Below are 71,474 nucleotides of genomic sequence, written 5' to 3' on the forward strand. Positions count from 1 at the left end.
CACTGAATCTGGGCTGGCCTTGTGACAGTCTTTGTCCAGTAGAATGCGGCAGAAGAAACACTGTGAATTTTGAGCCTAGGCCTCAGCAGAATGCTTCTGCTCTTACGCTTGGAATTCTGCAGCTGCCAAGTAAACAGCTGCCAAGGCAAGCCTGTTGGGGCATGAGAGATTGTGTGGAGCAGAACCCTCTCAGGCGAGGCCACCTTAGACAAGCCAGTAGTCAGCCAACCTACCAGGTGGCTGAGGACACATGATGGAGCCCAGCTAAGATCAGCCTAGCCCAGCCTCTACCAGAAGTTTCCAGATGACCCGCAGACTCATGAGCTAAATAAATAGTTGTTGTTTTAAGCCATCGAGGTTCGCTGTGGGTTGTTATGCAGTGGAAGCTAATTGATTCAACTCCTTATTCTGAGAAAAAGTCAAGTTCTAACTGTATTTCCAGTACTTAGAACATCGCCTAGTACATGGTAAGTGCTCAACGAACATGTTGAATAAAATTCGTCAATGCAGTTAACATTCTAATGAGGGAAACAGGAAAACAGTGAGTAAATAAACTAGTCAAATAGTTATAAAATTTGATAGCTGCTATGAAGTAAATGAATAGCGGCTGAGGTAGAGCATCACAGAGTACGAGTGGGAAGGTGGCTCCTCCAGGCACTCCCCATTTCTTTTGAAACAAAAGCCAAAATCCTTATAGGGGCCTCCAAGGCCCTACCTGATACGCTGCTGACTTCATCTGCCATGCACTGCCTCGCTGCTCCAGCTCTCCTGGCCTCCCCGCTGTTCCTTTATCACATGGAGCACACTCCCACATCGAGTCCTTGATGGAATGTTCTTCCTCAGACGTACACACCACTCGCTTCCTTCCTTCCTTTGGGTCCTGCTCAGATGTCCCCCTTTCAGTAAGACATTCATAACCACCCTGTAGAAATAGCAACTCACTGATCCCCTGATTTCCCTATTCCCTTTATTTTTCTTTATTTTTCTCCATAGAAATTGTTACCATCTGATGCATTATATACTAACTTATTTGTTTGCTGTCTGCCTCCCCCACTCAGATACAATTTACCCTTAGGACAGTATTGTCTTAGGGCAGAAATTCAGCTAGTGGATACAAAATCTGTTAAGGGGCATGCTTCCTGTCAATCCCAAAACTAAACGAGGTAAGCATTTGTCTTGGAGCCTTACTAGGAATAAGGCAAGGCCTTTTTAAAAAGCCAAAATGGCCAGGTGAGTGTTGGTTTGCTCACTGAGAACGCTACAAATGTGCTCATGGCAAGGCTAGTAATGGTACGAGGCTGGTAACACAAGTAGTAGCCATTTGTAGCATCTTTTACGATCTGCTAGGGGCATTTTAATCCATGCTATAATTTGCTTCTCGAAACAGCCCTGAGGGGTGGGCGGGGCATCTTTTATCACCCTCCATTTACAGACCGAGATAGTGAGGAGCATAGAACTCAAGTGAGCTGCCCAAAGCCACAGACGGTACTAAGTGGTTAAACCAGATTTTAAATCCTGGGTGGTATGACTGTAAATGCAGTGCTCATTTCTTTCTTTCTTTCTTTCTTTCTTTCTTTCTTTCTTTCTTTCTTTCTTTCTTTCTTTCTTTCTTTCTTTCTTTCTTTCTTTCTTTCTTTCTTTCTTTCTTTCTTTCTTTCTTTCTTTCTTTCTTTCCTTCCTTTCTCTCTCTCTCTTTCTTTCACTGTTTCTCCATTTTGGGCTCTAACCTTGTGACCTTCTTGAATCAAGATTCAAAGCCAATCTTGAGCTCTCAAAAGACCCTCAACATGAGGCATCTTTTCTCTAAAGGGAGCACCTTGCCAAGAAGCATAGCTTATGTAAACTTCTAGAACATCAGTTCTAGAGCCTCTCCAGTGGCTTGGGATGACCACAGCCTCTTCTGTTTGATAGTCAGGAAAGAACCTGGGGTCCCCTGGGGTGACTTCATCCCCAGCCCACCCCAAGGCTAGATGGACTGCTAGGGCAGTGATAAGGTCTCATGTAAGAAAGAGTGAGTAGCTGCTTTCAGGCAAAAACCAGAAAGAAATCCCAGTCTCATTGCTTTATTTTGGTTAAAAATCAAGTCGGGTGACAATGGAAACTCTTCCCTTGCTCTCCTCTCCTTTCTGCCCGTGTTGACAGTAGACCAACTTGCTAATTCTGGCTGGGGTTTTTCCCTCCCTGGCCTGTTTTTCTCTTTTATCTTCATCAATTGAAGAAAGCTGTTCTGCCTTTCAAACTGTCGGAAGGTATCTGGGGTTTTGTGTATTTTTTTTTTCTTTCTTTCACATAATTCTGTGGGTCTTTTCCAGATATGTATTTTATCTCAAATTAACTTCTAACTTAAGTTTCCGCCCATGTGACTTCCAGCGTGAGTTACCAGAAACCACAAGAGAGAGAGAGAGCGCGAGAGCCCCAAAGCCAGCGACATGTCCCTGTGGGGAGCAGTGCTTCTGCACCCCAGCGTGAAGAGGACGCAGGGGTCAGAGGTGGCTGAAGGGAGCACAGAGGAGGGACCTGCCAAGGGCAGTGGGCTGGTAGCCTGGGAGCAGTCAGGAAGGGAGGCCAGCTGGTGACAAGACAGCCCAGAGGCATCTGGGGTTGGGTGGAGAGTTCAGAAGATTGCAGCCATGCCTCACAGCTCCGACAGCAGCGACTCCAGCTTCAGCCGCTCTCCTCCCCCTGGCAAACAGGTAGAGTCCCCTTTCCCTACCTCCTACCTTCTGATTCTCCTGGGAGGGGGGTTAAGAAGAGAGTCGGGCCTCCTTGTCCTGCCCTGGGAACTGAGGAGCGAGGAAGTGGCTTGTGGCATGAGCACTCAGACGTAAGACATGTATTTGCAATCAAGCTGAGCATATTGGCAGAGACTGTCATCTTTTAGCTCATTCTGCCAAAGCCTCTTTTCCTCTTTGTTCCTTGGTGGTGCCCATTGCCTCCACCTCACCTGGATTCCCACTCCATGAAGCTTTCTAGGAAGCTAAGAGGAGAATGAGCATCAGAGAACTCTGGTCTGTCAGAGGAAAGGCTCTGCCTTTCTCCAAGGCAGTAGAAAAGTGAGAGGAGGAGCATTAAAATGGACTGCTGGCAGGCAGTCCTAAGGGCTAGAGCTGTAGTTTCCCAGGAGACAGCCATCAGGGCAAGCGAGAAAGGGGGTCTGGGAAAGAAAAGGAGGGGGAGAAAAAGGCAAGTTAGGAGGAAGAACCTGGGCAGCACAGAAGGATCTGTCTTACCTACCGGGTCACTGTTTCTGTTGCTAGCACGGCCAGCAGAGAGGGATGCTGAAGCAGTGACCAACACCCTTTCCCCCTGTGGCTTCTGGACAGGAAGGAGGAAACAAATCAGGAGGTGATTTTGGAGACTTGGAAACATTCATTAGTAGCTCAGCTCAGGACTGGGGAAACCGGAGAGATTGAGATAGAAATTCTGGGAGCATTTGGAGTCCAGATTGTGACTTCCAAGTTAAAAGTTCAGCTTGAGGGTGGCCAAAAAATCGGGCACCCTGCCAGCCTAACAGCTTCTGGGGCTTTTTCTTCACCACATACCTTGACATCCCTCTCTAGAGAAAGGCTTCTTTCTCATCTGATACATCAAGGAGTTAAAATTTCTTCTCCAACTTTGAGTTTTAAAAACCTCATTCTTTCCTAAGCACAGATATCCAAGAGGGCTTTCAAAATGCTGCAGCCAAAATAGAATATATAAACATGTATAATATAGCATTGGTCATAAATAGCTGACATAAGAGCAGCCAGTTGGAGGAAGTCCTAGCGGGAACCTCTAGAGGGCAAGCAATCCAGTCCTCTGCTCAAGATGGTATCAGAAGGGCTCTGACTACCTGGAAGTCTGTATTCTTCTTAGGAAGGAAATTACTCATGGCTTCCATGGTAATCTGGTTCCCATCCCCCTTAGAGGAAGAGCATTTCCTTCCTATCTAACCCAATGCCTTCCCACTGCAATGCCTGGAAGTGTTGGGCACGTTAGTGAGACGTGTGCTTGGTGTGCACAGAATCTTGCCCCAGGGACTGTGCACCTCTAGCCTGTGGGGATGTGAGAGGGAAAAGAGCAGGAAATGCAGAAGGGTTTCATTCAGACTCCGGCACTTATCCTGCAGCATCTGGGGGAAAGCTAGTGCTAAACTTTCTGCTCAATTAGAGTTCATGCCCACCTGTGGGCTGTACTTAGAGAACACCAGAGGTCCCCTTGTCCTCCTAAGCATCCATCCGTTACCTGCCATGGCCAGGTAACCATCACCATTAAAACTTTTCTTGGCCTCTAGTTTGTATTAGGCATTGTGCTCAGGGCCATGAGGGAATGTCAAGGTCACTGAGAAGAATGAAGGGAACATGGGAAAGAAGAGACAGATCTGGGGTAGGGACCTCTGCCCAGGAATGCAGCAGAAGGCTTGTGGGGTACAAGCCAGTGAGGTTAGGGGAGGGGGTGCTTGGAAAGACACCAGTCTTAGTTTGTGGGTAAGTTCTTTGATAAGCCACATATAAAATTGAAATAATAACATCAACTTTACAGAATTTGGGAAATAAATAAGAGCAACTCTGAAAAAGCACTGTATAGAAGCTGGCACATAGTAGGTGCTCAACAAAGTTTTGAAAAAAAAATAGCAAGAAGGTTCTAGGACAAAAAGTGAGAGAGTAAGGGTGGAGAGGCCCTGAAGAGGAGGAGAGGTGATAAAACATGCTTCATCGCCTTAACCATTTTTTCCAAATACAGCTCTGCTGAGGCCTCAAGGTCTTTGCCCTCTTCCTGTAACTTTTGGTCAAAAAGTTATAGAGACCTAAGGGAGTGTAACAGACTGTGGGTTCAGCCTTTTGGTAAGTAGGGGGTGGATGGGCAAATGAAAAGATGAGGAAATGGAAGGATGGACGGATGGACGGATGGACGGATGGACACCAAACACCGTGAGAGCCTGCTTCAGCTCAGAAGAGAGGAGCAGCTGAGCCTAATTCTCATCACCTCTGCCTCCCAGGACTCATCCGATGATGTGAGGAAGGTTCAGAGAAGGGAGAAAAATCGCATTGCTGCCCAGAAGAGCCGACAGAGGCAGACACAGAAAGCCGACACCCTGCACTTGGTGAGTGTTCAGACATTTCTTCATCCTCTTGAGTTTTAGGCTTTGCCCCTACCATCGATGGGTGCTTGGACCATAGCTTTGAATCTGCCAGTGTGGGGATGTGGATGTGGATGTTGGGGAAGGAAGTGGAGGAGTGAGGGCTGTAGGGTGAGTTGGGGAAGGAGGCTCCCCTATGAGTGAATTGAGAAGATTCTGGCAGAGAATGAGCCAGAAGGCTGAAAGAGTCTTCCTGACTCCTGAGAGGGGTGAATGAGTTGAGTATGGGAAACTCAAAGGCTGAATGGAAGGCAGAAGCACCTGCTCAGAGATGGGGTAGCCAGAGAGAACTCCATCCCTCACGAGCCTAGAGAGTAGAAAGCAAGACTGTCTTTGGGAAGAATTTAGAAAGTGTGAAGGACTTTGGGGGGAGCCCAATATGCCGCAGTGCTAGATCTCATACAGTCCCATCCCTCCAGAAGCCAACCTGGGCCACAGAGTGCTGTACCTTACTCCTCTTTTCTGCACATCGTTAAGGTTTTATTTTGAATTTTTTAAATATTTAATGATATCCTAATGTATCTGTGGAAATGTGGTTTCAAGTGTACTTATCTGGGATGGTCACCACACTGGTTGAGTTATCTCCAATCACAAACTTTCTAGAGAAGCCTTGACCCCTGACTTGAGCAGGGGCCCTGTGCAAAGGCTGAAGTGCACTTCCAATGGCAGCCCAAGGCCCTAGTTGGCGTTTCTAAATTCTGGCTGTGCGCTTCATCAGGCGATGCTCTTTGTCTCCCATATCTTACCACCTTACCATCACCTCTCTCATCACTTTGCCTTTTAATTTGGTTCTTGTTCAACCAGCTCTTACTTCACTGGCTCCTTCCGCTTCCATCCCCTCATCTCTTCTTCTAGCAACTGCCTTTCTGTCCTGCTTCCTGAACCATTCTCAAACCTCCAGCATCCTAGCAATTCATTTCAATGGTAAAAAGAGCAATTGGCATCCAAAATGAATATGCTTATGTTTATTTGAAGGATTAGCATGAAAAACAGCCAGTTAAAATAGTTGTTTTAATCTCATCAAGAAATGTCTATATGGTATCAGATGGGTACTAGACTCATCGGGGTGATCACTTCATAAGGTATATAAATGTCTAATCACTATACTATACACCCGAAACTAATATAAAGTTGTTTGTCAACTGCAATTTAAAAGTAAATTTACAAAAAATTAAAAGTAGGATGTCATTTTAGAAAAAAGATGCTTCTTTTTTGTAAGGAAGCAGAGAGCAGGCTACACCAACATCTCTGATTGGATGTTTGTGTTTTATTTGAAAGATATTCAACATATCTTCCATTACATACTAAATAGTTTTAAGTTCATAAGTATTTGTTGAATCGAACAACAGCGAATGACCAGCAGGTCTGTTCTTCTCTTTGATAACTGTGATCGGCAGTCTAAATGTTAAGCTGTTGGTGGCTTTGCTACTTACATGTTCTCCATGATTTCATTATGGCTTACTGTCTCATAATACTCCGGTTTACTATTTTAAGCTTGAAAATCTATGATCGCTCACTTTGTCTCTATCAGAGTCTTATTTTAATTCAATATTCTTTAGAGCAAGCCAATGGACAAAGAAATACAAATTAGAAAGGATAAAACCTTCCTTTTTTGTGCAAGTAGACAATGTTGTGAGACTGGAAAACCACTATAAGCTTTTAAGTTTGTAATTCTTTTTTTATGTGGAAACTTAGTATAGCTCAGCAGCTCTGCAGTCAGAACAACAGGGTTTGAATCCCAACTCTCCTGCTTGCTGTCTGTGTGACAGACCTTAGGGACATTCTTAACCTCCCTTAGACTTGGTTTCTGTATCTATAAAATGGGAAATTACCGTAATTACATTATAGAATAGTCCATATAAAGATATCAGCACAATGCCTGGCACGAAACAAATATTTTGAAATTTTAAGTATAATAAGAGTACTATTAATAATAGTTATGATTATAAGGAACAAAATAAATAATCACAAATAAAATTTCATATATATATATATTTATATCTCACAGAATCTTGGGGCTGAAAGATTTCTTAAAGGCTGGAATGTTCAGACACATTTTTGATGCTCTAGACTCCTCTCCTACACTCTGCCACCTTGAAAATTGTCCCCGACTTACTCCTGGTCACTTCTAGTGACAGAGAGCTTTCTCCTTCCTAACATGAACAAATGAGTTGTCCCTATCTTGAGCTGCACTCCTGTCTCTCTGCACATTTAGCCCACTGGTCTTCATTCAACCCCTTGGGTACATGTCAGTGACGGGGATATGTATGTTTCTTTGCTGTGGCAGGTTTTCAACTCTGACTCAGTTGTATCCCTCTATAAGACAAGAGTTAGAACCAAAAGATTTAGTCCATCTGGTTATACTAGTCATGACTAGAGTGGGATAATCTCTGGGGCTTGGAGTCCATGGAGCCCCCGGTCCTGTAGTCACCGCCTCCACACCTACACCCCCAGCCTCAGTCTCTGGAATGTTCCCATCTTCCTCACTCCTGGACACAAACTCTTCCCTACTCCTTTCTTTTCAGCACCACATGGTTCATCTTCACTTTTTGCCCAGGGACGAGATCACATCAGAGTTTACACAGCAAGCCTGGGGATTGCAGCCAATGCAACTTGCGTTTCCCGACTTTAGGGAGAAGCTTCTGGCAGCAACATATCAATCTGCCGCCATCAAACAGAGGGTTTGGCTGTGGTCTGAAATGTTCATTTCCTCTCAGACAGTAATCACCTATCTTCTCTATCCATTAGCCCCTCAATTATGTTTGTGATTCAGGTAGAAAATCTTCTGGTTTACCACCAACATTCTTAGGGTTGAGTGCTTGCTTTGTTCTTGACTCCTTTTCATGCTCAGCTCCACATGCTGAGGTTCTGGAACCATTCCCCAGTCCTCAGACATAGCTCTAGGACTCATCTACCAAATACGCTAACGACCAGGGTTTAGAAGCTACCGAGAGTGCAATATGAAAGCAGGACCACGTTTGTATTAGTGTGCTAGCCTCGTACAAGCTGCCATAATGTTGTTTTCTCAATTTCAACTTTATCGCTATTATCTCTCTTAAAATACCAAAAGAATTATCGTGTTTCTCCAGTGAGATTGTGGATACTTACTATTTCACATTTTTCATATCTATCCTATAAGTAGATTGCTTTTAAAATAGCAGAGTGGGGAAAGACCCTTTTTCAATGATTGTGTTTAATCTCATGCCAGTGTTACAACATCCTGGCATTGACTATCCCTCACATAAGCTAATTCAAGTGCTTCTTTTCATAATATCAACAGAGTCCACATTCTGTTTTACTTCTCTTTTTGGGGGGTGTCTCACACAGTACACATCACACTTAGTTCTTTTCCCACAGACAACTGTAGAGCCTGTTAGGCATAGTAAAAGCATTACTTAAAAAGGAGAAAGGAGTATCTTGACTAGTTCATCTTCAAACAAATCAGTAAGTAATAGATGGATCCAAGACAATCATCTGAAAAAGTACTAAAAATAATAAGAGAATCCAGTAGGCTTTCAGAGTTAACACAAAAAGTAATAACTTTCCTATATGTAAACCATAACCAAGGAGAAAATTTATGAACCTCGAGATAATCGTGCTAAGCAAAATACCACTGGGAAGAAACACAGAAAAAAAGTTGAAAAATCACACATAGATATCACTTATATGTGTAAAGATATAAACCTAAAAGCAACAAAATGAATACATACCAACAGAGTAGAGACATAGAAGAGATGAATATAGTACAAACAGGAGACCTTACAGACATGGACAACAATAGACTAGTGATTAATGAGGGCTGTGTAGAGTGGGGGAGGTAGTGGAGGGAAAGGGTCAAATATGTGGTGACATTAAAGGATTAAAAATAAATTAATTAATTAAAAAAAGAATATTTAATAGAAGGGAAGATTTCATTTATAATACCAGCAATGGCAAATGGAAGGAATAAATTTAACAAAAAAATACGTAAGGTTTAATTTTTTAAATCTTTAAAATTATTCTAAGTGACTTAAAAAACATTCAACTAAATAGAAAGGTATACCTAATATAAAGACAGCAATTTTATTAAATTAATCTAGAATTTAATTTAATGTGATCCCAATAAAAACCCAATAGAACTTTCTGGGATTTGGGGGAGAACTAGATTAGCTATTCTAAGTTCCCAGTGAAAAAGAACCATGTGAGAATTTCCAGAAAAATTCTAAAGAAGGAGAGTAACGAGAGAAAATTATGTGAACAAGATATTAAAGTAAATTACAAATATAGAAATAAAAACAATATGGAGAAGACAAAACACTGGATAGAATAGAATACAGAAAGAGACCCAAAAGCAAAATCAAATTTAAGTACCAAATACATGTCAATATGTCAATCCCTAAGACATAAGTTCAAATGCAAAATGACTAGGATGGCATTTCAGTGAGTGAAAGCTGAATTATTCAATAAACAGAGTTGGGACAACTGGCTAGCCATTCGGGGGGGAAAAAAGCTAGCTTCTTTATTTCTTATATAACACACAGATTAAATGTAAAAAAAGAAAAAGAAAACTAAAGAATTTTGCGGGGGGGAATGAACATTAAAAAATTTATCTTGGAATGGAGTCTTTTCCAGATAAAATAAAAAACCTTGAAACTATAAAAAGTTTATACATTACCTTTATACATAAAAAGTGAAGTTTTCTATGCAGCTCAAAATACTATATGCAAGATCAAAGACAAATGACAGATTGGGGAAAAATATCTGCAACACATATGACCAAAAAAGGGCATATTTTTTTTAACACATGAGAGCTCTTATTAGTAAGAAAATAATTATAAAAACCCAAAGAAAAATGAATGGTGATTTGGAATAGGCTTTTTTTTTTTTTTTTTTTTTACAAAAAGAGAGAAGAAATAAATAGCAAATAAACGTGGAAAAGATGAAATGAGGATTAAGGCAACATGAGAGTCCCCAGCCAGATTGGCAAAGACGAAAATATTGCTAACACACGACGTTGCTAAGGCAGTGGAGAAGCACACCACACAGTACCATTAGGGGTATAAGTCAGTACAACTCCAGGAGAGGGCAATTTGACCATGTCCATCCAATTTATAAGTATACATACCCTGTAACTTGACAATTTTACATCTAGGAATCTATTTACAAACATATCCACAGATTACACAATTGTGTAGATGTAAAGATAATCATTGACATATTGCTTGTCACAGCAAAGACTGAAAACAAGCTAAATATCCATCACTAGGAGACTAATTAAACTATAGTTTGCTCCTTCAGTGAAATATTGTGGAGTTGTTAAAATAATGGGTTATATCTGAATGTGTTAATCTGAAAAGATTCTCAAACTTCTACACTCTTAAGTGAAAAAGGTGTGACTATAGTGCATAGTTTCCTCTCCTAGTTGTTTTTAATAAAAACAAAAAATATATATGTGCATGTGTGTATAAACTTAAAATTTTTCAAATGGGTTTCCCACAAAACTGTTAATGGTATTTATTTCCAAAAAGTAAAATGGAAGGTCTAAAGCGAGAGAGAGATACTTTGCATTTTTAACCCTTTTTATATAGTTTGGCTGTTTTTATCACCTGTTTTCATTTTTATAATATAGATATTTAAATTGTCAACATCAATCATTACTACATATGCGTTAGAATGATTTCCTTTCTAATTTCGATTTTAAACATTGAATAGTCTTCCGCTGTGACATTTTATCTTTTGAACATCCTATACAAATATCACAGTCCTTTGGGAGAACCAGCTGTCAGTTGGGATTTGTAACGAGGAATTCTAGGTGCTACTAGACTAGAATTCCTCAGCACTAGACAAGCCATATAAGGATGGCAAATCGGTTTCATTTGTGTGGCCATTCTGGTTGATCGTAGTGGCTCTCTGGCACCTTGTAGTAGAAAGGATTCTGAGTCAATGTCCCAATCCCAGGTCAATGGGAAAGAGAGTTGAAATTAATTGAGAAACTTTGTTCAGATAAAGGTAAAAGTAGAGGAGATGGTAGGCCTACAGTAATATGAGCCAGAGCTATGCTTTTGGCAAGTCAAATCTGGCCTCCGGGATGACACTGCAATTAAGGTAGAGTAACAGGGCCAAATCTGAAAGCTAGCACTTTAGGCCCTCACTTAGGTGGGGGTGGGACAGGTGCTTGCCTGGGGCTGGCTCCTGAAGGAGTCTCATGCTAATTTAATAGAAGAGAAGAGCTTGCAGGTTCCAGAGCTTATCTCTAATGCCATATATAGCAAGCATCAGGAGTGCAGATTATGCATGAAATGAAGTTTTAAGCTGATGCTGTAAGAAATAGATATTTAGAATTGGAGGAAAATTGAGTTAATGAAGGAAAAGGAGCTCAGCCAAGATATCAACTTCTGGGGCCTCCTTGAAGAGACGCTATTGTTATTGGTCTTCTGGGGAAGCCTGAAAGAGAAGTCTGCTGATGATCCTTTTTCATTCATAGAGCTCTTTTTTTCTCCCTGTGCCGTAAAGTTTATTGGCATAGAGAAGTTATAGGTAAAAACGACAACAACAACAAAAACGACACAGAAGAATGTTCTGGCTAGTTCTACCCTTAAAAAGTTCAGTGTAAAATCAGTGACCCACCTGTGGAAAAGAGACATTTCTCTTGGCCTCTGTTGCTATGAACTTTTTATTAAAAACATATTAATTAAACAAATGACTGTGTACCAGGCACTGTGTGCTAAGTGCTCTACCTGCTGTGTCTCATTTAATCCGCACGAAAACCTTATTTTATAAGTCCTGTATTAGGTTAAGCAACTTGTCCAAGGTCACACAGCTTTTAAGTCGATCTGTAAGTAAGAACCCATCTTCTTAACCACTAGACTACACTACCTCTTTCCTCAGACCCTCATGAAGAGAATATATTTATTTTCCATAACCTATATCCTTCTTGAATCTCATCACGAATTTATTTTTTGTTCTTTAAGTAACATCCTCCCAAATCCAAACTTTCCTCCTCCATCATTAGGCCTGGTGAAGAAAGTAAAGATGTCTCTAATGCAATATACCAATGTATCAATTGAAATATTTTTTAGAGAAAGCTGTGTAGCAATAAATATTAACATCTTACGTATGAATACCCTTTGGCACAACAATTACACTGACAAGAGTTTTAAGAAAAAATAATGCACCAAGAAGCTCAAATCATTATTATTTGTGAATAGTAAACATTTTGTCAATAATAAAATTGGGCAGATGCCCAACGACAGGTGATTAACCATATTATGAGACATTATACACTAGAATTTTATGCTGGCACTAAAAATGACAATAGGATCTGTATTTATCAACACAGACAGATGTCAATGACATAGTGTTGAGTGAAAAAAAAACCAGCTACAAAAAGAATATGTAGAACGTAATCCCGTTAGTGTAAAATTCCTAGGTTTGTGGCATATTTGCATGCACAAAGGGATATCTGGGAGGATAGTCTCCAAAATGCTAACAGTAGTTATTTCTGAGTGGTTGAATTTTGAGTAGCTTACTTTACTGCTAGTACTTTTCTATAATTTTTTTTATTATGATGAATGTATACCATTTTTTAAATCAGAATAAAAAATAAACTATTTTAATTAGGGAAGGAAAGCCATGTCAAGGCAATCTACCACCTCTAACTGCTTGTCCCACTTACAACAGGTCAGTGTGGTTAAGTTTGAGAGGCGTTTTTGAAGGGAGGCCAGCTCCACACTGTTCTTGACATCATAAAGAACTTCTGTCTTGAGGAGGGAGTAACAACAATTATGGTCATAGCACCTTGGGTATAGAACCACAGAATTAAAAGGAAACTCAGAAATACTTTTGGCCAACCTGCCATGTTACCGATGAGGAGGACACTGATGTCTTTCTCAAGGACACCCAAAAGCCTAAACCTCTTGCTTTGTCACCATTTGCTTTTATTTTGTGCCACATTGCTGAACAGGACTTCGCTGTGCAGATCGTTGCTCTCTCATGTCGTTTTGCAAAGAGTAAACCAAGAAGTAGGCCACTGACCAGGACGCCCGAACGATATACATACTTTTTCGCAACAGAACCTAAGCAGACAGCAAGAGACCAGAAAGAGAGTCCAAGGTTGAGAGAAGCCAAAGTTTAAATGTTCCTTTATTTTAAAAGGTCGTAAAGTTATAATCCAAAATTAAAAGGACAATGACATATTGGGGAAAATATTTGCATCAAATTAAAGAAATGCAGATTTATACTGTAGAAAGAACATCCTTTTTAAGAAAAACATCAAGACTGTTTTAGATAAGTGGGCAGAAGCTATGAACATAAAGCTTATTAACATTCTTCCTACTAAAATGAAAATAACCACATTTTCTATTCTGATTGTGAAATGATACACACTAAGGGTTTCTCAACCTTGGCACTATTGACGTTTTGAGTCAGATAATCTTTGTTGTGTGTGTGGGAGGGGAGGGTTTGTCCTGTATATTGTCAATTGTAAAATCTACCCACTGGATGCCAATCGCACCACCTTACCTCCCAGTTGTTACAATCAAAAATATTTCCAAATATTGCCAAATAACCCCTGGAGGGCAAAATTGTCTCTGGTTGAGAATGCTGAACTAGGGAACAGACACATAGAAATTTTTTCCTCCTTAGTAATTGATAACTTGTAACATTAAAATGAAACTATGAAGCCCTTAAAAATCTAATTGGCAAAATAAATTATTTAAAATTATAACACCTAAATACTGATGAGGTTGTAGTGAAATTGATATATGCATTCACTGCTGGTGATGTTATACATCTTATATTACCTTTTTACAGTAATACTTGCCATGAACTGGAAGACTGATTGTGACCTGCGCCCAGTAATCTCACTCCTAAGAATTTATCCTAGCAAATAATTGAATGAAACCCAAAAACTAGTATGGATCAAGATGTTCACTGAAGCATTATTTGTAATAGAAACATTTTGATAGCAACCAAAATCTAACATTAGGAAATCATTTTAAAGTTAATTGTGGATCATCTGTTTGATGATGTAGCCATTAAAAATAATAATTATGGTGATATGACAAAATTATGACAGAAAGGAAAATACGAAAATGCATAGTAGATGTACTATGATTGAGATTTTATAAAAACAGGTATTTTTATATTTGTTGAAAAGGACAAGATGGCAACATATACGAATGAAAACAGCGTTAGAAGACTAGGATCATGGCTGTGTATAACTTTTTAAAGATATCTTTAACATAGTTATACTGTATATTTTTTATTAAAACATATGAAAATGGTCAAATAGAGAGCCTAGTGAACTCTGGAGGGAATCAAAGATGAGAATAGAGAGATGTCACTGAGCTAGAATTTGGGGGTCAGGTTTTGGTAAGGGATCTTACAATTTATTCTCCGAATAGGATCACTTTTGCGAGTGAATAGGGGCACTACTAAAAATAATACCAGGACAATAGGTATGAACTGGGACTGTCTCAGTAAACATCTGCTCACCCTAGATTTAGAAGAACCAAGATGGGTGACCTAGAGCCCTTAGGAAAATTCAAGAATAATGATAAAGTTCACAGCTAAACAGAGGGAACTAGAGTCCTAGGGCCAAAATACAATTTCATGAACTTGAGGACCCTATAACTAAAATATTTTCTGGACACTCAGCTGGCACAAGAATATGCCATATTGCTAAGGGGGTGGGTGGTCCAGAAAATTATAAAAGCAAAGGCCATATTCCCAGTATTAGAATTAATGTCAACATAAATTATTCATTCTACTGTAGAAGTATATAATAGTCTCCTATGAGCCAAGTACAGTTCGTTCTAGGCATAGAGAACACATCAGGGACAGGACAGAGTCCCTAATTTCATGGACTTTACATTCAATTGGAAGTCAGACTGGAAAATAAACAATAAATGAACATGTTAACCACACGAAGTGAAGAGTGCTTTGAAGAAAACCAAAGAGTGCAATTTTGAAAGTGACTAACGGATGGGAATGGGGACAATGATCAGGGAAGCCTTTTCTAGGGCCCTGACATTGGGATCAAATGCGAATCAAAGGGAAGGAGACTGGGAAGGTCTGAGGAAAGGATGGTCTCAGCAGAGCCTTGAGGCCAAACTGAGCGTAGTCAGTCACAGGTCAGAAAGATGCTGCGTGGGGCTGGAGACAGTGAGGGAGTGAGGAGTTGCTCAGGAATAAAGGCAATCATGCTGTAGGAAACAGAAACTAGATTGGGGTCAACAAAGCTAATTCAAATCCTGGCTGGGGGATATATCAGAACCTAAATTCTGATGTACAAAATGAGAAGTAATAGCACTTCCCTGGGCCGTTTGAGAGTTAAATGAGAGCAAATACAAAAACAAAGTGATACTGTTACATTTTGTTTGTTTTCTGTTTAACTAAGAAGGTTGTATTTATTCATTTTTTAATGCAGAGTCTGGCATTTTCCTATCTATCCATACATCAAATGAAGATATCAGATGTATCTTTGTGTATAAAAACGTATAGCCTCCTTTCCAGTTGTTTATAAAACTTTAAGAACACTAACTGTTTCACTTGTTTTTTTCGCTGCAGCTGGTCAAGTCTCCTTCATTTGTTATGGCTGGGGAAAGTCAAGTCCAACCTAGGGCAGTTGCATGTAGAGTTCTTAAGGTGGTATGATTCTGTTACCCCAACTCCATGGCTTCAGTTTGGGAAACAAAAGTGTAACTACCCAAGGGTTTGACTGGGACTTTAAAAAAATAAATAAATTTCTTATACTTATTCGTAACTATCCTAGAGTTACAAAGCAGAAGCTATTAAAGTACTTAAAAGATTGATTAAATGCTCCTGGGAAGTTTCGTGGACATCACAAATTTACTTAGACTCTTCATGTGCAGGTTTCAGATTCTGGTAAGTGATTAGAGATTCCAGGTTGGCAGTCAAGCAACAGAATTTTATTCAACACTTACTGTGTGCCAGGTACAGTTATGGTCACTGAGGACAAGACAGTGAAGACAATCATAGTCCCTGCCCTCATAGAGCCCGACAATCCATAACTAGTTTTATAAAGTTATAATTAATGAGATTCGAATAGATGCCCTACCTCTTGTGTTTTCATCTTAAAAATTAACTGTTCTGGGCTACTTGAAATTGTTTTCACCAAATGTAAGGTAATAGTAAAGCACTTTGTCTTAAATAGGCATTAACTTTTAGAAAATATTTTTAACTTAGAAATGTTCTCCCACCTCTTTATTTGTGTTATAGTTATATTATTTATACTATATATTATAAAATAAAATACATTAATAAAACCAAAAAATTAAATATATACATATAATAAAAATGTAATAAAATTATACCTTGTGCATATTTATATTTTTATATTACTTTTAAGAGGAATCAGCTATGGACATGATTCCCAAGTTAGTTGCTCATTTAGCTCACCTAGGAAGTATTTTTTAAAGTCTTAATGCCTGAGAGCCACTCCAAAAACTAATTAGCTTAAAATCTTTCAGGGGTGAAGTCCATGAACTGACGTTTTTTTTAAAGTTCCTCAGGTAATTGCAGTGGGCAGCCAAGGTTGAGAATCGGGTAGTAGTGACATTTGAAGCTTGTTAGGAGCATGTGGAAAATGTGTGGAGTGAGTGTGGGGTGATTATGTAGCTATATACCCACTCTGTCCCAGAGGCTCAGCAGCATAAAATAAACAAACAAATAACAACCAAAATAAACGTTTCAAACCTTTGCCTTGATGGCAATTATTAGTTGTGTGTTTTTTCAGAACTGGGCTTGCAGTGATAACCTCTCTAACTTCAGATATCAGTCAGGATTGCATTTAGCTACAATAGAAAGCCATCAAACAGTAGTATTGATAAGTCACGGTTTCTTCTTCTCACAGAACAAGAAATTCAGAAGTGGACAGATCAGGGCTAGTGTGAAGATATCAAGGAACCAACCTCCTTCTCTCTCTCTCTGTGCAGCCATCCTCACTATGACTTTCATCCTCAAGACTGAAAGATGGCTATCAATCTGTGCAGAGAAAGGGTGGCCTTTGTCCTGATGAGGCTTTGCCTTTTAGCTCTCATCCAGGGAAGGGAAGCTCCATCCCTAGGTACTTCTGCTTATATCTCATTGGTCAGAATCCATCACAGGATTATCTCTAGCTGAAAGGGTAGCTAGATATTTGAGTAATTCTTTTCCCAGGCTATCTAGAGGAAAGTAAGGGGAAGTTTAGGATAGATGCTGAGTGAGCCAACCTGTACTGTTTCTCACATGTGAGGTCAAGAAACTCAGTCTTGAAAGCCAAGGAATAGGTGACTGGACTCCAGACGGGACCCTGAGGGCATGGCTGATGTGGCCAAGCATCAGCTGATGATGAGAACGTTGAAGGTCCGAGAGCTTCAGCTTTAAGGCATGAAAGTGAAGATTTCTTCAGAATCAGACATGTACATTATTCAGTGCAAAGACCTGTGGTTTAGTGATTCCTCTTCTCTCTTCATGGGATAAGGAACAGGACTTGGGGCTGATTTCCCCAAGATTAGTGGGAGAGGTAGGCATAGATTCCATTACAGCTTGGACGATGTCCTATCGCTCAGTTTATAGACTTCTCCAGGAATGGCAGGCTCTACTCTATATATGCATTTGGTGGATGGGGATTGATAACTGCCAGAGACTGAACATATAACTGGGTGTGAGGGATATAAGCTTCTTACACTATTCTCATATTTAAGTGTGGGTGAGAGTTAAAAGGTCGCTCTACCAGTGAATGACTACATGTTCTGCTGACAAAGAAACACGCAGGGACTATTTTCACCTTTCTGGAAATTGTGATTAGAAAATTCAAGGAGAAGGTCAAGGCACTAAACCAGAGCTGGCAGGAAGGAGGACCAAGTCCTGCTCAGAATGCCTGGAGAGTCCCTGCCAGAGCCTTGGGTGAGAGCCCGTCCTTAGCCTTGGTCCCAGCTGGCTTCCATGTGGTTAAGGGACCTGCCTGGGGATTCCCCATCATTCAAGAGCTCTTTGAGTGACCCCCTCCTTAGCCCCTCCAGTAGGGAATTCCCCAGACTGTTCTCACACCCACATGAAGCCTGCTCCTTAGCCACCCCCAGCTTGCTTGTGCTTTATGATAGGAATGGTACCAAGTAACCCCACAGGTGAGGACGAATTGTGAACATTAGCATCTGGATTTGCATAAGATAGGAAAAGAGGGAAGATGAAATTGGAAAGCCAGCATGGCTGAGGCCTCATGGGAGATAATTATCAGATATCATAAGATTTAAACAGACTTCAAAGGCAAGAGACGATTGTAGGCACAGACTCTGAGGCCAGATTACCTCAATTCAAGTACTGGTGCTGCTACTTGCAAGCTGTGTGACATTAAACAATGTACTTAACTTCTCTGTACCTTCAATTTTCCTCTTCTGCAAAGTTTGCATAATAATATTAAATACCATATAGGGTTTTTTGCAAAGATTAAATATAATAAACTTAAAAGAGTGATTGTCACATGGTAGCATTCACTAAATGTTAGTTAATTTTAAGTCAAGCTATACTTTTCTTCTATTTATTTATTTATTTATTTATTTATCTATCTATTTATTTATTTATTTATTCATTCATTCATTCATTCATTTATAGGCAAGGAAACCCTTGGTTGACCTCACAGATTGCAAGGACCTTGTCAGTTTATAATCCCTTATTATTTTATTTTATTTTTTTTTACACCTACAGCACCTTGTCTTCCTAGGTGGTCTCCCATCCAAGTACTAACCAGGCCCAACCCTGCTTAGCTTCCAAGATCAGATGGGATTGGGCTTGTTCAGGGTGGCACGGCCATAGACTATATTTTTCTTTTAAAAATTTGGTTTCTACTACTCGTTCTCATAAATTGAGTCTACATCCCTCTTCCCTCAACACACACTCACACACACACACACACACACACATGTACTCGCACGTACACTCACTTTCCCAACGGGTGGAGGTTAGAGGCTCTAGTTTGCTAATATACTCAGGTAGTCATTTGGAAATCTGAAATATTCGAGAGTTGAAGAGGGCTTAGAGATCTAATTCTGTGGTTTTCAAGATTCAGTGCAGATTAGAAACCCCTGGGGAGCCTCTAACAACCCATGCTGAGGCTGCACCCCAGACTGATTAAGTCAGAATCAACCATCAGTATTGTTAAAACTCCAAGGGTTCCCACTGGTCCCAGTGAGCGGCCAAGGTCGAGAGCCATTGTTTTGATCCAGTCGTCCTGTTTTAAAACGAGGCAACTGGCTCAGAGAGGGTCACCCAGCCAGGACCAGGACCCAGGACACGTGTCCCCAGGTACCACTGATGGAGCCCACCGTTGTCATGTATTTCGGACCTCATTCTGCATCTGGAGTTGGCCCTCTAGCAGAGTAGCTGGACAGGAGATTCTCTCCCAACTCAGGGTGGGAGGCAAATGACCAGCTCTGATTAGAAGAGTGTGATCAGTACAGGGATCTTGCACTGTGTTGTTTAAAGATCCCCCAAGCCGAGACCCAGTTTTCTCTTAGGAGACTATAGGGCAGCCAAGGACTCCTCAGTGATCTCTTTGTGTGGTTATGGGGCTTTGGATCAATAGCTCACTCAAAGTTTCTGGACCTATGAGAAACTAAGAGTCTTGAAGTAAATCCTATAGTCCTTTCTCCTATCAGCTGCTGCCACCAACCTGTAGTTATATTGGCGGGTAGGTGGAGTAGGCTTGTTCCAGAGTCTGTTTTAGCCTTGTCTGTAAAGTGGAGGTCATGATAGCAGCTGGCCTTCCATATCCAACTTGGTTGTCGTAAGGAGCCTGGAGAACCTAAATAAATTCCAAAAAGTAGAAGGCAGGTTACAGGGAAGCACAAATACTACAGTGGGGGAGGCCCACCCTCCCCCACTGTAGTAGAAGACATGTGTGTTAGAAGCCAAAATTTACTTCTCAAATTTCCTTTCCTCTTCCCTTTCACTGAGTTCTAGGTTTCCAGCACCCATGGGGAAGCTAGGAGGAAGTTAGGGGATTTGATCATCGTATCTCTGGGTAAACAGCTGCTCCCAAGTCAGCCTTTGCCAGATACTCCTGTGTGAGCCCTCTCCAGGGCATGACTGCCCCAGGGAGGGTCAGACTGGACCTAGCGACGAGAGGTGGGTATGTGGAGGAATGAGGCCCCAGATCAGCTGCCTTCCTCCTGAAAAGGAGTCCAATTCTTCCTCCTGTAAATGTCTGGCTGACAGCATGGCCCCTGGGTAGGCAGTGCTGGTTTCTGTGGGGTCCTAGCAAGAAGCAGTCTTGCTCCTCAAGGCAAAGACAAGTTTCTTGTCACAGGTGGTGGTTTTTTGGTTAGAGGCAGCAGCGGTTACGGTTACGAGCTGCCTCCTAGAGCTCTGGGGACTGCAGGCCAGGGGGCAGGGAGAGGGAGATGAAAAAAACTAGAGAGAGCTCAGCCAAGCTTGCTTAGGGAGGAAGAATCTGCTGCTACTTCCCCGAAAGCTGGGTCTGCCTCTAGGCAGGGAGAAGGTCAGAGCAGTTGGTCCCTGCGCCCGCCTACCCTGCCCCTCCCTTCTGCCTCGGGGTTTGCCCAGGCTCTTCAGAGCACAGAAGTTACAGTAAATGTTGTCACCAGTGGAAACTCTCAGAGGGGGCGAGGAAAAGGCTAGAGGAAGGGGCCAGGACTCCCGGCCCCCAGTTCCCGTCTTAACAACACCCCCCAGTCTCAAGTGTTGCTTTATCTTACCTTTCGGTAAAGAGGGGATGCCCTCTCTCTGGGATGTGCCCGTAAACAACCAAATGGTAAGACTAAGGAGCCAGCCACATCTTGCAGAAGCAGCAGCCAGTGCCTCTGACTCTATCATCATGGCTCTGAGTATCCCACCCAACCCCATCCCATTTTAGAGATGGGGGTTTCCTTTGTACTGACCTAGGTACTATTTTCTAGCTCAGAGCCACATACAGGAAATGCCAGCCTGAGGCTGAGCATGCTCAAATCTGTCCTTGATAAACAGATGGAAGCTAGTTTGATGGGTAAGGCCACAGTCATATGCTACTCTACCACTTAACCGGATGCATGGGTTAGGGCAATTGGCAGTATAGCTCTCTCATTACCCTGCAGCTCATGCTCCTAGTGGATTATTTAAGGCAAATTTTAAATGTCAAGTTATCTTACATTTCCTCTCTGCCCATCATAATTTTGAGTCAACTTCTAGTCCAGCAGTTGATATTAATTGCCAATCAATAAACATTTGAGTTTACACGCATTGTGCCAGACCTTTAATAAGTGCTTGAATAATTAAAACCAATTTAATAACATATTCAACTAGCATTTTCAAACTTGCCTGGTCATTAGAATGACCTAGGGTACTTGTTAAAAATTCCAATTCCCAGAATTCACTCCAAATCCCAAATCCACTGGGTTTAAGTTTCTTGAATTAATTCTGATGACGTGGTAAGTTTGGGGAATGCTGGCCTAAATCAAATAAAACTAGAACAATAAGGCCTGGACTCCAAATTTTAGGCTGCTTTTTTGGACTGAAATGTTTATTTGCCATTTCCAGTGCCATTGTCCCTTCCTCTGATGATTAACAGAAAAGGTTTGCTTGACTGAGTCAAGGGATGTGAACCTTAAATGCATGTTGGAAATACAAGACCTCTGCGTTTTCCGAAGGTGGCATTGCTTCCAGTCAATGCTAATTCCAGAGTGGAACTGTTGACTTATTAGTGGTACGACTGGTAATCGGTGCTCTTTGCCCTGAGTTTTCCTGATCAGCAAGTATCCTATGGTTCTCTCAAGCAACAGAAGAAAGGTGTTTCTGGAAAAGGGGAAGCATGGGTTCCTGGGACACACCCAGAATGCTGTACAGAACAGGGTGGAATCAAACGCTGTGGTGGACATTGATATTTATTAAGATCCTCGGTGTTCTAGAATCTGGGTGACTCAGACAATTAACCGTGAATTCCATTCGTAAAACTAACTGCAAACTCTGGGGCTGCTTGGAAAACACGTGGTATAACAGAGTGGAAAAGAGTAAAAACGATATAAGATGTTCTCATAAACTCTTTTCCATTTTTTCAGGCTCTGGCCTGCCAACCTGTTTCCCTTGATATGTACTTGCCTCTCTCAAGCCATGCGCACAGAAAAGCACACTCACACACACATTCACACATACACCTCTGTTAGTTGGGACCATACGAAACTGTAAAAACAGACAAATATTAGCAATTTCGTATGGTTCGACCTAATATCTATGCATGCACGTGCACACATATATACATACTAATACAGATGCGCGCACACACACACACACACACACACAGCGCATACAAACGTATATGCACATGTGCCCACACTCACACGTGCAAATTCACGATGCTCTGCTCCATGGCTATGCTAGTGACAGTTCTAACCTGGGCTCCTCCTGCTACCCCCACCCACAGTCTTGGGGCCTGCCCTGACATTAATGCCGATCGCCCCCCTCACAGGAGAGTGAAGACCTGGAGAAACAGAATGCGGCTCTGCGCAAGGAGATCAAGCAGCTCACAGAGGAGATGAAGTACTTCACGTCGGTGCTCAGCAGCCACGAGCCCCTGTGCTCAGTGATGGCCACCAGCACCCCCTCGCCCCCCGAGGTGGTATACAGCACCCACGCCTTCCACCAACCTCACGTCAGCTCCCCGCGCTTCCAGCCCTGAGCTTTTCCATAGGTGGGGGAGAACAGAGCCGCCCCCTACCCCCGCCCGCCCCTAGCTGCTCCGGCTGCTTGGGAGGGGCACAAAGACTGTGGCCAGACTGCCCTTGTCCCTCAGAGCCCTCTGTCTACCTGGAGATATGAAGACAGAGGCCTGGACCAGGATTGAGCACAGGATGGTAGCAGGTGGAAGTGTGCGAGGCCTCCCAGCGAGGCGGCAGCCCGTCAGAGTGTGCTGGACCCCCACGCTGGTCCAATGCAGAGCTGTATCAAGCAGAACGCCCAAGACCCATGGCACAAAGAGAGAAGGGCAAGGGAGGGTTATTTTTCTAAATAAATGTCTTAAAAGAAGCAAATCTGGTAAGGCAGTTTCCCTTTCACACTGTCTCCTGAAGCCTTAAATTCTGCGGGGCTGGGGCCTGCTTTTGCTCTTGGCCTCAAGAGCCCGTAAAACTCTGGAGACTGTAATCTCTCTCTCTCTCTCTCTCTCTCTCTCCTCTCTCTCTCTCTCTCTCTCTCTCTCTCCCTCCTCCCTCCCTCCCTCCCTCCTGTGGTTTATTAATCTACTTGGGAAGCTGGATTTTTCAAAGAATTTTTAATGCTCCCTCTAAGCACATTCTTGATTGTCCTTCCCAAATCACCTTACCATGGCCTTCCATTTCTCATTGCCTCATGCTTTCTAGATTGTCAGTGGGTCAATTCTCTAGCGAGAAGGACCAGTGCAAAGTGCCACTGGGTGGAATGGTCATTCAGGCTGATGCTCTCACATCCCACTCACACGACTACACTTACTCAGCTCCGTCCAGACAGCCGGCCCTGGATACTGCGGTGTGCCAGGCCCTGAGCGAGGAATTCTAGTAACACAAGGGCAATACCTCACATGTAAGGCAAGGCTTTCCTCATGCTCTCATGGGGCAACATGTGGTGTTGGGACACAAGCACATCTCCGCCAGTGGGGCTACACGTCCTGCCGAAGACTCCACCTCCCTTGGGCAGCTGCGATATAGCACACAAAACATTACCTGCCTCTATAAGGTTCCACAGGCTGCCATTCTAAGTGCTGTTTGAGGGCGGCCGTGGCACAGGTAACATAAAGTTGTCTTCAAGGCTTCGAATTTTGGCAGAGCCCGAAACCAGTGCTCTCTGGTTCCCCTGCTCCAGTGTCCGCCTGCTCCTCAGAGAGCCCCAGGCCGCGTGCCTGCTGGCCTGCACGCTGCAGCCTTACCCACACCACTGCTCGAGAGCGATGGCAGGGCCTGCCCACACACAAAGTCCCTGCTAAGTTAGCTGGGGACAAAAGCGACAGGGAGTGCCATGGGAGGCATCCGATTCAGCCCCTTCAGCAGCCGCCCTCAGTCTTATCCCTTGGTCCTTTAGAGGAACTGCCACTGCCCCCTGTCTCCCTGAGGGCAGCCATCTAGGGATGTGGGAAAAGAGAGGTGCAGGCCTGTTTTTCCGGGCCAGTACCTCCTCGACCAGCCAGTTGACAGCTCTGATCGGTTAGAAGCAAGGTCTCGACTCCTGACCTCTCCCTCCCCAGTTTCTCCTACTTCACTGGGATTATGCTAGCATGGGGCTAGCGTGATTACTAAACTCTGCAGAGGCCAGGAAAAGCTGGGGCCTTGCATGTTGTCACCTGACCTCCTTGTGGCCTACCTATGGGAGAAGTCGAACTCAAGGGCCTGTGAAGGAGTGTTGCCACTGTTGGGCCCCTCACCCCTGAAGCCGATGTCCGTGGATGCCCAATATGTGGGAGCTGGGCTCAGAGCCAGTTGGAGACAGCCCAGAAGACCTTCCCCAAGCACCAGCGTTGATTCCGATGCAGAATCTGGCATTGCAACCTTTCGTTTTCCCAACAAAACTTGGCAAATGGGGCTCTGCTTCCAGTGCACGGACTCAGTATGGACTAGGGGATGTGATGTGGGTCTGTGGTGAAGAGGGACTGGCCCATCAATTTTCTCCAGGGCCTGGCTTCTGGTGGTTCTTCCCCTGTGTTAACCAGCAGAGCAAAGAAGCCAATGGTCACTTCAGATGTTGCATGCACTGAAAAGAATTCATTTTTTCTTTTACAGCCTTAAGAGGCAGAACTTTAGGTCCTGCTTTTTTTTACAGCCGGCTCTGTCAGAGTCTGGCCTCTCATGAGAGGCTGGGGCAGACTTCTTTCCAATCAGAGATTTTTCTCCCTGCCCCTGCTCTAGTTCTGTGATTTTCCCCCAGAAACCCCCATAGAAGACACATGACCTGGGCTGGGCATCTTCTGAATTACACTCAGGGTCAGAACTCGAAATGCAGAGCTCACGTGCACTGTCTCCATCGGCAAGGACTTCTCTTCCCCTTTCATTCTCCACTTTCTAGTGACCCCAGGCAGTTCTACTTCTCCTTTCTGATCAGTCTGAGAGAGGCAGCAGAAGGCTGAGCCCGGGGTGAGTGCCAGGGCTGACTTGTCTCCACACAGGGGAATTGTGGGGGTGGGGGGTGGGGCAGCTATGAATAGATTTCAACTTCCAGAGCTTTGGCCACGGATCTCCCTCCCTCCAACCACAGTCGGTCCCAGCCTCCTACCTAAGACAGAGATAATAGAAGATGCCAGTGGGGCATTGACCCATACTCCAATGCCTTCAGAGCCCAGGCAAGCACTGTAAATACAGGAAGCTCATTGGTCATAGGAAAATCGGGAGTGGTGGGGAGTGTGGCAAACGGAGGAGCAAGTGATTACCGGCCTAAAGTAGGCAGCTGCCCCTCGGTTCTACCCTATACTGCTTGTGGGAATTCGGACCCGGTGTTACCATATCTTACAACATGTCAAGAAAAGCCCAAATTAGAATGTTTACATGAAATCTCCCAATTTTTGAAACACTCTGCAGACCAAACAAAGTATGTTTGTAGAGCAGGTTTTCCCCTAAAATTCACAGGGCTTGGGGCAAGAGTACTAACAGAGGCCACACACCGTATGTCTAAATGTTTACACATTATCAATCAAGCTTACAAAATATGTTAAATATGTTAAACAGAACATATTCTTCTCTCCTACCTTGACAAATATATCTTTTTAATTACCTGGAAGGCGAGATTTGAATTTAGAATTCTTAAATATTTCTAAACTTTGTATTAGCACAAGTTAGCACAGGGAGAAACAGCCCTCGGACTGCATCCTGTCCCTCCCATGGTTCCTCCTGTACCATAGCAGCCTCATGTTCATGTTGCCTGCAAGACAGGGTTCCATGCATACTCCTCCCCCACAGCCCACCATCCCTGGGCCACCCCTCAGGTCCAGGGGTGCACATACCAGTGGTCTGGTCTACCTTGGGGAAGAAGCAGGGGAAGAGGGCTACAGCTCCCAGAAGCCAGCTCAGGGCCACTCAGGCAGGGGATGCTAGTGTCCCGGGTGCATGGACCACGGCCAAAAAGGAGACAGAGGGCTCTGGGTAATCATGTCCCTTTGCTCCTAAGGACTCCTTGCTCCGTGGGAAGTGGTATAGCAGCAGGAGAGCCGGTGCTGGCCCCTGTAATGTGGAGAGTCCAGGGGAGGGATCTCTTTTCCCCAGTCTGAGGCTGGTATTGCAGATCTGTAACCCTGATCTAGGTCAATGATGTTTCTCTGGAAAGCCCAGGCTAAAGGAAGGCTTCATGTAGCCAAAAATGGCACATGATAGCATCATCGTCATCATCTGTCACTTTGATGTAAGGATTCCTGGGGAATGTTCGTTTCCCACCTTTCGTCCTTGGTGTTTATCTCTTAGCAGCAGTGTTATTCCCTGAGTTAATGTCAAAGCAAATTACAGGAAAGCCAGATTTTTAGTCTTCAGGTTGAGAAGTGTGGGTGGGGAGAGAAAGGGTGGTGAAATCGACTCAAAGGTCACGGGGTTGCCATCTGCTGGACCCAAACTTACCAGCAGTGTTTATTAATACCTCCAGCCAATGTCCCAGTTGTGGCTGCGGCTTTACCATGAAGGAGGTAATACAGTTGGGCGCCCTACTTCTTTCCGGGACAGACTGACTCCCCCGCTCCCACCCCACCCCACCCCCACCCCAGCCTCCTTCTCCCTCTTGGGTTTCAGTGCCCCAAAGCTGCTCAGGAATTTCAAGGGTAAAAGGGCTCCCAAACTAAGACCAACCCTAAGGCGGCAAAGATTTAATCATCTTTTATCTCTATCAGAGGGTGTTAGCATTTTAAGAGGCACCTTGGAAGAGTAATTCCTAACCCAAAGGAGTAAGTGCCTAATGGTGGCATTTTAGGCTTTGTAACAAGTCTTGCCATGTGGATGACTGGCTACTGCACTGGCCTTGTGTGAGTCCCAAGGGAATGGGAATGGGAAGGGAAGAGTGACATATCCCTCCTGAAAATCTTGTTTTTAAACTGCTTGTTATGCGTTTTGAGTTTATCTACTGTCAAGAAGATAGAATAAAAACTTAATCCTGGTTTAAAGACCCTACCAGCAGGCAGAGATAAAGAGCCCCCTCTTAGGGGAATTCACTATGGAAATTTGCACAGACAAATTTCATTGCTGCCTGGAAGATTTGTCTGGCTCATTCTGGTAGATTTTGGGTGAGAGACTGCTGAGCTTGTCACTGTACCTAGAAACCAAAGTTGAGAGCGATGGCAGAGACTGACAATTGACCTCTCAAATTCATTCTCCCCTTTTTCCTTACAACAGAATCCTCATTTTGTCTAGCATAGCAATGTGCCTGGCTAAACCGATTATGTTTCTCAGACTCCTTTGCAGCTAGGAATGGTTGTGTGACACAGGCCAACGAGATTTAAGCAGAAATTGCCGGGTAGGGTTAATGGGAAAGTTCTTTAAAAGGTAGGGCCATCTCATTTGGCACACACCTTTCTTCTTCTTTCTGTCTGAAAGGCAGATGTGACATAAGAGGTGGGGCAACCATCTTAGGAACATGAGACAACCATGTGTACAAAGGAGAAAAAGAGATTCTGGGTCCCTGGTAATGCTGCAGGAATGTGATGCTACAAACTCTGGAAGGCCCGCCTCTGAGTTTCTTTTAAGTGAAAGTTGAAAAGAGTTTATTTGGTTAAGCGACTGTGCATTGCACTATTGGTATCGCTTACCTAATTTTGACTAATGCAGGAGCCAAGAGAACAAACAACCAAACAAGGAATTGAAACAATTCCCCCAATTCAGTGGTTCTCAACTAGGGGTGATTTTGTTCCTCAAGGGACATTTGGCAATGCCTGGAGACATTTTTTGGTTGTTACAATTTGGAAGACAGGTGCTACTGGCATTTAGTGGATAGAGACAAGGGATGCTGCTAAACATCTTATGGTGCACAAGACAGACCTCACGACAAAGAATTATCCAGCCCCAAGTGTCAGTAGTGCAGAGGGTGAGAAAGCCCACAGCTAGCCCTCGTGTCTCCAGAGCACTAGACCTGAGCTCACTATTCTACCCTGGCACCCTTGTCCATCCCCTCCACTCTTGGAAACAAGCCCTGGGTACTGCTAAGGCTGAAAAATTCTTGTCTTGACTCTATTTTGCACTTTCATTTCGCTAAGCCTTTGCTGATGTGCTGTTTCCTCTGCCTAGAATCTGTCTATCATCTTTTCAGCGGTTCTTTAGGTGGGGTCCACCTAAAGGAATCTTCGTTTTAAAATAAGATTCCCTGGTGATTCTGACATAAGTAGCATGAAGTGATTCTGATCTAAGTGGCAGGAGGTGCATGACTTTATTAAGCCACATTTGTGTTTTGAAATTCTACCCATTTTTCAAAATCCAATTCAATTCCCACAGGTGCAGGATGATACTTGCATAAAATGTATTTACTTTGGTTGGTATATATTTATTCTAATCAACTTAGAGGTTTTCCATTTATTAATGTGTAAACAATAATAGAAACAGAACCACTTTAAAATGGATGCTGCCATGCCAGAGAAACTGCCATGCAGGTCTTAGGCCTCGAATCTTTAAAATATTAAAATAGGGCAAAATAACCTTTAGACAGGGCCTGAGCAATATGGTGTCCCAAAAAACCTTTTGCAAAATAACAAGAAAACAGACATTGTGACTCCTGGACTGATGACTACTGGACTGAAAATTAAAAACATTCTTTAGGATTAACATCACTATGTTATCTGCATCAACAGAAATGCTTTCCTGCTATCGATGTAATTTTCCCTTTCTCTCTCCCATAAATACCCATTACCATTGTTACTTGAGTGTCTGCCTGAATCAATGATTCCCAAATAGCTATTCTTATTGATCTCATTTTTTTTGCCTCTCACTTTGAAAGGCCTTTTTAATTCTAACTAATGACATACATGTTCCTTTACAAATGAATTTACTTTCGTAAAAAAAGTGAATTGATTTAAAGAAACATATGCTGAAAACACGGTCATTTAGAAAACACCACCCTTGTTAATATGCACAGTATGTGCAGATGTTCGCTTTGTTTTCTAGTCGTGGCTTTTTCATATGCTCAGAAGACTAGGAAGAAGAGGATAAAAGAGAGGAATAAAACCTCTGTGTTGGTCCAAACCAAGATCAGTTATATTCTTCTTCTGTTTGAAAATACATATATTTAGATTCGTAAAGCCTAGCAAATCTAGGGTATAAACACTAAACTTCGAAAGCCCAGGAGCATTCCTGGGATTTCCCTATTTTTGTTTTCTCTAGAGAACACCCAAGCTTGAAAAGTGAAAAGCATCATATCTCATTTCCCTGTTTTGTGGCATTTTAAGATACTGACACGAAATTTTCCAAACCATCTTGCAACGTGCAGTCATAGACATAGGTCCCCATTCCTGGAGATCAGCTCTTCACAGGCATGCTTGAGTCCCATCGGTTGCCAGGCCCTGTCCCCACCCCCATCAGCACATCTTCTCTCAGGAAGGCAGGCATTATTCACATCGAATACTTATCAACTGCCTCCTGGCACATGGCATGATTGAGATTTAAGAGTTCCTCAAGGTGACTATGAAGGCGAAGACCCAAATCCTTGATGGGACCCCAGAGACCATACCGCCTCTGCCCCTCAGCTCATCTCACATCCCTCTCCTACGCGCTCTCCAGCTTCAGAATTTCGCTCATGCTGTTCAGTCTCAACTGACCACTCTTTATCCTCTACTCCCCCTCCAACTAGTTAACTCCTACCTTTTCTTCAAATACAGAAATATGTCGGAGATATTGCAGATTCGGTTCCAGACCACTGCAATTAAATGAGAAGTGCAATAAAGCCAGTCATAATCTTTTTGCTGGTGGAGGGTCTAGCCTTCACTTTGTAAAAAGTGCAACTAATGTGAAGTGCAATAAAATGAGGTATGCCTGTATCAGTTTAGAGGAATTTTGGCCAATTCTCAGACTAAATAAGATCCCTACTATCACATGGTTTCATAGCACCACATACCCTTCCTTCAGAGCCATTAACAGACTGAAATTTCACATGTATCTGCATGGTTACTCTGTTAACGTTTGTCTCTACTGCAAAGATCTGGCTCACCTTTGTCCTCTTAGCCTCATGCACAGTAGCAAAGAGCCTGACACGATAAATATTTGTTGAATGAATAAATTAAAGAAAGAATAAATGGATAGATGGATGGATGGATGGATGGATGGATGGAGGGAGGGAGGGAGGGACAGCGTACCTGCCTTCTAGGAATGTAAAATCCAGGACAATTATTGTTCTGACAATGGACAACAAGTAACAAAATAACCATTCACCAACATACGGACAGCAAGCCTCAATCAGCTCTTTCGAGAGCAGGAATCAAGGAAAAGGGACTCATTCCTGTGGAAATGATAGAGTCTGGAGACAGGACCCCCAGGTGGGGCCAGAGGAGGCTAAAATGGTGAGCTGTGTCTCTTGAGTCACACTGTCATCTACCTTTTAGTCTTGTATTGAAATGTCACAGACAGAGGTAAGGACCAGGATCAAGTAAAAGCAAGCTAGAGTCCTAAACAGGGCTCTATCAAAGGACATTCGCTTCTCTTTACCCTCATCAGCCTCTGTTCTATTTTTCAAAGTCCTGCAGTGGACTTTGAAATATACAGATATACAGTGGAAGCTAGTCTGCCTGCCTGTCTGCCTAGCTGACTCTCCATGTCCCCGCCCCACCCTTCCCCCCACGAACACACTCCATAAACCAATCCTCTGACCCAGAAAGGAAGAGAACATATTCCTAAGCAGCCTGTTCAGTTGGAACCGCAAACATGACAGCCCTGTTGGTTTCTCCTGAGACCACTGGGAGATGGATAACATGGATAATCCATAACATGGGCAAAGCCAACAATGGTGACTAATGGTGGACAGTTGAATGGATATCATAAATGGGCCATTAACTAACTCATGAGCAAAGGTACAGACTATCTCTGTCTGGGTTATTCCTAGATTCTTAGTGCCCAGCACAGCTGGCACTTAATCTTTTTGGTTGAAGGAAGGAAGGAAGGAAGGAAGGAAGGAAGGAAGGGAAGGAAGGAAGGAAGGAAGGAAGGAAGGAAGGAAGGAAGGAAGAACCTCTTACAGTTGGCTTGTTTACTTCAGATTAAAGTTACCTTTGGCTTCCTCAGATGTTCGTGTCCCACCGTTTATCCCCAGGGTAGGAGAAATAAGGCTGTAAGAGCCCCCAAATCCTGAAGAAACAGGGCTGACTGGGTGGATCTGGTGACCTTCAGGAGATTTATGGTACTATTGGGATGGGGATCTAGTTCTGTTTGGGTTTAACTCCTGGGGACTAAAGATAGGGTGTCGCTGAACCGTGACCTAGAACTGGGATGCTGGTGATTAGAATCATCCCCCAGAATCCATTTCTCCTTCTTTGGGTGAAGCACCCTAATTTCTTTTTCTAAAATGCCCTCTTTCTCACGTGTAAAGCTGTCATTCAGGTGCCTTGCCTTTTCTGGTCAAGGTACAATCATGTGACCCAGGCTAAGCCAAACAGCCTCTTTTCTGGGAATTTGACTCTTGAGTAGAGCAAAGGAAAGACCCAAAAGATAGTTGGACCTCCACTCCAACTGTGAAGTGCTGAGCAGTTGGGTCTGTTCTAGAGAAATCGCACTTTGGACCTTCCTCCTGCCTTCCCACTCCCTGACTTCAAATGTTTATCTAGTGCTCATTTTACATAAGCATCAGGGGCACTCTTGAAAGATGAGAAAAGGTGTAAATCAAAGGTGATTATAAAAGAGTAAGGGAACTATGCTGTTTAATCTTCTTGCTGGGGGCCAGGAAGATAGTGGCTGCCATTTATCAAGCATTTACCTCATTGTCTGTTCACTTTATTATTTTGGGAATGATTATTATCCCCATTTTACAGATAAACAGATTTAAAAGAGATTGACTGGTTTGCCCGAGGTCATCTGGCTCAGTGTGGAGATGGGACTCTTTTGTTGCCTCCAAAACTGTATGTACGCCAAGCTTGAGTGCACTGGTACCAGGACCATGGGGACCGCAGCCCTGAGTTGGTGCTGCCACCTAGAGACGAGGCAGAGAATTGTGAAGACAGACCTTTCCCTTCTGTCTTCTCCAGGCTCCATCTACACTTCCCAAATTAAGAGAGACCCAGAGAGTTTGATGTTTTCCTCTGGCAGCCAACTATATGTTTTGGAAGAAGAGGCTTTGTTACAGAGAACTGACCTCTAGATGTAAGCTGGTACCTCACCGGGCTTCCTCACTGTATCCCACAGCCTATCTCCAAAGAAATATTTGCTGAATGAATGACCAGGGATGCAGATCTCCACAGGTCTAGGGATCAACCTAGTCTCCATAGACAACCTCTGAAGGCATTTCACTATTCAGGTCGGGGTTGATTACATCCGGTCTAGGGACAAGACTTCTGCCTCCGTATGGGTCCTGTGCAATCACTTTTATCAAGCACCTAGTATACCCAGCTTGCCTTGCATTTTATAATTTCGCCCGAGACCCAAATAGATGAACTTAGCATGCCTAAGTTCACAGAGCAGGGACTCGAACCCAGGTCCTCAGATCCCAAGTACAGTGTTCTTCCTGCTCTGCCGCTCGGCCCTACTCCCCAAATCCCCCCCACCCTGTGCCCATTCGACTCACCCAATGAAACCTTGTTTTTATCAGCCTAGTCATCCAAATGTGATGACTCAAGAGTCGATGTGGGGCAGACTGCCAGGGTGAGAAGGGTCTGTGTCAGCACAGCGGCTTTCCTGACCTTTAAGGCAGCGAGGAGTTACCTCAATCTGAAACATGTGGCTGCCGAGTGATTTCAGTCTTAACCATAATAGATCATAATAGCTGAGGAGAGAAGCAGAAGCAATCCCTACTCCCTGCATTTCCCATGGCTCTTTCTGGATTCCCTCCCAAATCCAATGTCACTGAAACATGAAAGCCAGAAGGTAAATGTTCCTTTTAGATCTGGTTCTTGGAACCTTGTTGCAAATGGAGAGAGAATAGAGGGTCACCTTCTGGAAGGCAGGATGGTTTCACTAAACACAAGCTTTGCTCAGCCCAAAATTAATCTGGTAAATTTCCTGTTGAGTCCTCAAAGGTTGCCTCCAAAGTGCATCATTTGTGTCAAGAAATCTACTTTAGATTATGTGCTACATAAACCGGTTGCTCGTAGTGATGAAACAAACATAACAAAACAGTCAGCTCTGTCCCTTAACACCACACATCTAGTGAGAACGGATACTAGGTGGTAAGCTCTTAAGTACTTTTTTTTACCTGAAACTTCTAGATAACCTACCTAAACCAGTGATTTCTTACATTTGGTAGTCATCAGACCGCTTTGAAGATCAGATAAAAACTACGGGGCCCTCTTTCTCCTTACAAAATGTATAGGTACTCATCAAATTTAGATTACACATTTTCAGGGGTTCATAGACTCTTATGAAGCCCATTCATAGATCCCTAAGGTAAAAACCTTTTGTCAGTCAACACAGCAAGCACCCTAGACTCAAGAAACACAGCTGCTGGTAGAGAATGCGGTCCAGGCATGCAGCATTAAATCGGGAGACAACATCTGTCTCAATGTAGCAATCAAGGAGGCTGTCATACTTGCAAGGAGGAAGCTACCTGACATGAAGCAAAATGTTTAACTAAAGGGTCATTTTGATGTGGCACCTCTGATATAATGTGTCATCAATGGTGAGAAGGAAAGATTGGGGATAAGGATGGTATGAGGTTCAGGAATGGAATGAAGATACATGTTGGGTACATTATTTGATAACTTTTTAATGATTAAAAGCTTACTGGTGTTTTTAAGTAATATATAATATTAATGTCCCTTTGACAAAATGCTCATGTCCAGTGCCTTCAAAGCATAGTGAATAGAAGATTAGGACAACCTTTGTGAGATAGGTGGCTGTCCGTAGAATAAAATCACAAAGGCATAAGAACTCCAAATTTTGTTCCTGTGGCTTAAGGTACTAATTACAACCAAAGTGCAAATGCTTCCGGTAAGAATAATACCCGGAGCTCTGAAAATACTTCGTCTTATCAGCCACTTGCATTGTAGACAGAATTTTTGCCTGCTTTTTCTCTGAAGGTCTTCTTTTGATTCACAGGAGGGTAGAGAGAGCATAAGAATGCTAGAGATTGGAGGAAAGGGTATGAGAGAGGACTTGGAGGATGAGAGCTCACGGCATTAAAACCAAATTGAGTGTATCATGATTTCCATCAGGATTGATCCTGGTTTCAATTGAGGCTCAATGGATTGAGTTGGTTGAATCATTTGCCTCAAGACAAAGTCCAGCCATCAAAATCTTAGTACCTGTTCCTGCTCCAACTTCAGTAAGTGTCCTGAGTAGAGATTTTATGTTATCAATCAATCTTTATGCTTCATATTGGCAGATACTGCTGTTGTGCCATGTATTGTGTGTGTGTGTGTGTGTGTGTGTGTGTGTGTTTGTACATGCGTGAGCATGTCTGCCAGGCTGGGTCTGTCTGCAAATCTGGGACAAAGTCCTAATGCTTTCCATACTAGGTGATTGTGAGTCCTTTGGTTTCTAAGCTGACACTAGCCCTATTCCTATTCCTATTTGTATCTCTTAAGAATCAACTTTCCTCCTTTGCGGCATCTCTGGTACCTGCTCTACTGTTCATTTGCTTATTTATTTATTCATTCAACAAAATATGTTGAGTTCCTACCTGTGTCAGGCACACTGCTAGGGACTGAGGATGGAGAATGAACAAAGCAGACCCACATATGCCCTCATGGAGCCTACAGTCTGGTGAAGGAAACAGACCAAAGAATGAATTATATTAATTAATGAATGACAATTGTGATAAGCACCATGGCAAAGAAGCACAGAGAACTAGGAGAGTATACACCCCGAGTGCCTGATCTATTATGGGAAGGAGAGGTGGTCTGAGAAGTTTTGTCTGAGGAAATGATATTTTGACCAAGTGATGAAGGATGAGTAATGTCAAACAGTTGGAGAAAGAGAAGCATGCTCTAAGGAGAAGGAACAGCACATGCCCAGGGTGGCCTGAGATGACATAAGACGCTGTCTCCCGGCTCGAGGTGTCCAAGTAACAGGAGAAGGGCCTCTATCTCTTCCTAACTTTACTGCCTCTGAAAGTACCAATGAGTTACATGTTCACAGAGGGATTTCTCCCTTTCCCACCATTTTTTGGTGACACGACCTGACCCACCCACCTGTCAGTGCATACATGCCTCTCGTCCCAGGGCAGAGACTTCCATCCCTCCTCTTCATCCCTCTCTGGCATCTCCCACCTGCTCTCCTGTCTACTCTCAGCCGGAGTGATCCTCTTATAATGCAAGTCAGCCACATCACTCCTCTGCTTAAAATCCTCTCATAGTGCCTTACATCCACCAAAGCCCAGGTCCGCACCAAAGCCCACAAGACTCCACGCAGTCTGGCCCCTATTCGCCTGCCTGACCTCCTGTCCCTCTCCAAATTCTTCCTCTCAGTCTCCCTACTCCAGCCAACCTCTTGCTGTGCCTTAACCATCCCAACCATGTCCCTACCTTAGGGCCTTTGCACTTGCCACTCCCTGTGCCTGGGGCACTCTTGCTCCAGACATCTACAGCTTGTTTCCTCACTTCTGTTCAAATGTCACCTCCTCAGAAAGGCCTTCCCTGACCACCCCCTCACTCTCTGTCCTGTTATCTTACTTGATATTCTGTCCATTGTTTATCCATTGACTGTCTTCTTCACAGGATTGTAAACTTCGAGAAGTTCAGGACCTCATCAGTGTGTTCACCATTATATCTCCTGTACTTAGAGCAGTGCTGGACACATAGTCAGGGCTCCACAGTATTTGCTGAATGAATAAATGAATGAATGGGTATCACCACTCTGACACCATCCTCCAGCCCTGCCTCCTCGCCACTTCTCACTAACCTTAGTGAAGGGCAGGAAGAAAATGCTCGCTGTCAAGATCCCATAGATTCCTACTGATGTCTCAAACTTCCCCAACACACTAGCCAGCAGGACGGGGATACATCAGCTTTCAAAAGGAGCAAGTGTCTGGGACACAGAGGGATATAATGTCCTGGATGGTACTTGGGTCCAGGCAGAGAAGGGAGATGGAGTCCTAGCCCATGTGCCACAGAACTCATGAGAGATGGAGACAGATTGTGTCAGTAGTTTCACATTGTGGTTACCTGATTCACAGACAGAGTGGAACCACAGATGAAATTCTATAACACACAGCCAGCAGATGAAATATGTTACACATAGATTAAATTATGTGACACACAGCCAACTGCTGTCATTGTGTAAGTTTGGTGGCTGTTTCTCATCTGAGTTTATACCCATTCCTCTAACTCAGTATGCCCCAAACTTTAGTCACCCGCATATCAGCGCCAACAATTTCTGTTGTATCCATGAACTATCTGCACTGTTATTGACTTCGTTTTTCAAATTGACTCACTTTTATTACATGGACACATGTATTTTAAAAGGAAACTAGCAGATAAGGGAGACCCAAAAGAAAGGTAAACCAGTAGGACAAACCCTGCCCCAGAGGAAGAGCTGCAGACAGGTGGGAGGCAGAGGCAGCAATGGAAGTGAAGGCAGGGAGTGGGGCTGGGAATAGGAGCTGAGTTCCAAAGGGCTGAGCACAGGGAAGGGAAAGGGGAAGGGGAGAGGCCACAGGCCCCTGGGAATCTCATAGGCAGGCGGGGGGAAAAGGAAGCTGCAGCCTGGGATGGAGAGCTGGGCTCGGGGAGCTTGTGAGAAGGGAAGCGGACTGACTCGGAGGTGCTGTGGGTACGGGAAGTTTGGATGAGGTGAGGGCAAGGTGCTGAGGACAAAGTGCTGAAGCTAAGGGCAGGGCTCAAGGAGGGAATGCAGGAGGGGACATGCTGAAGAAAGGACACTGGGAGAGGGCTTAGGCTGAGACAAAACCAAGTGCTATTTAGGGAAGGGGTTCTGAGGAGCTGGGCACGATGAGGGTGGGCCTTAAAGAATTAAGGAGAGAAAGGCTGGGAGTACAGAGGAGGAAGCTGAGATTGGGGGGCATAGGGGCCAGTGTCAGGAGACATCATAGTGGGGTGACCTGGAAATGGAGGGAAGGGCAGTGCTGGGGTGAGTCCTCCCTCCCCAGATGGGCTGGGCTGTCCTCTTGGGACTGGACAGTGAGGGTGTTGGTCTCAGCTGGGCATCCGTCCTTGTGTTGCTTACGTAGCATCTGAAATCATCTCAAGTATCACTGTACATGTCTCCCTGCTCTAAAGCAAGGAATGTCAGTACAGGAATTTGTGGGTCAGAGGGCCAGAATTGTGCTCTCTTATTGGGCAAATAAAAGAGTTCTTGGGGCAAGGGGTGGGCACTGAGGACTATGAAGCAATGTTAAGAAATGAGAAATAAGGCTGGGAAGACCAGAAAGGTAAGCTGTCATGTAGAGATCTGTAACAGCAAGAAATACCAACTGCAAAGAATCAAAGCTTCATACGGATTCTATAGTCATCTGAGGAATCATAGATTATTGTGCATGAGAAATTAAATGAACGCAGGCAACCCTTGAATCCGGTAGTGCTCCTGGTCATTACTCTGGCTTATCACAAGAAAATGGGGGTGCTTCCAAGCACCAAGACGGTAGGGAACTAGGTACCTCATTTCCAAAGATACACGATTCTCAGTCCATATGACTTAATGGTCATGGAAGGCACTGATCATTTTATCTGCCTGATTACTTGCTTCTGTCTTTCTGGAAGCTGCCCCTTCTCCATGCCAATATGGCTCCCTTGGGAGCTGCCCGCTTTTCTCCCATGATCACAGTTGATGGGTCTAGGATTAGGCATTTGAGAGTTTGTATTTAGGATAGAAAGTCAGAGCAAGCTCTCTGAGGAAGCTGAAGTAATTAAGAGGTGAAACCCCAGTCCTGTTGTCTGCCATGTTTTCTGCCATGTGGAGAAAACCAGTTCTTAGGAAGAGAAAAAAGGAAGCAGACATGCAGTGTGCTGTGGACTATCTGTGTCGCCCCAACCCCTATTCATATGTTGAAATCTAACCCGTAGGTGATAGTGTTACGAAGTTGGGAGGTGATTGGGTCATGAGGGTGGAGCCCTCATGAGTGGGATTGTTGCCTAAGACTTCAGAAAGCTCCTTTGCCCTCTCTGCCATGTGGGGACACAGCAAGAAGATGCCACCTATGAATGAGGAAGGAGTCCTCACCAGACACCAAATCTGCTGACACCTATGTCATGGGCCTCCCAGGCTCTAGAACTGTGAGAAGTAAATTTCTGTCATTTATAAAGTATTTTGGTTATAGCAGCCCAAATGGACTGAGACACAAGGAAAATCAGAAAAGGAAACTTGTCCTGAGCACATTTCAGTCCTCGATTCTGAAAGTTCTCGAAGTTTCAGCCACACTCTGCCTTTTTTGCCACTTGCTAGCCAACTCCTACTTGAAGTCTATGAGCTTCTATAGTGCTCTCAAAACATATTCTCTTTGAGCTTAAGCTGGTTCGAGTTGGGCATCTGTCATTTGCTAGCAAGTCAAAGTGAAAAGAAAAAGTTGTTGAAAAAATTGGGGTGTAGTCAGCACTCTGGGTTCCCCATTTGAGATACCAGGAAGCACTTTCCAGACTACTCAGAGCTCAGGGCAGCTGATGCATCAATAGCAGAGACTTCACAACTGTTGACTTGGACAAACTTAAAGGGAATCCATAAATACTTGGGTTTCATTTCAGACTTCTTTCCTTCTAATCATTCTATTTATTCACAGAATGAAGGTGAACCTGAGCCATGTGCCTCACCCTACAGCCTTGAGAAACCTTGATGCCAGAGAGCAAAAGATGACAGGACGAATTCAGGAATTGTTACTTTCCATAAAATTTGGTTATTGGACTTTCATGGGAATTAACGCTCTGAATTTAAAGCAGGTTCTGTGGCCTCTTGACATTGCAGTGGCTGAGACAGCTGCAGGAACGGGTGGAAGGCCGAATACAGGAAGAAGGAGAGAGGAACAGCAGGCAGGGTGATAATAGAGGGTACTTCTGCCTTAACACTTGCTTCTCTCTTGAGTATTTACAGGCTGAAGCTGTTACTCTCCCTCTGGAGGGCAGGATCCTGACTCCTCCCTCTGCCCCTTCCCTTCACCCATCCAATTCAGTTCAACGCTACCCAGTCAGTCACCTGCCCGCTCCTCCCCAGCCTCCTGCCACTGCCTGTGTTCACTTTGTAAACTTCCTTCCCACGTGGGTGACTACAACAGCCTCCTAAGAGGTCTCTCCATCCCATGTTTGCCTCCCACCCACCCCAACTAGGTTCTCCACAAAGCAGCCAGCATAAACCTGTCCAAGTGACAAATCTGACAATGTCCTTCATCTGCTTATAACCACTCAGTGGCTCCCCTTTGCTCTTAGGAAAAAGTGAAAAATCCTTAATTATGCCTGCATCATGTAGCTGCTGCCTCTCTCTGGCCTTACTCTCACCTTCCCTCTGTTTCAGCCACACTGACTTTGTTCGCCTCCTTAAAGGATCATGCTCCCTCTTAGCTCAGGACCTTTGCACATACTGTTCCCTCTGCGTAAACTGCCCTTCCCACACTTTCTTAAAATCTAGCTTAAGATCTAACTCATCTGTCCTTCTTTACGAATTCTTACAAACAACCCTAATAGTACTTATCACACTTTTATTTATAATGTGTGAGCATTTGGCTAATGGTTGTCCTCCCAACTTGACCGTTAGCTCCATGAAGGCAGGGAGGGACCATGTTTGTTTTGCTCACCATCGGATCCCCAACAGGCCACAGGACCTGGCTGACTCTTAACCTTCCCCTCAAGATCCTGCTCCAACATCTTTCTAAAGCCCTTTCTGGCTCCCTGCTTTGTCACTTCATGAACCAGTGTGGACGTCCATCACACATTTATTGTGCTGCCCTGCAATGATTTGCTCACGCATCTGCCTCACCACTAGTCTGTGGATTCCCAGAGGATGAGAACCACTGGCTTTGCTGTGCTGGTTTCCCTGACACCCAGTACGGCGCTTGGCATGTGGGAGATGACTGCGTGAATAAGTAAATGACTGTTAAGCCAGCTCCCTGAGCCTGAGTGCTGTCCCCCAAAAACCGAGGGGCCAAACAAGAAGATTTTGTCTGTCTCTTCTCTAACACTATGGTTCTGATATCACATAACCCTGCCTGTCAGCACCCCTCTGCTTTGTCACCTATGTGCCTTTAACCGTTGCCCTGGCAATCAACAAACATCACTGCTACCACAGTTCCTCTATTTCAATATGCAAAGAAAGCTTCGCATCTCTGGGCTTTCTATAGATTATGTAAAAAAAGAAAAGCCATTTTAATATCTCCTTCCTCTTTGACATGTTTTTTAGTTAGGTCTTTCTCATGTTTATGAAGCAACCTTTTTGTTTTCTAATTATTAAGGTGTATTTAAAAGATATAAAAAGTTATGAAGAATAACATAGTGGACACCCACAAATACATCCAAGTATGTGCAGCTGAGGAAATAAAATGTGACCCATGTACACAAACAAGCCTTTTCTTTAGATAAGATCTATTACCACCTGTGGCCTCTCTAGATACAGCCATGTATTTCCAAGGAACTGAAAAATCACACAGCGCCTCCAGGACAGAGTCTGGTGTTCCTGTGCCCAGGCAGGAGGCTTTCATCCTGCATTCTCTTCTGAGGAAAATAGGTCTCTCTCCTCCCTTAGGCTTCAGTAGGCCCTGACCACATTCTCTTCAAGGACAGACTCGGAGACTGAGGATCCTAGAGGGGAAGAAATCCAGAATCCTATTCCCAAGCATCCTGCCCTGTGGGCTCCATGCGATATGGCTGTAAGGTCCAAACGCTGTGGGGAAGGCAGCTCAGAAAAGAAAAAAGGAAACAAATAAAGGAGACATGAGCATTTGGAACAAGCTGGATATATTTTTGTTCATTTTGAGGTCATCCAGAGGTGGAAATCATCTAGAAATTGCATCCCAGAAGTCAATCCAATCATTCTTTCATTTCTCTTCTGTAGACTAGACATGGAGCTAGATGTTGGATTTGAGTATGAATAGGATATAATTCATAACCTCAAGGAACTCACAGTAAGTGGAAGACTTAAAAAAGTCAACAAACACTTATGATATGGTGTGACAGGAGCCACCACAAAGGTGTAAGTGCAGGGTACTTAAGGCACTGGGGAAGGTTTCCTGGAGGCGACTGTTGTCCTGCATCATGAAGGATGGCATGTGCAAGGCATGATGTATTCATAACACTTGTAGGGAGCTGCAGGTGGTTCCACCTGTCTGGAGCAAAAGGTGGGAGGGGGCAGTGGTGGGCGATGTGGCCAGAGCGACATCACAAAAGCCTTGTGTGCTAACCTGAAGAGTGTGAACCTTCTGCAGCTAGGGCGGCCACTGGAGGATCGAAGGCAGGGAAGAGGCCTGAAGAGAATGGGAGAGCCTTGTAAACGGCGAATGGGAGTAGTAGGACCAATGAGGAGGGAGTCGCAAGGTCAAAGCAAGAAGCCATGAGAGTCCAAACTAAGTTGGTGTTAAAGGGAAAGGAGGGGAGGCAAAATGGTAAGGATCTAAGCATCCAATGGACACTGGGAGTGAGGAAAGGGAGGGTTTTGGGTCATTCTTAAGGTTTGGGTTTGGCTGAGTGAGAGCTGGAAGTGCTATTTATTGACAGAATTCCAGAAGGAAGGCAGACCTTGAAATGGTCTTTAGATGATGGGACCGAAGTTGAAAGTAGAAGGGATAAGACCCCCACAGAATCTTCAGGTGTAAAAGTCACTAGAAGCAGAAAGAAGGGCAGAGAAAGGTGAAGCAAGACTAGAAGGCAATAGGGCCTCTGATCACATACCCAATTTTCTGAGGTGACCCCCTGGCACAACTTTGGAGGACACAGATCAACTGAAGAGGTAGCCTTGAGGTTCCAGGGTTGGAGTCTTCGATGTCTATTTTAGCACCAACATAAAATTCAAGATGGACTTGACCACACCCCTAGATATCACCTGTGCGCCTCATTGAAGCAGCGCGATCTTTATTCATTTCATTTCATTTTTAATTTTTAGGGTATTTATTTATTTATTATGGTTAACAAAAATCTAATACGTTTCAGCTATACACTTTAACAATACGGCATATATATATATTTACACTGTGTGTTTACCTCCTGTAGTTAGATTTCTTTCTGTTACCACATATTTGATCCCCTTTACCCCACTTTTTTTTTAAAGCAAAATTATACATAGTTTAAATAATCTAAGCGTCGTGTATCAAAAATATCAGTGGCTTAACCCCTTTCCTGCTGAGAGCGGCACACAGGAGAGCCGTGTGTAAGGGAACTCTAGACTCAGGAGACCTGTCTTATTGCTGGTTCTGATGCTAATCAATTGCTGTGGGACTCTGATAATACACTCTGACTCTCTGGGCCTCAGTTTCCATATCTATAAACTGAAGTTAGGAATATATTCTGAAGAGTTTGGGGAGAGGACCATGATGACCTAGGGAAAAGAAACAGTGAGAGGCCTCAGGAGGCTCTCCAAGAGAATGGAGTTTCTGTACTCCCCGGAGAATGATGGGAGACACTGCTGGAACTTCGAGAATAGTCGGGATGTTAAATCAGTGTAGAAATTCTTAGATGGGTATGAATTCCCTCTTCGAACATTCTACTATAATCCATAATTTCTACCAAAAGGTGGGTGCCTCCAAAACAGTGTTCCCCCTCCTGGGAATCTGTGGTTCTGACCCCATAGGTGTGCTTAAAGTTGGCTGCCTGTTGTAATCACCTGGGGAGCTTTACACGTGCAAATGCCAGGCTCTACTCCCAGAGACTGTGATTGGTGGCATGGCAGAGGCATTGGTGATAAGACTACCCCATGTGATTTTAACATGCAACCCAAGTTGAGAACCGTTATCCTATAGCTTTAAATTCTTTGCTTTTGGTTTGAGATTTAAAAAGAAAAACGGAAAGCAGTGGCACCACTTAAATGTGCAAACGGATCACCTGGAGATCTTCTAAAATGCAACCTTTCGTTCAGGTGGTTAGGGGTGGGCCTGGGCTTCTGCCAGTGTAAGAAGCTCCCAGAGGATGCCCATATGCTGTCCCCAGGTGGCCCTTGATAGCCAGGCTAGAGCATGAATGAATACAGACTTGCATGATAAGTAAGTACAGTGCTTCAGGCCAGCTGGGTCCTTATGTAAGTTAACTTCACTTTTATGAGCCTCTGTTTCTGATGTATCAAATGCAGGCAAGCGATAGTAACCACATCACAGGAGTCTTGTGATAAATGGGATAATGCAGTAAACATGTTTAGCACAATACAACAACGTTAGCTTTTTAATTGTTAAGATAACCAGTAAGATAGGAATGCTTACTATCTGCCAGGAATTTTCAAAGTGCTTTCATGTCTAACTCATTCAAGCCCCAAAACAACCCCGTGAGGTGGTTATTATTGTTTCGTAGTCCCCAGAAACCGAGGCACGGAGAGATGGAGTACCTAAATTTACATTATACTCGTAGGAATACCTAAGCTGGTATTTGGACCCAGGGAGAACGTGAACTCTTATCCCTTTACAGGGCTGAAATGAGTCAGTGTGAAAAGGCTTCTGTCCTGCAGGCCTGACTTTCTGAAGGCTAGGAGTTGAGGGCTTAGCCTCTGGAATCGGATGGGACCAGCAGATGGCAGCCGAGGGCTACGTGGGTGCTGTGCATTTCATCACACAGCCGCCCGTAGCTCGTAAGCGTCTCGGAATCCCCACTCTCTCCTCCACCCTCAGGTCCTCGCCTAGGAGGGCGCCCTGGATCCATCAGGACAGAAGAGCCCTACCTAACAGGTTCAAATCTGAGTTCTCCCATATAAGACTACGTCCGCACCAAAAGCAATCCGCAACTCCCCTTTACCGCAGGAGCGCAACCAGACCGCGACATCTACAAATTTCTCTTTACACCGAGAGCTCAGCAAGGGTTTGGGAACCCAGCCAAGTGTGGAGAAAGTCGGGAATTCCTCTTGGATTCCTCAGAGCACTCTGAAGGCGCCGGGCGCCGGTGCACGCGCTCAGGAGAGCTGATGGGGGCGAGGGGACTCTATTTAGAGGGTTACTTCGGAGGGGCGGACAGGATTCTCTCTTGTGGCCTCCTGGGAGGGCAAATGAATATGAGGGGCAAATGAATGAGGGGCAGTGCAGGTGGGGAGTTAACCCGGCAGTTTCCATGGCTCCCGGGGCGTGAAGGAGGAATGCACTCCGCAAACTGTGGCGAAACAACTGGGCTGCCCCGCCAGCCGGGCTGGAGAAGGCAGGAGGGAGGGAGGGCGGTGTGGGGGGAGGGAAGCCGGGCGGGACGGGGGCGGGGCGGTCACGTGCGCCCTAGGGGGCGAGGCCCCAAGCCGGCCCGGGAGCATACCGAGTCCCGCGAAGTGGCTGCGCAAGGAGCAAACCCTTTCCAGGACCGAGGGGCTGAACGTGGCCAGAGCGCCTTGGGGAAACTCAGGTCGCCCGCGGCCAGGACCCGGCTGAGGCGTCTGCGGACGACCTGCGGGACAGTGGTCGGGGACAGCGGGCCCCACGGAAAAGTGGGAGCAGAAGCTTGGAGGTGATCGTTGAGAGGCCCACTCGCGGCTTTTACGTAGGCTTGTGTCTCCATTTCTTCGGAGCAGCTTTAGGGGACCAGTCAAGGCTACTGTCCTTTAAGACTGCCTGAGTCCTCAGCACCTGTCCAGGGCTCCAGGAGACTCCGTGGTCATGGTGAATGAAGATTCCAACCTGGAGAAGCGCGATGGCACTCCTGAGCCTCAGTCCGCGCTCCGGGCAGACCCCAGCACCTCGGCCCACCCCAGCACCTCGGCCCACCCCAGCATCTCGGCCCACCCCAGCGTCTCAGCCCATCAAAGCGTCTCCGCTCACCCTAGCGTCTCCATCCACCCCAGCGTCTCTGCCCACCCCAGCAGTTCGGCCCACCCCAGTATCTTGGCTCAACAGGGTGGCTTGGCTCAACCCAGTATACCGGGCACCGAGGACCTCAGTGTGATCAAGGTGAGCAAGCGCCGTTGGGCAGTGGTCTTGGTTTTTAGCTGCTACTCTATGTGCAACGCCTTCCAGTGGATCCAGTATGGCTCCATCAGTAACATCTTCATGAACTTCTACGGGGTCAGTGCCTTTGCCATCGACTGGCTGTCCATGTGCTACATGCTGACCTACATCCCTCTGCTACTGCCAGTGGCCTGGATGCTGGAGAAATTCGGCCTGCGCACCGTCGCCCTCACCGGCTCGGCTCTCAACTGCCTGGGCGCCTGGGTGAAGTTGGGCAGCCTGAAGCCACATCTTTTCCCAGTCACTGTGCTGGGCCAAGTCATCTGCTCTGTGGCCCAGGTCTTCATCCTGGGCATGCCCTCCCGAATCGCCTCGGTCTGGTTTGGGGCAAACGAAGTTTCAACTGCCTGCTCCATAGCTGTCTTTGGCAATCAGGTGGGTAGAGAGATGAGTTTGTGGGTGTTCAGAGGAATGGGCATCACTGTGGACTGAGTGTGTTACATTGTATCTAACTGTCCTTAACTGTGTGGGAGACTGATTTTCTGACTCAGCCGTGTTTGTGACTCTGGTGACTTTGTGGCTGGGTATGACTGACTGTCAGTGAGTGATTGTGACTGGGTGACTGTGTAAGAGAAGTGCCAGGAAACAAAAGGCGGGGACCTTTTCTTTCCCCTCACAATTTCCCTTCCCCCATCAGAAAGCATGCTTCTGAAACATAGATGCTTTTATGATTTCATTCCTGAACCTGTCAGTTCACCAGCATAGACCTTTGACTTCAGGAAAACTATCTTTCCAGGGAGCAGACCCAGGAAGTCAAACTATTCTAGTATCAATTTGGCAGGCGTTTTTAGCCTGACCTACCAGCTTTCCTAGAGTGCAGTATCTCCTGTACTACATAGGACCACAGAGCGGTGCCCTGGTCGGGTTTGGCACTGTTCTTACCTTCTTTTATACACAGCTAAAGCCAGGACAGCGGGAACAATGCTTTGTACCAGACTCGGTCTCTGGCGTTTAGAGCCAAGTCCAGCAGGATGGAGCAGAAGTCTTGCTCTGAATTTCCAAAGACTAGAAGCCTTGGAAAGGCTAGAAAGCTCATCTCTTAATCCCTTCTCTTTCCTTCTTTTTGGAAGGAGCATCTCAAATTCTTTGCATCGCAATGTGGTTATGACCCAGAACGTTGGGCATGTTATGAATCCGACTGCCTTCTCTAAATATTTGGAGCAAACTATATATGGGGTCCTTTTTAATCTGGACCACCGCCTCCAGGTCACACTGCTTCCCAAGTACACTCAGTTGTGTTTAAAATTACCAATAACCCTTAAGTTCTTATAGGCCTGTTTTCTCTTACCTGTTTATTGCATTTAGAAAATTTAAACTTTCATTTAGAAATTTCTCATTTGGGTTAGACATTCCCAAAACTTCTCTAAAGGCAAATTTTCATTCTGTTCATCTTCACCAGCAGGAAGTTAACTTGAGTTAAGTCCTGCCGCTTGGGTAATAGTGTAAGCAATCAATGAAACACAAACATAGAGGCCTTCTTTAGCACACAAACAGGCAACATAAAATCCTTTACCCAGTTTTCTTTCACCTGTGGGTTTGAATGATATTCTGAAGATTGAATTGATTTGAAGTCTGGGGATGAAACAAGATGGATCTTTTGTTCAGGGCAACTAAAATATAGATGTTGAGGGTGACATTTACCAATCTCTTATCCTCTAAAGTGATGTGACTGGGGCTTTTAACATCCCCGTTGCAGCCCTGCTGGTAGGTTTGACATTACTGGATTTTTCCTTTATAAGAGAGTAAAGCTGGACTGCGGGGGTGGGGGTGCAGTGAATGGCAGGAACCTTCTAGCTTCCAGAGGAAAAATCTCCCTATTTGCAGAGAACAGGATACGGGCAAGGTCACTACAATCCTAACCCCTTTGGGGAGGGCAGTGGAACTAACTGCAAGAAGCCCTCAGGTAACCTGGTGAGAGCAGAGAATCCAACACTTGGTTTCCTTAACAAACATAAACGAATAGGTTTTCAGACCCCTCCTCACACACCTGTGTGGGAACTTAACTCCAGATATATCTTTAAAATTTAATAAGAATAGTTATTTATTCCCTACCCGTACTTCCCACCAAGGCCAGGAAATGCTAAGAATTTTACATTTAAAAACACTGTGACAGCACATATTTGTATCACAGAGCCATCTATTTAGTTTGATCTTTTACTCAACCTACTGTGCTAAGTTAAAAAAAAGTTATGAAAAAACTGAATGTTTATGCTCTGTGACATAGAGATAAATGTTTGGTTCTCAGCATGCATTTTAACCTTTCTTGCCGAGTAAAGATGGCTGAATGGAGAAAAAAATACTAGAGCACCTTGAACTGTGCTTAGAAAAAAGGCTCCACAAAGCTGTTAAATAGATTTCAAATGTAATTCCGCAGAATAATTCTTCATATCCTGCAAACTTCACGCTGATCAGCAAAACTCCTGCATGCTGGTAATTCTGACCTGTTTCTTCTAGTGCTTCATGTTTGCTCCACACATGCACCAGCCCCTGCTTGCATTCAATCCGACATTCATTCATTCAACAGGCATTTACCTATGCGGGAGAGGAAGAAAATTTCTTTGACCCTTCTAGGTGCTTTTGGCTAGTGTAATTATTAAATCAACATGAGGCAGATGAACAAGAGAAAATTTAATTACATATGTACACATACATGAAAGAGTCAGAGACCCCACATGAGAGGTTCAAAGGTAGAAAGGTAAAATGAGGTGTATATGACATCCTGAGCCAAGCAAGGACTGAGATAAAATCCTTGGGGCTTCAGAAGGGCAGGAAGGTCATTGCAGGACAATAAGAAGAATAGATGTTGAGTAATTTGAAGTTTGCCCTGCCCCATAGATCGGTCATCAAAGATTATTTCTGATAATAACTCTTATTATGGGCAAGGCCCCCAATTTACATTCTTCTAGGTAGTTAAGGGAGGGGCAGAAATTTCTTCTGAACCTGCAGGGTCTCAATTACCTTTGGCTCAAAATAATCCATTTGCCAAAGTAGCACATTTTGGGGAAGGCTGTTCTGAACCCCTTCACCCAGCTCCTACCTTTTTTGCCAGACCCTGTGCTAGGGCTGCAAAGATAACCTCTGCCTTTGCAGAATTCTTGTACCAGACTTTTAAATTGTACCAGGTAGCAAGATTCAGATTAAAAAGAAAACAAAAAAGAAAAGATCAGAGCATAGAGGATTTATTTTCAGTTCTCCATGAGATTTTTAGTATCTTCTCTGCCTAATTGCTATGGAAAATTGAAGGGGAAGGAAACTAAATATCAAACACCTATTCTGTGGAAGGCAGTTTTTCATCTATTATTTAATTTTTCAATGCTGTGAGGTAAGTGAAATTGTCCCCATTGTTACAGGTGAGGAAATTGAGACTCAGATAAATGCAGCAATTTTATCTAGGGTTGGTCCTAGAGCTACTGAGTGTTAGAAAGGAGATTTGAACCCAATTTTACCTCCAAAGCCCATGTCAGTAATTGGCCAACATTGATTCTTCCCATAGACAGAGCATATTTTTTTTAAAAGGCAGGATTCTGAGGTTCAAAATTTGTCTCCGTGTCTCAGGGTTGTTGGTGATGAAAAAGTGTCCAGCAATTTTTTCCAGAATTTGAGAGCCTAGTTCCTGTCCTCTGTTTTGAAGTTTCAGGCATTAGCATTGCCTCCCCGGGGCTGCACTGTAAACTGCTGAAGGGCTGATACTGCTGCTTTGAGCCTAGCTTGGAGGGGCACAAGAAGATGGGCTTGAGTCTCTGGGAAGCAGAAACCAGTGAATTCCGAGCTGCAGTGAGAAAGGGAAGGCGTCTGAGACTGCAGCAGAGACTCTCCTGGTTGGCTCTGACCAGTTACACAGGTGGTAACAGGCTGGCATGTTTAGCAACACTTGCTCCTTTGTTTCAAGGGAAAATGATCTGTGCTGGGTGGCGGGGCGGAGGTTGAGTGATATGGACACATAGTTATTCTGCAAGCGGTTGGCAGAAAGCCTTGTGTTAGAGTCTGGTGATAGCTTGGTGGCACAGGATGAGGGAGATATGAGAGCTGAGAAAGACCCTCAAGTTAGCTTCAGTCCCAGTAAGGAGTCTACAGTCCCTATGCAAGAAGGGACTTCCTCAAGGATCCTTGGGCAGCTCATAGTTCAGTGCCACCCAATAACGGAGTAGGAGAGGATAAGTTTGCTTTCAAGGTAAGGAAAATACAGTAACCTTACAGGATCAGTTCTATGGAAGCCACAGCTGGCTAGGCTGTCAAAAATGGCACTGTCCAATAGAAATATAATGCAAGCCACATATCTAACTAAATTTTCTAGTAGCCACATTAAAAATATATAAAACAAATTTAAAAAAGTAAAAAAGGTGAAATTATCTTTAGTACTATATTTAACACAATATATCCAAAGTATTATTTCAACATGCAGTCAATATAATAAGATTACTAACAAGCTATTTTACATTCTTTTTTCGTGCTGAGTCTTTAGAAATCATCATGTATTTTACACTTACGGGCTAACCACTTTTGCCAGCAAATGTTGGGACATGTTCAATAGCCAGATCGGACAGTATAGGTCTAGAGTAGTGATACTATTTGTAGGGGAGAAAAGGTTTTACTTGACCCTCTTATGGTCCCTGGCTGGATCTGAAATTAAGCTGACAAAGTCATATTAACAGAAAGTCATCCAAATTTATTTAATGTGTTACATGATGTGGGAATCTTCATAAGGAAATGAGGAAACAGTTAGACCTCCGTACTTTTTTGCTGAGTTTGATAATGAGTGGATAGTCTTGGAGGAATACCACCGGTTAAGGAGTCTGAGGGAATTGTAGCAAACTAGAGGAAACTGGGCGAGGTCTGTTTGTTTGGATTCTCCTTGGCAGCTTTTGATTGTCTTCAGAGCTAAGGATATTCCCTTCCTTCAGGTCAAGGGGGGGCACTTCACGGGAGGCTTTGAAGGAAGGTCTGTCTCAGGGAAGAAGAGCAAGAAGCAGGAGGAGGTTAGAGTGACCTTGCTTCTGCCGTTTTCTCGAACTCCTTCAGCTTAAAGTATTCAATATGCCAGGGTGCTGTAATCGGGGTCGTAGGTCCAGAACCCTATCATATTTCAAGCAGCTGGAAATCAGCTTCTAGCAGATAAAAATGGACTTTAGGAAACTGACTGCAGCCTTGAGGAGGCTGTGCTTGCTGGACTAGCTGATCATGTGGTATCACCGAGAGAGGCCGAGTGTTTACTGATTCAGGAGTCAGGGTCTTGAGGGAGGTGGTCAGCCTACTCTTCCAAAACCATTGCCACTGGGGTGTCTTAAAATCTAGGCTAATTATTCTGGATCATCTAACGTCAGATGCCTTTCAAGGTCTGAGTGAATTTTTCGAGGTGAAGGCAAACTCTTGTTCTCCTACGTTGATTACGTTAAGACACACAGAGTGTCTGCCCACGTGGCCGACCAGTTTCTGGCCTCCCTTTAGGCCCTAGAAGAGAAAAATAGGCAGGGACTGAGAGGACAAAACAAGGCGAATGGCGACCGAAGGGAGATGGGGGTGCAGGGGCCTGGGACCCCACTCTCGAATGCTCACATAGGCCAGCCAGGTCATATAAATGTGACCTAGTAAAAGTGACATTGGAGTGTTGGGGTTACAGCAAATGTGGGAGCCCATGTCTCATCTCAAGACAGCAGCTGCTTCAGCTCCTGCCAACCGTTGACATACAAAACACTACCCAGTGTTGTCAGATCTTATTATTTTCTTCTTTAAGATTTTTATGTGAAATCCAGAAATTCAGATTTTTATGTGAAATCTGTTTTTGTTTTATTGTGGTAAAATATACATAGCATAACATTTATCATTTTAACCATTCATAAGTATACAATTTGGTGGCCTTAAATGTGCCCACTGTGTGTATGAGTGTTACCACCATCTACACCAAAATCTTTTTCCTCATCCCCAACAATCTACCCATTAAACACTAACTCTTCCCTTCTCCCCTCCCCACCCCCAGTCTCTAGTTACTTCTTTCTGCTTTCCGTCTCTATGCATTTGCCTATTCTAGGTACCTTGTATAAATGGATTCATATATTATTTGGCTTTCTGTGTCTAGCTTATGAAATCTCTCTCTTTTTTTTTTAATGCTGACAACTAATTAAAAGCTTAAAACACTTTATTATATTCTATTGTTTTGAAACTGTGGGTCAGATCAAACTTCCCCATTTGAGACTTCTGAGAAGGATAATGTGAAACTGAATTTCAGTTCTACTTTCTCCTTTCTGGGAAAGCCGTCGAGAGAGGCAGGCAGGTGGAAAGAAGCTCAGAGGATACCAAACCTGGGGAGGAAACAGAGACAGGTGCCCCTGGAAAAATGATGATCATCTGCCTCACCCATGGGGCTGGGTGAAAATACAGATGCCCCACGTGGACTTTCTTAGCTGGACCCTCTAGAGGAGGGGCCCAGGCTCCTGTATTTTCAACTGGTCTTCCAGGGGAAGCTAGTGATCAAACTTTTTGAAATCACCAGGATAGAGGACCAGCAGCCATGGGAAGATACCCTCCTGCTTGGAGCCATGTTCTTGTCAGGGCTGATTTATTATGTTTGCTGTGTGCTGGTTCCAGCATCCAGGTGGAAACAGTTGGGAGCTCAGCTACTCACCCTTCTGATTGAGAGGAGAGGCTTGGCTGGGGTTGGGGGTTCATCGTTCTGATTCACTTAAGATTCTGAAAATGTATTCAAAATCCTGAGTGGGGGCTGAGGGAGGGGAAGGCCCTGATGGAATGTGAGGTGGAATCCTTGCAGATGCTCCTAATCCTTTTGTTTCTTTGATCTTAAACTCAGTGCACTGGAGGAGGCTGGGGTTGGCCTGGCCTGACTTCCGACTTGGCTTTGTTGCTCTGCCAGGCATTGTTGCAGGTGCCTGCCAATTTCGTAGAATCACATCTAAGTCTTCAATTTAGCATTCCAGGCCCCCTGCTCTCTCCCCATTCCTATCCAGTCTGTCTCGTTCCCTCCCAATCTTGTCTCTCACTCCTGATCAATCTAGCTCCTTAATTACCTCCTTGAAGATACACTTCTTGGGGACTAAGCCTTATGCCCTTGGAGAGTAACATCATCAAGATAGTAGACTAGGAAGCTCAAAAACCTTACTCCCCCACAGAAACATTAAATAAACTAGAAACTGACTAAAATAAGTTCTTTATAGGAGCTCTGGAAAATTAATCAGAGGTCAATGGCAATCAAGCAAATGCCCAACCAAGAAAAATAATCTTCTAAATGATAGGAAATTGCATGTCCTTTTTACTTGCACTTACCGTACTCCCTCCCCCATGCTATGCCTCCCAATCTGCAGTTGCCTTCTGCCAATAGAATTTGCAATGTTTTAACCCAGTTGTATTTCTATATACTAACAATGAACAATCCGAAAAGGAAATTAAGAAAACAATTTCATTTATAGTAGCATCAAAAAAAGAAAAAACAACTTAGGAATAAATTTTGCCAAGGAGGTGAAAGACTTGTACACTGCAAACTACAAAAACATTGCTTAAAGACCTAAATAAAGAGAAAGACACCTCATGTTTATGGATTGAAGACTTAATATCGTTAAAGTGATGCAGCAATTACTACCCAAAGCAATCTTTAGATTCGATGCAATTCCTATCAAAACTCCACGAACCTTTTCGCAGAAATAGAGAAATATATTCTAAGACTCATGTAGAAGTTTAAGGGACACAAAATAACCCAAACAATCTTGGGAAGGAACAACAAAGTTGGAGGTCTCACACTTCTTCATTTCAAAACTAACAAAGCTACAGCAATCACGACAATATAAAGTTTGGCATAAAGACAAACATATAGACCAATAGAATAGAGTTCAAAAATAAACCCTCACTTATATAGTCAAATGATTTGTAACAAGAGTGCCAAGACTATCCAATAGGAAAAGGACAGCCTTAAAAAAAACCCAAAAAAACCCACCAGACTATTTTTAGAGCAGTATTAGTTTCACGGCAAAATTAGGTAGAAGGTACAGAAGGTGTACTCAAAAGAATTGAAAGTGAGAAGTTGAACAGATGTCTGTACACCTATGTTTATAGCAGCATTATTCACAATAGCCAAAAGTTGGAAGCGACCCAAGTGTCCATCTGTGGATGAGTGGATAAACAGAGGTGATATATACATACAATGGAATGTTATTTAGCCTTAAAAAGAAAGAAAATTCTGACACATGCTACACATGGATGAATCTTGAAGACATGCTAAGTGAAATAAGCCAGTCACGAAAGGACAAATACTGTGTAATTCCACTTATAGGAGGTATTGAGGTGTCTTTTTTTTTTCTTTCTGACAACAACCAGTTCTCCAAATCTCTAACACCAGCTGTGTGTCCTACAATTCAATTCTAACACTACTCAGAGTTAGTGCAGACCCCACAGATTGAGGGCTCAGTTCCACACGACTGCCTCCACTTAAGATACCATTTGCCACCCGTACTTCTGACTAACTTTACTTACTGGTGTATTATAAAGGATACACTCAGGAGCAGCCAAGCGGAGCAGCTGCGAGGGCAAGGTGTGGGGTAGGGACACAGAGCTTCCGTGTCCTCTCTTGGCACATCTTCCTCCCAGCACTGTGACGTGATGTGCTCACCAACCTGAAAGCTCACCGAATTTCCTTGTTCGAGAGTTTTTATAGAGCTTAATATCCAGTGCCTCTCTCCTCCTCAGAGTGAGGTTGAAAGTTCCCAAATTCTAATCACTAGATCTTCTGGTGACCAGCTCCATACTGGGGCTATCTAGGGGCCCCAGTCTAAGTGACCTCATAACCTAAGGTGTGATGGGAAGAGGTCCCTTTAGGAATAACAAAGGACACTCCTATCACTTAGGAAATTCCAAGCATTTTTAAAGTTCTGTGCCAGGAACTGGGACAAAGATCAAATATATTTTTATTATACCACATGTACTTAAAGTAATTAAATTCGTAGAGAGTCACAAAGTAGAATGGTGGTTGCCAGGGGCTGGAGGAGGAGAGAATGGGGAGTTTTAAAGGGCTACTACAGTTTAGGAAGACCAACAAAGTTTTGGAGATGGATGGAGGCCATGGTTGCTCAATAATATGAATGTACTTGATGCCACTGAACTGTACAGTTAAAAATGGTTAAATGGTAAATTTTATACTGTATATTTGGCCACCACCACACACACATAAAACAAAAACAAAATGCTAATGGGGAGTTCCCTTCTGGCTGGGTACTGCTCATTTCCTCTGAACATTTCCTCAGTCTAGGCTTAGAGGAATCCATTCCCTGGCCTTCTCGGTGTTTGCTCAGTTTCCTGAGATGCTACGGGACTTTGTTTTCTGGTGGTTCCTGTTTACCCACTCTTCCTCATCTCTTCTGTCCTCTCTTCCCCTCCTCTACCTCTCGTTCAGACTAAATGAGAGACTTGTGGGGGCCAGGAGGGAAGGCTGGAACCCTGACTAATATGTCTCTCCTATATCTTAGGGCTCTGGGTATAACAGGTGCTTGCAAATGGATGGACAAATTAATAAACAGATTTGCATTTCGTGAAAGGAATTTAAGGTGACAGTTAAACCGAGAGCTCAGGTGGCTGGAGGAAGGGATTATCATGCCTATATTATCTTCTTGAGGTGACTCAATCTTATTTTTTTCAATGGGAAGAGCTATTAAGTCGTTACTGTGTGCCTTGAATTGTGCCAGACCCAAGGTGGTTGAGAACACCATCTTTAGCTCTGCTGTGTGCCCGCGGATAAGTCCCTTTACTTTGCTAGGTTTTGGCTTCTTTTATAACATGGAAATAATATTGCCTACTGCAAAAGATAGAGGAGAGGATTAAATGAGACAGTAAGTGAAGGGCACTTAGCTAGCAGAGTTTATCAGAAAAGAAATGGTGAATGAAGAACAGATGCTGTACCATCACTGATAAAAGTAGTTAGTTGGCTCTTGTCTGCAGGGGCCTCCTATCTAGGAGAGGCCCACACTTAACCACTTGGTCATAATATCACCTTGTGGCAGGCTTAAGGGTATAAGTGCACAGGGTATTAAGGGGTCACAGCATGTGGGGTGCATTACCCCAGTGTGAATGCAGTGTGAATGGGGAGCGAGCAGAGGACAGCTTCCCTGAGGAGGTGATGGTAACAGCCAATTCTTAATGAGTGAAGTGACCAGGAGTGGGGTGAATAGGGAAGGTGGGCCAATCCAGGAAGTTTCCAAGCAGTATCTTGGTGAGGACTTGTCCCTCTTGAGAGCCACTCAACCTGTTGTCTGTGGTGATGACTTCTGAGACTCCCATACCTTAGTCTCAGAAACCTAAGACTCTACTGAAGGAAGTGGGGTGTTCAGGCTTATCAGATGGACACAGCTGTTTGCTGCTGCCTGGTTCCTGATTAACAGGATGTCCTTCCCTGGGCTTCAATTCCCCTCAACTGCTAACATCAAACAGCCCTGTGTAGGTTGCAGGATAAGGGTAAAAGCTGGCGTTTCTTCTTTTTTCTTTGTTATCTGTCTCTTGACTTCTATCTAGCACCATTCCCCACTTAACCCAGCGGACCATCTCCCTTCCGTTGACTCGCAGGACTAAGGACTTTTTCTTTGCTGAGTCATTCAAAGATGCGAAAGCATCCTGCAGGCTCTGGGCCCCCCACCCAGACTCTTCTCCTTGTGACCTTACTACAGGCTACAGGCATCTTTCTTTTATGCTGTGCAAAAATGTTAGCCGCTCACCCCCACATAATTCAAGATGAGGCATTGCTTCAGCATGAGGGCAGATAGCAGCACCATCTGTGTTTGCAAGAGGGAGAGGTGGGAGGCAGGGATTTCACTTGCTTACCAACCTCTTGGGATTAGACAGTTTGTCTCGGAACCTCATGATGGAGCAGCATTTGCTTTGGCTCCCATCTGATTCCTTCTCTAGAGAGAAGGTGAACACAAGCCCCTTTCATTTCCAGACCACTTTCGATTGGACATCCCTGCTGGCTCCAGGGCATAGAAGTTAGAGCAAGATGGGGGGTTATTTTTTCTCTTTTTTTTCCTTCTTCTCTCCCCTGGAATTCCAGATTTCGTCTCAGAACTAATGCGTTAACATAGCTGGATGTCCTTTGGTGGCTCTGGAACAGCTCTCTCTGTACAGAAGGCTATTTGTTCTGTCCATCTACTCAGAACTGTAGGAAGCGGGTAGCCATGAGTCATCATGTCAAAGCAGGGCCATTCCAATGAGCTGTTTGTTTAGGTGCTGGCTGCCCCTCGAGAAATCTGTGCTTCTTCAGACTTTTGTCCTGGGCTTCCTGTTTGGTGCTGGACATCTTTGTGGAGCCACTCAGTGAGCTAACTCAAGGACTATTTCTTCTCTACTGAGGATCTAGTCAGGAGCATACACCTCTCTCCCACTTTCCCTGCCTAGGACCCATAGGGAAGCCAGCAGCTGAGAAAGTTTTCTTGATTTCTCTCCTTGGGGCAGTGGAGATCAATTGTTTTTAGGTGTGGTCCATTAACCTTCAGCACCAGAACCACCTGGGATGTTTGTTTAAAACACAGGTTCCTGGGCACCAGGGTGGACCCAAGGAATTGGCCTCTCTGGGGTGGGGCTCAGGAACCTGTGGTTTAGATTCTCCACCAGGGGTTCTGATGCCACTGAAGTCTGAGAACTCCATGTGGAAACCATGGCACCTGAACCTGGCTCTGGGTGCATCTGTGTCTGGGGCCTCCAGCAGGACACCGGCCTACTTTGGGCATCAGCTTCTCTGTAACAAGAACGGCTGCCTCACAGGTTACCACCAAAATTAAAGGAGGGAATGTGTAAATGAAAGCTTCTAGAACTAAATAAGCCCTCCACAAACACTTACTGCATCCATATCTATCTTCTCCTTCCCAGCCAAACTCAGGTTCTAAGCTACTTTCTTTAATCTCAGCTGCTATCTCTAGAATTTTTTGCTGACGGATCTTCCTCCTCGGTGTCATACACTGGAACTTAAGCAGACCCACCTGTGCACCCTCTCTGCTGGTGAGTTAGGTTGAGGCCAGGTCACAGTCCTTCTACATAGAGGTCAACGCTCCAAGGCTTTGCTCTTAGTACACATGCCAAAAGAGGTCGTGCCTAGCACACGGTAGGGATTGAAAATAGTTAAATGGAAGGATGGATGACTGGTGTTCTGGTTTTACACTTTATCTCTGGGGCGTTATAGTCTCATTGCTGAAGGAAGATTCCAGAGCATTTTCTGTGATTGCCATTTAATCACATGTCCCTATGACTTCATAGGGGTAGAGGTGGGGTGGGGGGTAGGGAGTAATGCAGCTGACCCGACCCTCTTGCTTGCTAATCTTTCTTACCTTTTATTGATAACTGGTTGTCCTGAGGAAACCCCCTCCACCTACTTCCTCACTTCCTAAAGCCTCAGGAGCCAGTTCTCAGGGAGAGCAGCAGGCGGTGGGGCCCCTCCCACTGTGGGGCTGGCTGAGCTGGGGGTGGGGCCTGGGAAGGTCTGGGCTCCCTGGTGCTGTGGAGCCACTTCCTCTCCTCCAGCCCTTCACCAGCTTCCCAAATATCACTGTCCTAGTCACCAAGAGACAGTCTCAGCCTCTGGCCTGCTGTTTGGCCTTGGGACAGGCATCTCAACGACCCTTTGCTTTGAAGAGAGGACTGTCCTTGCTAACATTTGGTTCTCAGAAGGCCACCGTGGGGAGAGAGGAAGTTGTGTTCACAGGGCCCGGATCACTGGCTGGAGGTTTGTTAGGGACTTACAGGGACAGTGGTTGACATTCTCTCTTCTCAGTGGACTGCTTTCTGACTTACTGTCCAGAAAGAACTTTGATAAAAGGTGCAGAGTAAATATATAATCCATTTAATGATGAACCAAGCACATTCCTCAGTTACATAACGAACCCTCTTGCAAGTGATTCTGTTGATGTAAGAATGTCCACATCTGTAGAGAATGTTTTATGAGTTTATTTGAGCCAAACTGATGACGTGCCGGGAAGCAAGATCTTAAATGCTACAGAGAGTGACAATCTTGCAGTTCCTTTTATACATTTGGAATTAGGGAGGGAACAAAAGGAAAATGACATGAAGGCTGGAGAAAGCAAGGTGCGGAAATCTCTATGACTGCATTACACGATAGTTAACAAGATTATATGCTCCCTTTGAGGGTGGTTCCCTCTGAGGTGTCTGAAAAAGAGGATCTTTCTGGCATTTCAAACGTGTGTTAACTCAAGAACAATGGACAGGGCTGGCTTAAGACAAAGATAAACCTTTTTGTAGTCCTGGGCATGACTACCCACCATGACCGGCCCATAGAAACTTATCATGATCATAGAAATTTATGATCAGATCATTCTGTGAGTTACTTTCAGTCAGATTTAGTACAGAGCCCCTACTTCATCCACAATCCCCTCAGATCCTGGATCATCCTGCGTCTCAGACCATGTCTTCCTGGGACATGTAGCTGCTCTGTGCCTTGTGGCTCAGCAAGGTTCTGTGGGAAGAGAGCAGGGCTAGGAACGGGGACATCAGAAATCCAGATGTTTACGTCACCACCAATTAATTCTGTGATTTCAGCAAGTTGCTTAAACTCAGTTGTGGAATGGAGAGAACAGCATGCCCTATTAGTGTAACCAGAGGGGAACTGAGTCTGGGGCTCCCACTGCCTGTGCCGCTCAGCCAGGAGACCGACACGGGACCTGGGCTATTTAGAATAAGCGTTTGTGGTCAGAGCACCGGTGATCTGAGAAGGCAGCAGGTTAACACCTTCAAAAACTGCCTTACTTTCTCAGTCCGGCTCAGGGTATTTAAGGGAAAATCTGGGCATTATTTCAGAGGCTGCGTGACGGTTCCAGGGGATGGGAGGGGTGTCTGTTGTGCTTCACGGGGCCGTTTCTCTGACAACGTGGTCCTCCAGTGGCGTTAGCAACCCAAGAACAAAGATAGGAGTAGTTTGGGAAGAATGCTAGACCAGAAGGATTGTGATCAGTCAACATAAGGGCATTAATCATAAGTTTCAGGGCAACTTTCTATGGCAGGGGACAATCTATTGTTAAGCTATAGGGTAAGGAAAGGTGAGGCTGGGGACTCTATGAGGCCTCTACTGTGGGGGTCCCAACAGGGGCCCTTCTTCATTAGGGCTCTGTTGCCTCATCTGTACTCTGGGCATCCTGCAATTAACTCACTGGGTAAGGTTTTGAGGCTCAGATTATATGCAGGTTGTGCTGTGCCTTGAGAGCTGGAATATTGTGCAAATTTTAGCTTTTATGTACCCTTAAAAAAACTCTGGACTTGCCCCATGACCCTCAGAGAATAAAAGAGCTTCTCTGTACACAAATCATGTTCTGTCTATCTCATGGAGTGCAGCCTTGGAGGGCACTTGGATTAGGGACTACACCCTCTGTCTACAAGGCTCGGCATTCTTACCTTTATAGTTAGCTCTTTGTTTCAGAATGAGCTCTGGCCATTCTGGCTTTAAGAGCCTCTCCCAGAGCTTTTGGGTTCCAGACCGCCCTGACTGATTTAGTCCTTTTGAGCTGAACCATCCTGTAGCTCTAAGACTCCTGCAGAACATCCTGATTCCTTTCAATTCCTAGAAGGGCCTTTTGCCAAGCGTTGGCACGAAGCAGCTTGTCAGTCTATATGTGCCTAGGATGGCCCCTCTCTTCATGTAGGACAATGGAGATGATGGCAGAGCATAGAACTGATTCAGCCCCCACCATCAGGAGATAGGGCCTGGGAATGAGAAGTGTTCTCCCAAGGGCCTGGTGGTCCTGGCCTTACTTACACGAGTGGCAGTGATCAACGGTAACAAATGGGGGCTGGTGGGGCTTGGCCAATTTTGTGTAGATGTTGCGTTTTCTCTCTGCAGAGTTCCTCTGTCTCTCCGTACAGAAGAGGTTACCCCGTTACCTGCCCCAGGAATGACTAGCCCTGAATTCTCATGCCACTCCACAAAATCCGTGATGTTTACTAGGGTTTCCCCACCCTGGGCCAAATCTCTGTCCTTTGCAAATAACCTATAAAGGCCCTTGACCATCCAGTCATTGTCTTTCTTTTAACTACTTGCCCTGGATTACATCTCCTCCAACCAGCCTCCCTGTGTCTTCGCAGTTGACAGCAGGTGATGTGACAAATGAGAGTCCATGGACGAAGGCCGTCATCCCCTTGGCCTGCCTATCTCATGATCCAGCCTTAGATCAGTAGCCACACCCTCCACTGATAGGCTCAGCCCTCTTACCTTTACAGTCATTTTTTGGGAGCTATGGGTTTTTTTGTTTTTTGTTTTTTGTTTTTGGTTTTTTGTTTTGAGACAATGTACTATAACCTTTATTTGTTTATTGAACAAATATTTATTGAGTATCTATTCTGTGACAGTCAACATTCTGAGCTCTGAGGATGTAATGGTGAAGAGGAAAGAAAAGGTCCCTGAGTTCATGTTTAAGAGAAGAGAGATCAGACTGGCAGGCAGTCATTTATGGAGTGACTAATAATAGAAATGTCAGGCCAAGGATGAAGGGAGGTGACTTTGGAGCAGGACATTGGGAGATATTTTTGTGTAAGTAAGTCTCTGAGTAACTCCCTAAATTATAGGGCCAGATCTGATGGTGCTGCTTTCTTGAAGTGGTGTTAGGTATGGGTGACTAATAGTTTTCCTGGTGCAAAGTTTAGATTTCTTTTTCTTGCCTCATTTCTCTGGGATCACGAGGCAGGGTTAGTTAACTTATGAAGTTGGCATCTTAAGAAAAAGCTACATGGGGCTCACCCTGTCTGTTTTTGGAGACACACCCTAAACTAAGAGGAACTGGATCTGGCTCATGGCAGCTTATAAAGCAACAGCTCTTCCAGAGGCTGCCCACGAGTAATTGCCTGGGTCTGAGTTCCACTTCTGAAAATTGGAAGGGGAGGGCTGTTACCAAGAAAGTCCGACCAGACTTGCAAGAAAATTTGGGAAGTTAGAAACATTTATTGTCACATGAACTACTTTTAGGAATGACAACATATTGACATTGCAGAAAAGGGAGACAGTGCTTCTTCCGCTTTGGGCTGTTTTACCATCATTTGTCCAAAGTTAGGGAGTAGTAAGGTTGAGCAGGGCACTAGGATCTGTTTGTTGGCTGCTATAGGTGTCTGGGACAGAGTCCATGGGAAGTAGCCAAGCATTTAAATGGGTCTTTGCATGTTGCCTACTTCAAAAATGGAAAGCTTGGAGAACTTCCTCTTTCCTGGCTGAGTCATTGGGGAGATTCTTTGAGCCTGTGGTCATTGGCCGCCAGCACTGACAGCAGAGGGACCTTTGAGTGGTGAGGCCAGCAGTGACTTGGGCTCTCAGTGAAAGCGGGGGCAGAGGAGGATTCACATCTGCTCTCGTGAACCTAGTTACCCTTTGCAGATGTCAACATGAAGACAAGTTCAGAAGGAACCTTTACCCTTAAAAGGAGTAGTGTGTGCAACAGGAGCCTCGTGAGTTGATGATTGAAAGTAGGCACAAGTATGAGGCTCAGCTAAAAAATGAATAAAGCCCTTCGTCAGCATTTCTTTTCATTCTTAATAAAAAAAAGAATTTCCCGTAGAAATCAGACCCCTCCCCTAAATGTAGCATCTTCTCTGTTTACAGCCTAGGGTACCTCTGCTCTTCAGCTACCTTGCACTCCCCAAAGATGAGGAGGAAACCCAGCACCAAGGCTGTAGGTCAAGACTGAGGTATATTAGATAGCTTATAAACTTGGCTATGTGAGCTTTGTTTTGCATCTGTTGTCTCCTACCTTAATTTTTAGTGTGGTGCTTAATATCAGTAGGTGTTCAATAAACACTTAGGAGAAGAGAGATCAGACTGTCAGGCAATCACTTATGGAGTGACTAATGATAGAAATGTCAGGCCAAGGAGGAAGGGAGGTGACTTTGGAGCAGGACGTTGGGAGATATTTTTGTGTAAGTAGGTCTCTGAGTAACTCCCTAAATTATAGGGCCAGATCTGATGGTGCTGCTTTCAAAACTGAGAATAGGTTTGAGGGCGAGAAGTTGATCAGCCTGTCTGATCAGACTCTATGTCTGATCTTGGGAAGCCCCAAATTTGAGGCCTTCCCTGTGTCATTCCACCTTGTATCTGCTTTCTTTTGTTGGTAAACTCTTGTAATACAGCAAACTGCTACTGTGCCCAACTTGTTTGCTGCGGAGGAGACTGGAAATACTTGAGTTAGGTTTGAACTTCTGAGGGTCATCTCTTTATTCAGAAGACATTTCCCAAGCGTCATCTCTGTTCTTGGCATTGTGCTGGGCACTATGTGGGAAGATGTCACACAAGGAAATGTTAGTCATTGTCCCCGAGGTGCTAACAATCTAGTTGGAGGGACAACACCCTACATGGAAAAAAGCCCAAACTTAGCATTATGTAAGAACAAGAAATCCCATTGGATGTAACTAAGTGCTAAGCAAAAACAGACTATGGCTGGAGACACCTCTCACCATTGCTTCCTCCAACAAGTAGACACAGGGGAGGTGCTTGAATTACAGAATTGTACGTATAAGACTGGAAGACTTGTCAAATCTTTGAGGGCAGTGACTTCTATGACATTTACCCTGTTCAAGGGATTTGAAGTCAGACATCATGGGCTTGAATCTCGGTTCTGTCGTTAGAAACTGGGTGACCTTGGGCAAATTACAGATGTTTTCTCATCTATAAAAACCAAACCAGAAATAATGATGTCAACTTTAGGGGGTTGTTATGAGGGATTAAATGGAATAGCCTGTGAAAAATCGTTTAGCACTCTGTCTAACACAAAGTAGTGCTCATTATGTATTAGTTTTCTTCCTTCTAGTTTGGATAAAGACCTGAGCATTTAGCCTAATGGCTAAGAGTACAGACTCTAATACAGGTTGCCTGAGCTTAAAGTCTAGCCTTATCATTTACTGTTATATGACTTTGGACAAGCTACTTAAATGACAGTTTCCTCAATTTTTAAAATAGAGATTAAAAGACTATGTGTGTATATATAGTGCATAACAGTGCTTAGGATGGTGCCTATGGCATGGTGGGCACAATGTATCAGCTGTTATTAGTATTCTTACCTTCCCTAGGAATCAAATGGAATCATGTAGGCTACCTAATTTCAGTAGCTGCTGCTTCCTGTATTTTCCTAACCTCTCCCCGCCACCCGCCACACACACACTCCCAAAGGACTGAGGAAATCCAAGAGTGTCAAGGTAGTATAAGCCGCCAGCATAACCACACATTTGAAGACAAATTCTGTGCCTGGGGAGGAAGTCTAGAGTTGACCAGCTGTGACCCTGCTCCCTAAGTTCTTAGAGATCGAAGCTTAGCCTTTTAAATCCATAAACCTCTTTCATGAGTCATTTCTCCCCAAATCAGTGGGATTGTTTTTGTCCCTAAAGTTCTGCTACCTCCTTAATCCTGAGTTGGCCTTTTCAAAAGAAGCCAAGGGCCTGGATTTGGGGATTTCAAAAATACTGTCATATGAGTGGGTTTTGCATGCACATTATTGCTTACCATGACATTTGTCTAGGAGCTGCCTGGTGTTCCTACTTGGCCGGGGGCTTGTTTTTCATGATTAAACTGTTGTTCAGCTTCAGTGTTTCAGTGTCCTAGCAGCCGCCTTGTTCTCCTCATTTCTTTCTGGGGTATCCACAGACTCAGCCCCAGGACCACCCGCTTGAGCCTCCTCCATAGGTCCAAAAGTGGCTTTCCTGCAGAGTGCTGTCATTCTGACCTAGTCCCTTACATTTGGAATCCGGGAGCCTCTATGCATCGTTTTGCCCAGATTAGTTACTCACTGTGGGTGTAAGCAAATGGCTACCTGACACCAAGGAAAGAGAGTGAGAAAGAGGTATTTACAGGATGAGAACAATGTATCGGAGTGTGTAAGCGTGCCTCAGTAACACCGTCTTTGTGGTGTTTAAGTGCCACACATTGGGGGCGGGCGGTGAGTGTGAAGTCACTTACAAGTATTGTACATAATCCTCCATGTGGACATGGTCCTGGGAGATGAAGCTTCAGTGGTGGCCTCCCTGCCGGTGGCTGTGCTGTTCATGCCTGAGACACCAGTGTTAAGCCATGCAGTCCCAGCAGTATGTGGGCATGTTTTTGTATGGAATGGAAATTAGGTATACTGTATTTTTAAGCACATTTTAGTACCCATAAATTCTGTATGGACTTAAATGACCCTTTATATGCTAACATTTTCCTGCATTTGTCTACGTAGCTTAATTTTTTCTCAACGGTGGTCCTGTGTGAACCTTAGCTTCAGATTGACCTTTAGTAAGACCATCGCTCATATACACAGAGGTGTGTAGATACACACATGTACCTAGTCACTCATCATATAAAAATACCCTTGGGGGGAATGGCATCATACCGTGTGCTTTAAGATTGCTTATATGGGTTGATGGGATTTAAGTGTGCGGAAATCCTAATCGAACCCCAATTTATCTTTTATCTGGTACTGATTTTAAAAGGAACTTAAACTATGCTTTTTAAAATAGCAAACTTTCTCTGAGAGCCTTGTCTAGATTTAAATTTCCAAGGCAACTCTTTGTGTGGGTCTGGGCTCGAGGTTTACCTGGAAGTGATGTTTTTCTGACATGCCAGTTAACTGCAGCCCATTCATTCAACACCCATTTATTGAGTAAGCCCTTGTTCTGTTTACCAGGCATCAGACTAGTATCAGAAAAATAACTGAAAACCGAAGGACAAGGAGATCACACCTGCTAGAATAATTGAGGAAAGCCAGTGACGGAACTGACTTTGAGATGGGCTTTGAAAGATTGAAAGAGGGAGACCTTTTCCAGCAAGGAAATTGCCTGGATAGAGGTAGAGACTAGATGATGACAATGTTGGAACTGTAAATCGTCCAACCTGGCTGGAGTACTGTGGACATAGAGCGAAACAGCAGAGATGGAACTGGAAAGGTCGCTTAAAACTAGATGAAGAAAGGCAAGAACGGCAGGCTAAGGTGTTTGGATTTTCGTCCTCCCTCTGTGCAGCACTGAGGACCATGCACTTGAATACATTATGCAGGGCAGTAGAGGAGAGATCGCTGTTGCGTGAAGGGGAGGGGGCAGATTCAAAGTGGGCTTCCAAGGAAGGTTTGGGAAGGCCTGGGACAGGGTGGATTGGATGTGAGAGGGCAGAGTCAGGGGGAACTGAGAACTGAGAAAGAGCGTAGAGGAGCAGCCTGAGAAGGAAGAGGAAGAGAACTAGGGGAGGGTGGATCGTGTGACTACTGTAAGTTAACCAAGCGTGTCTTCGTGAGTCCCGCTGGCTTCTCCTCTCCTTCCTGTCCCCATGGCTGTGTGAGAGTGTATGAGGGGAAGAGCCAGGCTTGCAGATGGGTAGTGAGTGCCGCCTCCATGTAAAGCATTCTGCTGAACAACAGTCCATTCAAACTAACTCATTTGGTCCTCAGGATGACCCTGTGAGCTGGATAGTGTAACGAATATCATCTTCCTTTTGTGGATTAGGAAACAGGCACAAAGAGGTGAATGAACCTGTGCCAAGGTTAGACATCTAGTAACTGCTAGAGCTGGGATTTGAACTCAGGTCATTCTGATCCTAAAGCCTGAGCCCTTAACCACTGTATCAGAGTGATGATGTCTCTGAAGAATATTGAGGTGGAAGGAAGAAAGGAGAGGGGTTCGTTTTAAAATGAACAACGCGGGTGTGAGCTCTCGAGATGGTCCTAGGGAGACCAAGTTTGAAATAAGCCTTCAAGCTGAGGGACTCTACTGCAGGAATGCTGCTGACCCAATAAGAGGACATTTTTGACCCATAGTGCCAGGGAGCCAGTTCCTAGGAGCCCTGAGATCTGAGAGAACATGCCCAACTCTGACCTGGCGACCTTGTCCAGGGGAAAAGAATGAGGCAATAGGGGCTGAGAGTGGGCTCACCTTTCTCTGAATAGCAGAAATGCCTGGGGAAGGAATGGGCAGAGGAGGAATGAGGTTGAGTGGGTGAGAACCTATTTGCTGAGGTGGTTGCCTCCTACCAAGAAGGTCAGGGTCCACCTTGCCAATGGCCTGCGTCAGGAGGATAGGGTGCCTGGGGTCTTAGCAAAGGGCGCAGACAGGGACCAATGTTTCTGTCCCTGTTCCATTAGGACCAAAGCCTTCACCATGGTGTTGACGTAGAGATTACTTTCTTTTGTGGAAGTCCCAGGGTCCTCCCTTGATAGTCTAGGAGTATTCATGACCAGATGACACTTGGGAGGGCAGCTTTGTGCCACGGTTCTGATTCAGCCGTGACTCTGGGCTTCATCGCATACCCATTGTGGATGGAGATGAGGACAGTGGTTCTGTGGCTCTCAGAGCGGATAGAATACATGTGTTGTTTGTGTAGTGGGTTAAATGTGAGAATTCTTACCCCAGATGCAGTCTTGTGGTTTTCTGGGTTCATTTTTGCTCTGCCAAATGCATGGGCCAGGTGATACATTACACAAAGTATGGCTTCTTCCTGTTACCCAAAGCCCTCAGGCAGCAAAGATGTGTTTTTAATTGTGACATTTGCTCTGAAAGTGCTCATGACCACTGATGTTGCAGCAGTTTTTAGATATCACTCTTTGAGTTTGCAGAAAGAGCAAAAATAAAATAGAAAATGAAAATCGAGTCTCTCAGTCTGCCTCTCCATCTTTATTTCTCGAGGCAAAAGATTACTGGGGATTAGGTGATCCTATATCAGGGTCCTTTTGTGAATGAAAGAATCACGGAGCCTTGGATGGTGTCTGATAACTTCCCTCATTCTTGTAAAAGGGACCCTTCAGGATTCTATTTAACTTTGAGATCTCCAACTCTCAGACACTTAGGAGGCCAGATAAGATCTGCAGTGAGCCCAGGTTCCCAGCTATGAAGGCTGCATTTGCCCCTCTGTCTGTGGCTGGTTTTTATCTTCAAAGTCTTGAAGATCTGCTGTTAAGAAGCCGTACTCAACTCCGACAAATCAGTGTGACCAAGGATCAGATAAAGCTCTAAGGCCATAAAATATCTTCTCTTCTGGAGAAGCCTGCTCACTTAGGCTTTTCTCAAGGCTCTTAGCCCAGGACGGCACTGCCAGGCCCAATGGAGGAGGTGCTGGCCTGAGAAGCCAAGAGATCTCTTTTCTCATCTGAACTCTGCTGGAACTTTATATGACCCCGTACAAGTCATTTAACCTCTAGAGCTTAACCTCACTTAGCCTCCCTGTGGCCCTCTAATAATCAAGTTGTCATAGAGAATGACAAAGGAACTTTTAAACCATAACATTCTATAATTTCAACACACAAATATCACCATTCGTATTATCTTTTCTCTTTGTTTTAAATCCCCCCACCGTCACCACTAGATTATAAAGCTCCTTGGAGGCAGGACCCTGGCCATATACATCTTGGTATCTCCTAAAATATCAAGCAGAATATTTTTCACATAGTAGATGCTTTAATGATGTTTGATTTATTGATTATATATTGGCATACATTGGAAGAACCCTACACAGAGCCTATTGATGATGACTTTTGTGAATATTTCAGAGCTGAGAATCCCTAGTGTCCATCCTGAGTGGCTATAATTGACAGGCTGGAAAACCAATCAATATGGTCAGCCGATTGGCAGCTGATGAATGGTGTTATAGTGTGGAATGAAAGCAACTTGGTTCTCTACCTGCATTTTCTTTCATGCACAATAAAGGAAAAGTGAGACCTTAGGACAAAGGACTTATCTGCCTTCACTCTTTGAATTTGAAACTTGCCCGAGTTCTCAGACTATTTTTTAATTTCTGCTTTGGTATTATGTGTGGCAGAGGGGGTTTGGGAGTTTTGTCACAGCTTGTCATTACTGATTCAAGGCATTTCTGACCTCAGAAATACCTAAGTCACATTATCTGTCAGGTCACTTGAGTTTGAACTCTAAGGCAGGTATGAGATGTTTTAATTTTGTGTGTGTGTGTGTGTGTGTGTGTGTGTGTGTGTAGCCAGTTTGCATGTGCCCATGTCCTGTGTGTCTAAATGTATGCAGTTGCATATGACTTCACACTACTGATGCTTTGTCAATTGCTAAGTTATTTACGCAATGAACTTAAGCTTTCATGTTCGTAAATGTGGCAACAACTTTAGGCTTCCATGTCTTACTGAATGCAAGTTCTTGGGGTTATAGGTGTAAAAATTTCCCCCAGCTGATCTTTGAGCTACCAGTTAACAGATTCAGTGCAACCAAGAGTTTAAGTGACACAGGAAAAAGTCAACATTGTTTTACTCTACCGTAGATGGGAGTATAGGAGCCATTGCTCATTAGTTTGCAACCAGAGAAGACCCAGCCTGCGTCGAGAGCCCCAACTATGATTTTTTTCAATAGGTATTGATGGTGAGGGTGGTCAGGGGTGTGTGCGGGTTAAGTTGTCAATGAAAAGAAAGCTCTCCCTGGTGTCCTGAGGGAGGAAACAGTTCCTATTTGGGCTTTAAGAAAGACTGGGATTATGTTTCTTGTTAGGAGTCTCTTTAAATGTGTGCTGTCACCTCTTGGCCATTGGTGACTATGATGACTTTCTGTCTTCTATAGCTTGGAATTGCAATTGGGTTCTTGGTCCCTCCTGTTTTGGTGCCCAATACCAATGACCAGGACAAGCTTGCCTACCATATCAGTATCATGTTCTACATAATAGGAGGTGTGGCCACTCTGCTTTTCATCCTTGTCATCATCGGTAAGTTCCTTAGTAGACTGCTGGCGGGTGGGGAGACAGGAAAGTTCTGCTGGCTTTGATGGAGCCCTTGAACATGGCCCTAGAATACTGTGGACATTTACATAAACTGGAAGCCAGGCTTCTAATAGTCTTCAAATGCTTTAGATTGAGCAGTTGCCCCCAGCACAGTGCTAGCTTGTCTAGTGTGCTTTGTTAGCACCTCAGTAAAAGGTTTATTTGTAATTAAACAGTTCCGCAATATGACCTCACCGGAATTAATGGGCTCGCTGATGATCTCTTTGAAGAAACCCCATGAGCACTTATAATATCACAGGCACTGTGCTATGCATGCCTGATCTCATGTAATCAACAGCCTCGTGAGTGAAGGTACCATTATCAGTCCCATTTAACAAAGAGGAAGATGAGCCTTAGGGGAATTAAAAAAATTATTCAGAGTTAAATAGCTAGTAAGTGCTGGAGATTAAATTTAAGCCTAAACTTACCTAATGCCATACTATAAATTTCTGGAATAAAACAAAACAGAATTAACCCACAAACACTAATAACCTCATAGATTGACCTGAGCATACCTGGGTACCACATTTTTTAATGCTTTCAAATTATATGCTCATTGTGGAAAAATTAGAAAATATAAAAAAGCATAAAGAAAAGGATGACTGCTAATTTAGCCTTGTGTGAGTTAATCCCAACTACCAACCTTAAATAACTACTGTTAATTTTATGTGCATGTACATTTAATAATTGAGATATTTGGTTAATATAATTTTAAAAAAATTCTTATATAAGTTTTGGGTGTACAGCATTCTAATTCAACATCTGTATACACTTTAAAGTGATTACCACCATAAGTCTAACTACCATCCATTATCATAGAGTTGGTGGATAATATAATTTTATATCCTCTTTTATCATCTGAGTAATAGTACATTGGGCTGTGATAAATTCAGAAACAGCAGAGTAGAGGTTTTCATTTTCAGTTAGTCACCTGTCTAAAGGTTAACCAGTTTTCTTCCTAATATCTGAAAGTTCCACTCACATGTTAAAGGTTTCATTCCTTCCTTCTGGCCTCACCTCCAAAGTCAAACAGTTTTATAATTGTGTACCTCATTCAACTGTTCTCACTGTGTCATTCCATCTCCGGGGTCTAAGCTGAGAACGGACTGCCTGATGGCTTCTGAAAGCTGGCCAGATATCTTGCACAGTAGATTTGGTGTTCCTTCACTCACCTTTGGAAAGGTGAGAAGCTGTCAAGCTGTGGATGAGAGCAGGGAGAACAATCCAGCCAGGGACCTTCTTACTCAGCCAGACTTTAATTCAAATTGTAATGTGCCCAGCTCCAAATTCTTGTGTTGTGTCAGCTGAAGTCCTTTTTCTTTGTAGTTGAAATCCGGGAGCTAGGACATTTCTACATTTTGGTATTTTATTATCAAGCACAGATAGTAGTTCATTGAGTAAAGAACCGAAAGATCTTATCTGAATTCTGCTTTGCGGTTGCCAAATCCTTGAGCAAGAACCTGCCGTTGCTGGGGTAAATAGTCACTTGCCTTGCTTTCTTTTCCCTGATGGAAGGGAAGGTGAATAGTCAAGACAATGAATGAGAGGTTCCCAAGAGCAGGAAGTTATCCAGGAGGAGATTACCCAGGATTACTTCTGGAGCAGAAAGAAGCAGGCCTCTGAAGTCAGGGCTGAAGGATTTTTGGTGGTAGGGAGAGGAAGGGAGGGGCGACTTTGATCTTTAGTACATTAAATCTCATTTCTAGAACTACTTCTAAATGGAGCAGGAATGTTCTCCTGTAGTGTGGGGGAGGCCATGTGGTGCTTGCTTTAGATCCAACTGGGGACTAGTTTAGTCAAAAGAACTGGCTAATCTGATCTTCTCCCCAGATAACTGAATAGCATCAGTGCAGTTAAATTGATTGTACCAGTTGTATTGAAAATAGAATATAAAATGAATAGTTTTCCCACAGTCCCTCCCTAGCTCTTCATATCAGAGTAGCCACTCCTACAGTAGAACATGTAAATACTCTTGTCCCTTTGTGAGGCAGATATCTGGTTCAGACTTGGAGAAACTAGGACTGGACTCCTATTTTTCCAATAGAAGAAGTCCTTTTATTTACTCAAGGAATATTTATTGACTGCCATGTGCCATGTGCTAAGCATGGACAATACAATCCTTTTCCCTTTGGGAGGAGATCTGATGCTAAGTCACTAACTGGGCTCCCTAATCTCAAAGCCTCAGCTCTCACTTCCTGTCTACCATGTGTTACTGTTGTGTTTTTTCAGTGCTTTGTGGTATGTTGTTGCTGGTTATAATGGGACTCCTCGATCCTTGAACACTGCCTAGAAGGCCCAAGGATTGCAGCTGTCCAGAGACCATTAAGAAAAAGTAATCAATAGACCATTCATTCAGCCAGCCACAGACAATGGAAAGCGGCTTCAAGAGAGGAACCTGTAAAGGATTTAATTGAAGAATTAATATTTTCTTTTGAATATTAGGAAATGGTGATGGAGTCAGCTATTGTCATGTGTCAGTTCTCCTGGGGTGGGATGACAGGGATGTTCAGTGATCTGTCTGTTTCTTTCCTTCCAGTATTCAAGGAGAAGCCTAAACATCCCCCCAGCAGAGCCCAGTCCCTGAGCTATGCC

At 44.2% G+C, this 71,474-nt stretch overlaps 2 protein-coding genes and 1 pseudogene across 4 annotated transcripts in view; 2 read left to right on the forward strand and 1 right to left on the reverse strand.

The window, feature by feature from the left end:
* The first annotated feature begins 2,385 nt into the window (after nucleotides 1-2,385).
* On the forward strand, nucleotides 2,386-23,128 carry BATF (basic leucine zipper ATF-like transcription factor). 2 transcript variants are annotated; one of them, XM_039883835.1, is made up of 3 exons: nucleotides 2,386-2,693; nucleotides 4,979-5,083; nucleotides 7,645-8,260. In XM_039883835.1, exons 1-3 carry the CDS (start codon nucleotides 2,631-2,633, stop codon nucleotides 7,885-7,887), a joined length of 411 nt encoding a protein of 136 aa, XP_039739769.1. In that variant the 5' UTR covers nucleotides 2,386-2,630; the 3' UTR covers nucleotides 7,888-8,260. The 2 variants fall into 2 exon arrangements, with proteins under 2 accessions (XP_039739769.1, XP_039739770.1); XM_039883836.1 differs by lacking the exon at nucleotides 7,645-8,260 and adding an exon at nucleotides 22,557-23,128 and having other exon boundaries at nucleotides 2,388-2,693.
* Nucleotides 18,797-18,915, reverse strand: LOC120619790 (uncharacterized; annotated as a pseudogene).
* A 21,352-nt stretch (nucleotides 23,129-44,480) lies between the features above and the next one.
* The window catches only part of FLVCR2 (FLVCR choline and putative heme transporter 2), a 49,380-nt gene continuing 22,386 nt past the window's right edge, over nucleotides 44,481-71,474 (forward strand). Inside the window, exons 1-4 of one of the 2 annotated variants that reach the window (XM_039883855.1) lie at nucleotides 44,481-44,918; nucleotides 44,955-45,571; nucleotides 68,687-68,828; nucleotides 71,419-71,474. The exon at nucleotides 71,419-71,474 is cut by the window's right edge and continues 85 nt beyond it. In XM_039883855.1, coding sequence (XP_039739789.1) covers nucleotides 44,849-44,918; nucleotides 44,955-45,571; nucleotides 68,687-68,828; nucleotides 71,419-71,474 — 885 coding nt within the window. In that variant the 5' untranslated portion in view covers nucleotides 44,481-44,848. Of the gene's footprint in view, nucleotides 45,572-68,686; nucleotides 68,829-71,418 lie in introns of both variants that reach the window. The other variant, XM_039883854.1, reaches the window with a different exon arrangement.

The sequence above is a fragment of the Pteropus medius genome, unplaced genomic scaffold (assembly GCF_902729225.1).
Source record: "Pteropus medius unplaced genomic scaffold, Ma_sr-lr_union100, whole genome shotgun sequence".
In the NCBI taxonomy this organism is placed as follows: Eukaryota; Metazoa; Chordata; class Mammalia; order Chiroptera; family Pteropodidae; genus Pteropus; species Pteropus medius.

What these genes read in the sequence shown, in the direction of transcription:
- BATF (XM_039883835.1), top strand. Translation starts at nt 2,631, where the DNA reads ATGCCTCACAGCTCCGACAGCAGCGACTCCAGCTTCAGCCGCTCTCCT. An exon ending in CTCCTCCCCCTGGCAAACAG is followed by an intron (nt 2,694 to 4,978) that starts GTAGAGTCCCCT and finishes TCTGCCTCCCAG; the next exon opens with GACTCATCCGATGATGTGAG. An exon ending in AAGCCGACACCCTGCACTTG is followed by an intron (nt 5,084 to 7,644) that starts GTGAGTGTTCAG and finishes CTTTCTTTTCAG; the next exon opens with CACCACATGGTTCATCTTCA.